The 60,948-nt window shown below is 44.8% G+C and overlaps 1 protein-coding gene across 3 annotated transcripts; it reads left to right on the forward strand.

Annotated features, from left to right (window-relative positions):
• Window positions 1–10,392: 10,392 nt before the first annotated feature.
• NFKB2 (nuclear factor kappa B subunit 2) lies at window positions 10,393–60,216 on the forward strand. Of its 3 annotated transcripts, none has more exons than XM_081953759.1 (23): window positions 10,393–10,545; window positions 11,677–11,746; window positions 14,269–14,347; window positions 14,537–14,577; window positions 15,671–15,769; window positions 26,148–26,299; window positions 27,415–27,521; window positions 28,392–28,553; window positions 29,626–29,730; window positions 31,964–32,049; window positions 36,936–37,074; window positions 37,167–37,286; window positions 43,026–43,211; window positions 45,790–45,931; window positions 46,472–46,586; window positions 48,352–48,559; window positions 49,893–50,062; window positions 52,563–52,665; window positions 55,061–55,293; window positions 56,009–56,087; window positions 56,947–57,119; window positions 57,853–57,964; window positions 58,045–60,216. In XM_081953759.1, exons 2-23 carry the CDS (start codon window positions 11,723–11,725, stop codon window positions 58,179–58,181), a joined length of 2,772 nt encoding a protein of 923 aa, XP_081809885.1. In that variant the 5' UTR covers window positions 10,393–10,545; window positions 11,677–11,722; the 3' UTR covers window positions 58,182–60,216. The 3 variants fall into 3 exon arrangements, with proteins under 3 accessions (XP_081809885.1, XP_081809884.1, XP_081809886.1); XM_081953758.1 differs by having other exon boundaries at window positions 10,394–10,541; XM_081953760.1 differs by having other exon boundaries at window positions 10,394–10,541; window positions 28,395–28,553.
• The last annotated feature ends 732 nt before the right edge of the window (window positions 60,217–60,948 follow it).

Consider the following 60,948-nt stretch of genomic DNA (forward strand, 5'->3'; position numbering starts at 1 on the left):
TACTATTGGTCTTCTCATCGTTCCTATCACCCATCTCCTCCCACTTATGACTGCAGGACTGTAACTTTGTTGCTTGTATCCTTACAATTTATATTCATATTTAGTGTTTCCTGATTGCTTATTTGATATGACTATCATTAAGTGTGTACCTTCTGATTCTTGACTACTGTATCTTGTCTTTTTATGTACACTGAGAGCATATGCACCAAAGACAAATTCCTTGAGTGCCCAATCACACTTGGCCAATAAAGAATTCTATTCTATTCCTTTCTTGTTCTATTCTATTGTTTCCACCCAAGGAAATATTTCTCAGTTCCACGTGGCAAATAACAAATATTATAACTGAGGTTAGATGAGCTTTGTTGTTGTGATTTTTCAAATTGAGATTATTTTTTATTTCAGGTGTCAATGATCATTGCTTATTAGTTCTTAATCCTTGCACATCACCCAGAGTCAATACTGTGAGATAAGGTAAAGGTTCCCCTCACACATATGTGCTAATCATTCCCGACTCTAGGGGTGGGTAGTGCTCACCTCTGTTTCAAAGCCGAAGACTCAGTGCTGTCCGAAGACATCTCCATGGTCATGTAGCCAGCATGACTAAATGCACATGGAACGCTGTTAGTTCCCACCAAAGGTGGTCCCTATTTTTCTACTTGCATTTTTACGTGCTTTTGAATTGCTAGGTTGGCAGAAGCTCGGACAAGTAATAGGAGCTCACTCTGTTACACGGCACTAGGGATTCGAACTGCCGAACTGTTGACCTTCTGATTGACAAGCTCAGTGTCTTACCCACTGAGCCACCGCGTCCCTTACTGCAACCTATAGTCATAACAAAAAGTATACCGGTAATCCTTGCCCATTCATTTAGTGTCCATTCAAAGTTACAACTGCACTGGAAAAAGTGAGTCCAGCCAGTCCTCAAACATATGACCCCTGCAATAGCCCTACTGTTAAGTGATAATAATTCAGGCACTTGACAACCAGTGTGTATTGTATAAGAGTTTGTTTTTTTAATGTATGCACTGCTCATCTTGTTTGGAGAAGACTTGCAGTGTCCTGGAGTCTCATGATCTCCATTTGTGATCTTCCCAGCTGGTTTCCAACAAGTGAAGTCAATGGGGAAACTGGATTCACTTAATGACCATATGATTCACTTAACAACTGGCAGGATTCAATGAATAACTTGAAAAAAAACAGATTGTAAAATCGGGCATGACTCACTTAATTACCTCACTTAACAAGGGAAGTTTTGGCCTTAATTGTAGTTGTAAGTACAGGATTACCTCAATTCACATTTCTTACTTCTACTTCCAGTGTACAGGTTTTATTTAGAATGGAATGGAATGGAATGGAATGAGAATGAGAATTAGAATGGAATTAGGATTAGGATTAGGATTAGAATGGAATGGAATCAGAATGGAATGGAATTAGAATTAGAATGGAATGGAATAAGCATTAGAATTAGAACTGCATTCAGATTTGGTCGCCACAATGTAAAAAAAGATGTGGAGACTCTAGAAAGAGTGCAGAGAAGAGCAACAAAGATGATTAGGGGACTGGAGGCTAAAACATATAAAGAACGGTTGCAAGAACTAGGTATGTCTATTTTAATGAAAAGAAGGACTAGGGGAGACATGATAGCAGTGCTCCAATATCTCAGGGGTTGCCACAAAGAAGAGGGAGTCAAACTATTCTCCAAGGCACCTGAGGGTAGAACAAGAAGCAATGGGTGGAAACTAATCAAGGAGAGAAGTAACTTTGAAATGAGGAGAAATTTCCTGACCGTTAGAACAATTAATCAGTGGAACAGCTTGCCTCCAGAAGTTGTGAATGCCCCAACACTGGAAGTCTTTAAGAAGAGATTGGATAGCCATTTGTCTGAAACGGTATAGGGTTTCCTGCCTAGGCAGGGGGTTGGACTAGAAGACCTCCAATGTCCCTTCCAACTCTGCTATTGTATTGTATAGAATTAGAATGGAATGGAATGGAATGGAATGGAATGGAATGGGAATGGAATTGGAATGGAATTAGAATTGGAATTGGAATATGGAATGGAATTAGAATGAGAATGAGAATGGAATGGAATGGACTGGATTAGAATAGAATAGAATAGAATAGAATAGAATAGAATAGAATAGAATAGAATAGAATAGATTAGATTTTTTTATTGGCCAAGTGTGATTGGACACACAAGGAAATTTTTCTTTGGTGCCTATGCTCTCAGTCTACATAAAAGATAAGATACGTTCGTCAAGAATCATAAGATACAACACTTAGTGATAGTCAAATTGTTCAAATAAATGTCCCTCTGGGTTCAGTTCCAAGTGGAGAGAAAGACACTGAAAACATGGAGACTGCTTGGAAAGATGGTTTAATGGTGGACAGGATCACATAGTTTGAAGTCCTGGGCAAAAGGCACATGGGAGGGAGGGAGGGGGAGGGAGGGGGAGAGAGAGAGGTTTATACCCTCTGTAGGGCTTTGAATTAGAGCTTGTATTCTGATTGGTTGTCAGACTCCCATGGGGCCATTTAAGGACAACTTTGTAGACTGTCCTGAGTTCCAGGCTTGGTTGACTCTTGCTGGGTGATGATGTAATGAAAGTGTTTGGACAATTCCTACTATGGCTCTGCCTGAAGGAGGTAGATCTTTGTTATGTAGAATGGAGTGGCCCAGGCCTTACTGTCCCATTGACAAAGGTGGTGGTGGTGGTGGGGCTGACTTTCTTCCTCCCTTTAAGGGGAGATATTCTGCCCTTTTAATATTTCCTAAAATATTTCATTTTTCTAGCAGAGGGGTGGGTGCTAACCAGTGGTGGGTTGCAGGCGGTACGCTCCAGTACAGGCATACCGGAGCCTGCCCGGAGCACTGGGTACCATTCCAGTATGGTGCTTCGGAAGGTCCACACACTCATCCACATTCCTTACCCGTGCTTTAAGCTTTTGGCGCTTCCGCGCCTGCGCTTGGCGCATACGGCATCTGCGCGACGCTCTGCCAAGCAGCTGGAGCAGCATGGAGGCTTGCGGAAGCATCATTTGATGCTACAATGCATGCGCTGCCTGAGTGCATATGGGTGACTCTGGGGCCGTTCCAACAGGGAGGGAGATAAGCAGCATGATGGGTCCCTGGCAGGCATGAAATCTTCTTACCTTCGCTACCGGTTCGGAACTGGGAGCGTGTGCGCATGCACACATGCTTTGCTCACGCATGGCACTTCTGCGCATGCGTGGCACCTCATGTACGCATGCACAGAGCATTTGTGATGACGTCTGAACAGGTGGGCGGAGCCTCCTGCCACCGCCACTACCGGTTCCCCTGAACCAGGGCAAAGCGGCAGAGTACCACCTCTGGCCCCCGGGCAAAGCAGTGTGCTACGATAACTATTCGCAGCTATAAAAATGTCAATGGTCGATAATGTTCAACATATATTTTATTGGCATGTTAGTATTAATAAAAAATGCAGTAAAAATTTCTATAAAAAATTACATGAAAAAATCAGAGAAATCGGAGGGAAAAACATCTGTATAATAGGAGACTATAATGCCATAGTAGATAGCAAAAAAGACTATGTAAGTGACAAAAAAACCAAAAGCAAAAAAAAAAGTATTACCAACAACGTGTATGGAGATGATGGAAGAGCTAAATCTAATAGACATCTGGAGAAAAATGGAACCAAATAAAAAACAATTTACCTTTTACTCAAACCCACACCAATTTTGATCATGGATCGACATGGCATGGATGAATAAGGAAATCGGGGCAGAAGTATATAAAATTGAAATACTACCAAACACCTGGGCAGACCATAATCCCATTAAAATAATCTGGAAAGGGGGGAAAAAACTAGACGAAGATGGACATTAAATCTGCAAATATTAAAAGAAAAAGAATTTATCCAAAAATGTAAGAGTGAGTTGGAACTATTTTTCAAAGAAAACACAAAAGAACAGACGTCAATACAAAACCTATGGGATACTATGAAAGCCTACACACAAGGAATCATTATAGCTTATTCAGCAAAAAGAAATAAAGAAAAATGGGCACAACAGAAAGTATTAGAGAAGGAAATTGAGAACCTAGAAAAAGAACTCCAAAACAAACCACAAAGTGATAAAATTAGAAAAGATTGGATCCTAGCGAAACACAAATTAAACATACTAGACCAGGAAGAAATAGTAAAACACTTAAAATTAACGAAGCAAAAAAAAATTGAGCAAGCAAATAAACCAGGAAGGTGGCTATCTTATAGATTGAGAAAAGAAAGAGAAAAAATATTAATATATCAACTCCAAGAGGAAACGGGTGAATTACAACACACAATGGAAGGGGAAAAAAAGATTGTACATAAATATTTCGAGAAGTTATATAAGGGGGAACAAATAGATGACAAACAAATACAATAATATTTAAACAGAGAAGAAACCCCAGTAATACCGGAAGAGATGAAAGAAATGCTAACAAAACAAATAACAAAAATTGAACTGAAACAGGCAATTCAAAAACAGAAAAATAATAAAACACCAGGCCCAGATGGATTCCCAGCAGAATGGTACAAAACAATAAACGATCTGAATGAATCAATAGAACCCCTAATGCTGGAGCTGTATAACGAAACATTGACGAAAGCAAAAATACCGAACACATGGAGGGAGGCATACATTACGTTAATATATAAAGAAGGTACAGACCACAACCAAATTCAAAATTACAGGCCAATCCCATTGCTGAACGCGGACTATAAAATATTTGCAACAATAATAGCGGAGAGACTAAAAAGATTACTAAATGACTACATATACCCAGATCAAAATGGATTTCTCCCAACAAGACAAATTCGAAACAATACCAGAATAATAGCTAATATCTTGGAGTATTATGAGGTGCATACAGGGAAACAAGTGGCACTTGTATTCCTGGATGCACAGAAGGCATTCCATAATTTAAATTGGCAATACATGAAACAACAAATTAAAAATATGAATTTGGGAAATAAATTTGAAAGATTAATAGAAACAATATACTCCACCCAAAAGGCAAACATACTATTGAATGGGGAAAATACAGAGTCCTTTGAAATAACGAAAGGAGTAAGACAGGGCTGCCCACTATCACCTCTGCTTTTTATTCTGACGCTAGAAAGCCTTCTGATACGAATTAGAAAAAAACAGGAAATAAGAGGAACCAAAATTAAAAATGAAGAATACAAAATACAGGCCTTTGCAGATGACTTAGTATTTATTATAGAAGATCCATTAGAAACAGGGGACAGGTTAATGCAAGAACTAGAAAAATATGGAGATGTGGCAGGACTAAAAATTAATAGAGAAAAGACCAAAATAATAACCAAAAATCTGAAGGAAGAACAGAACAAAGAATTAGAAAAAACAATAGGACTCCAGGTAGTAAAGAAAGTCAAATATTTAGGAATATGGCTAACTGCAAAGTGCTCAACCAGAAAAGAAAATAATTACACAAAATTAGTGCAACAAATAAAAAAAGACTTAGAACTATGGGGGAAATTACAACTATCGTTATTAGGGAAAATAGCAACTATAAAAATGAACATACTACCAAGAGTCCTATATCTATTTCAAACGATCCCCATAAAATTAGAGAAAAAATTCTTTACCGAACTGAACAAAATAATACTAAAATTCATCTGGCAAGGGAAAAAAGCTAGGATAGTTCCCCCGGTATAGTTGTGGGCGTATACTGAATCCCCTATGCTAAAGTTCTGAATCTTGCTTGTGGAGTCTGGGGGCGATGTGGCAGAGTAGTTTGGGTGTAGCTGGTCTAAGTGGGACGTTAGACGGCGACCCATGAGAAGCTCGGAGGGGCTTCTTCCCGTAGTGGCGCTTGGCGTAATGTTTTGGATTAGCAAATAGTGATCAACTCGTGTTTGCCAATCACCCGGGCCCATTCTGGCGAGGGCCTCTTTTGCTGATTGCACCATTTGTTCCACCTGTCCATTTGAGGCCGGATGGAATGGCGCGACTAGGGCATGCCGAATTCCCTGGCTAGCTAAGTAGGTCTCAAATTGCATGGCCGTGAATTGGGGCCCATTGTCTGAGACCAAGACGTCGGGCAGGCCATGCGTGGAGAAAAGTCTCCGTAGCACCTTGATGACCGCCTCTGCCATGGTAGAGGTCATCAGGGCTACCTCTAACCATTTCAAGTATGCGTCCACAACTATAAGGGATGTTTGGCCATGAACGGGGCCAGCGAAATCAATGTGCACCCTAGACCAGGGTGCTTGAGGTTGCTCCCACTCCTTAGCGGGCGCTTCTGGGGGAGCTGGTCTGGATTCCTGACACGGAGTGCAGGTAGCCACCCACTCTTCTATCTCCCTGTCCATGTTAGGCCACCAGACATAGCTCCTAGCCAAGGACTTCATCCTTGCCAGGATGCCCCACATGTAATGCCTTCAATACTGCCTTCCGCAGTTTCTTGGAACAACCACCCGGTCACCCCACAGTAAACAACCTTTGATTACCAACAACTCATCATGTTTGGCAAAAAACATTTTAAAATTGTCCCCAACCACCCCCCACACCCAGTTAAGAACCTGTTTAATAACAGCTTCTTTGGCGGAAAAGCGGGCAACGTCAGAGGAAGAGACAGGTCCAGAGTCCAGGCAGTAAATAAGAAGGACCGGTGTCTCAGGAGTGGGGTTGGCCAACAGTTCAAGTTAGAATCAAGTAGGGGACAGCGGCTTAAAACGTTGGCATGTCCCAATGTGGAACCAGGGCGGTGGATGAGCTTGTAGGAGTAGGCAGCCAGGAAAACAGTCCACCTGGTCATGAGCGGGGAGAAGGAAACCGGAGTAGGTCGGTCCCCAGCCAGTAGCCCCAACAAAGGTTTGTGGTCCGTCACAAGCTTGAAATCGCGGCCATAGAGGTACTCATGAAACCGCTTGACCCCGCTACTGCAGCCAAAGCCTCTCTGTCCAGCTGGCTATAGTTCCGTTTAGCGGGAGACAAGGTTCGCGAGTAGAAGGCAATGGGGGCTTCCGCGCCGTTGGGCATGCGGTGGCTGAGGACAGCGCTGACACCAAAAGGAGAAGCGTCACATGTCAGAACCAGCAGCAGGGTTTGGCTGTACTGCGGCGGCCTCCGCTTGGACCATTTGGCGTTTTTAGACAGGAGGCGGTGCAAGGGTTCAACGATGGTAGCTTTCTGTTTGAGAAAGATGCTGTAGAAGTTAAGGAGCCTGAGGAAAGCTTGCAGCTCAGCCTGATTGCGAGGTGTAGAAGCATCCTGGATTGCTTTTACTTTTTGGGATGTCAGGTGGATCCCAGAGCCATCAATCATGTACACCAGGAATTCTACCCTGGGCACATTAATTTTGCATTTTTCTTTTTTAAGTCGGAGGCCTTTTTCGCGAATTCTGGTCAAAACAGCCCTAACTCTTTTTAAAAGTTGCGCCTCGTTTGCAGCCGATACCAAAATGTCGTTGAAATAGGGGACGACTCCTGGTGTCCCCTGCAAAAGCCGTTCCATGATGCTTTGGAACAGTCCAGGGGCAATACTAACTCCAAATTGCAGGCGGTTGCATTTGAATGCACCCCTGTGCTTCACAATGGTTTGAGCCTCTGCTGTGGCACCATCTACAGGCAACTGTTGGTATGCCTGCACCATATCCAATTTAGCAAAAAAATTTCCTGGCCCTAGCGAATGTAGTAAGTGCTGTACAATGGGCACAGGGTAGGCGCTTTGTTGCAGCGCGTTATTAATTGTGCATTTATAGTCCGCGCAGATGCGGACTGACCCATCCAACTTGACTATAGGGGTCTCCCAGCGAGCATGGTCAACTGGTTCTAGGATCCCCTGGCTTACCAGTTTGTCAATTTCCCTATCGATTTTAGGGCGGAGAGCGAAAGACAGTCTCCTGGATTTTAGCCTGATAGGCGCGACGTTGGGGTCCAAGTTAAAGGAAATTGGTGTCCCCACATACTTACCAAGACCGGAGCTGAAGACGTCCTCAAACTCCTTAAAAATCGCCTAGGCGCCGCTGTTCGTTATGGCATTGATCCCGGTGACTTCCAAGCCCAGGACTTCGAACCAGTCTAGCCCCAGGAGGCTCTGTAGCGGTGCACTGGCCACAGTCATGGGAAGCCTGGTGTTGATGCCCTTGAACTGGACACGGAAGATGTCTTGGCCCACGATGGGGACTCAGTTACCCTGGTAGTCACGCAGCATAATGTCTGGCGTGCGAAGTTGCCATTTTTTCAGGCTCGGAATGGCTTGCTTCAGGGTCGACCAGGAGATGATCATGAGGAATGATCCAGTGTTGACTTCAAGCTCACAGGGAGCGTCCTCAATGAGGACTGTGACTTTCAGCTTTTTTGGCCGTCTTGTGTGGACTTCCCCTATCATGGTTTGATAGGTTACTCTCGGTTCTTTCTCTGGGTACTCTCTCTGGGGTCTCTCTCTTGGTTCGCTCTCTGGGCGCTCTTGGTATTTCCGCCAGGCCCCTGGGTTGGGCCTCTGTTGGCGGTTTGACTTTGGCTGCCAAGTTATGGCAGGGACTTCACTCTGGCACACTTTTGCGATGTGCCCCTTTTTGTCGCTACGCTGATAGGTTGCGTCCCTGAATCGGCAAGTAGACTGGGCATGATCTCCTCCGCAGCTTGCGCAGGGCGGCAAGCACGAGTTGAATTTTCACACCGGCTTTGTGCGGCTACTGCGCATGTGGTAGCTGTCATCGTCTTCGCTGTCGGAGGTTTCTCAGTTTGCGGCCTCGTGGTGGACGCGCGCCTGTTTCTGTGTGGTTTGTGGCGCGTTGTGCTGGTGCTGCAAGGCTTCCGTGGACTTGTCGGCCGACTCGGACGCCCTGGCTTTGTCCAGTGCGATCTGCAGAGACATATTTGATTTTGCTAGCAGACGTCTCTGCAGGTTGATGTCTCGCACTCCGCAGACCTAGGGCGGTCTAGGATTTGGTCGTCCAGGTCACGGAAGTCACAGTATGTCACTGCCTTTTGCAGGGCGGCAACATACTGGTTAATGGACTCTCCTTCCTTCTGGTTCCGCACGTTGAATTTGTGGCGGCGAATGTACCTCGAAGGCTTGGGCGCGTAATGCGTTTTTAAAGTCTGTTGCAATGCTGCCCATATAACTGCTTGGATCGGAGTTGGCTCCGATAGGTCTTTTGCCGTCTTGAAAACCTCTCGGCCGCAGTAGCCCAGGAAGAGGTTTTTCTTGCGGGAGTCTGGAACCCCCATGAGGTCGTTTGCCTCGAGGAAGCATTCGAACCTCCGCATGTAGGATTCCCAGTGTTCAGCCACTGGGTCGTACGGAGTTGGCAGGGTGTGCATAGCCATTTTGTTTGAGGCGATTCGAGTTTGCCGCTCAAAATGGTTGCTCGATGCCGCGCCGATGCTCCGGGCTGGATTGACTCATGCTGGATTGACTCGTTGCTCGTTCCTTGCCTTATCTGCCTCTCAATCCCATCCTCGTCGCCAATGTTAGATAGGGCAATGAGAAGGCAGACTCAGGTTTAACGCAACAACAGCTCTTTATTACAACAGTCAAGTATGTACAATACAGCAGCAGTTAGGTCTGACAGCTCTCCTTTTATAGGGAGCTGTCAGACCTCTCAACCAATCAGATTGAACCTCTGTTCCCGCCTGAACAGAGGACTGGAGTGGAAACCACGGTAGCTTGTGTTAATATCTAACAACAAATATATACAATATCTTTCCCTTTGAATCTACCTTTCTAGTAATCTTTATAAATGACCTCACCCCATTCCTAAGAGGTCAGTTGGCGCATGCATAAGCGCCCCAGAGGTGCCCAATGTCCCTGTCCTACTGTCCCATTTATCTCTCCCCATTTCCTATGTTCTTATTCATGTTTATTCCTATTCCTTTTATCTTGTACGTGAGTGACAAACTAACTAACTAAATACATAAATAACTAAACAACTAACTAAATAAATAACTCAATAAATAGCTAAATAACTAACTAGATAACTAGATAAGCAAACAAATAACTAAATAAATAAATAACTAAATAAATAAATAAATAAATAACCATAATAAATAAATAAATAATAAATAGCTAAATAACTAGCTAAATAAATAAATAACACAATAATAAATAACTAAATAACTCAATAATGAATAGCTAAATAACTAGATAAATAACTAGATAAACAAACAAATACTACGACTGACTTGCGGGGTCGGAGACTGCAGTAATTTCACATGGAGTGGGAGTTTGTTAGTTAGATTCCCTGGGCTGGAGGTTTTTTGGGGAGGTCTTTCACTGTGAGTTGTATTGGGTTGGGGGGGGGGGAGCTGCACGACAGGGAGGCTCAGCCAATCTCATTGCACACATAGTTGTACTCTGACAATCAAAGGTTTGGAATTGGCTCAAAGAGGCGTTCCTCGTCCACCCCTCCTCCTTACCGGAGTCCGGCCCTCCAAGAAATCAGCTGACGGCGGGTAAGCCCCTACGGAACAGACGGGCGGAGCTTGGCCAGGCCGGGGAAGTTTGGCCTCCAAAAAGGAGATGGCCGAGCGGTTTGGCAGGAGTAAGTGGTAGGTGAGCGAGTGTGTCGCCAGCAGCGGCTGGAGCTTCATTCTAATCCTGGCTTTTCAACCCTATCTTGGAGGTGTGGCTCCTTAAGGGTTGCTCCAAAAATATTACGCCCTGGGAGGGCTTCTATTTCCCCCTGGTAGAAGCGGGTCTCCTCCTCCTCCTCCTCTCTTGCCCTCCCTTTTACACCGCGAGCAGTCCGAGACACCCCCCCCCCCGAACGATGCTTAAACCCAGCGCGTGCGGATCTGGTACCAGTCACAATGCCAGCATGGCAGGGCACGGGGCATTTCTCTCACCCACCACCCAGCTACCCAACGCCAGGATCATGGGGGGTGGGGGGCAATTGGGAACCCCCAATTGCTGGAGACCTGAGCCCTCCCTCTCCTGGGAAGAGCCTGGGGGTGCTTTCCCCACCTCTCCCCCTAAAACAGCGCCCCTTGGTCCCCCACCCCTCCATGATCCTGGCGTTGGGTGATCCAGGATCATGGAGGGTTGGGAAAAATCCGACCCCCAAATGCTGGAGACCCTGAGCCCCTCCTTTCCTCTTGGAGATTGGGGTCCAGCAATTGGGGTCCCCAATCCCCCCCCCCCCCGATCCTGGCGTTGGGTGACTGGGTAGTTGGGGAGAAAAATGTCCCGCGCCCTGCCATGCTGCCAAGGGGCGCTGGGCATGGGGCATTTCTCTCCCCAAACACCCAATCACCCAACGCCAGGATCATGGAAGGCTGGGGGGCAATTGGGGACCCTAAATTGCCGGAAACCCTGAGCCCCCCTTCTCCTTCTGGGAAAAGCTTAGGGGTGCTTTCCCCACTTCTTCCCTCTAAAACAGCGCCCTTTGGCAGCGCTTTTTCCTTGCCCGCCCCGCAAAAGACGCGAAGGCTGGGTTTAGAAGGCGGAAGAAAGTGCGCTGCCACCGCCCAGAAGCCGCGAGAGCCTGCCTTCTTTTCTTCCTTTCGTTCTTGCTTTCCGTCCCTCCCTCTCTCGGGCTCCGCTGGGTTTTTAGGGACTTTCCAGCCCTACTTGCCTTGCCCGCCCAGTTTCCCCCTTGGGGCTTCTTTTGGCGGCGGCAACAGCAGCAAACCCCCCCCCCTCCCCGTTTGTAAGTCTCTCCGTCTCTTCTCTTTCCTTCCGCAGAGCCGGATTGCCAACTCTGTGGATTATCGGCTGGAGTAGATCCTCCATGGATGGGGAAGGCTATCCCGCGGTGAGTTTTCCGTTGCTTTTGGAAAGTTTTCCCTCCTTCCTCCCTCCCTCTCCTTCCCTTCCTCCCGGTTCACTTTGGAAGTGGGATCTGGGTGAAAAATGGGCCCTCCTTTACCTTGGCGTTCTCTAGTCCCAAATTTGAATGATCAATTTTGGATAATGTGCTTTGGAAACCTTAAAATGAAAAAAAATAAACCCCAATGTTGTCTTTCTCTGCCTTTGTTGGGCCCAAGACAAGCGCTAGCTGAGTAGGGACGGACACACACACACACACACACACACACACACACACACACACACACACACACACACACGAGAGAGAGAGAGAGAGAGAGAGAGAGAGAGAGAGAGAGAGAGAGAGAGAGAGAGAGAGAGAGAGAGAGAAGGAGGAGGAGGAGGAGGAGGAGGAGGAGGAGGAGGAGGAGGAGGAGGAAGGGAGGAGGGAGGGATAGCTGGGATTTGTGTTCTCCATAGTATGACTGTCTATGAATATATACACATGGTTGATTTTATATGTTGAGTAAGGTGAGGCTTACTCAAGGTAGTAAGGTAGGGGACACAGACACAAACAGACACACACATAGCCGGGATTTGTGTTCTCTGTAGTACAACCATCTATGAATATACACCAGTGGTGGGTTTCAAAATTTTTAGACCCTCTTCTGTAAGTGTGGCCTGCCTTGTGGGAGTGGCTTGCTGGCCATGTGACTGGGTCGGCATGGCCAACTTGTAAAATGTGGTGAAACTCACTTAACAACATTAAACAACCAAAACGTTGGCTCAGAAACTCTGGCATTTGAAGCACGCAAGTCTTAAAGCTGGCAGGTTACAAGACACTTGCACCCCTAACCCTTTAGAAAAAAAACCCCCAGGGGTGTTCAAACTTGACAGCTTTAAGACTTGTGGACTTCAACTCCCAGAATTCCTCCTCCAGTCATGTTGGCTCAGGAACTTTGGCATTGAAGTGTGCAAATCTTAAAGCTGTCACGTTACAAGACCCTTGCACCCCTAACCCTTTAGAAAAAAACAGGGGTGTTCAAACTTGACAGCTTTAAGACTTGTGGACTTCAACTCCCAGAATCCCTCCTCTCGCTCTCCATCTTGATGATGTGCGGACAGATGGGGGGAGGGAGCTGGAACCGGTTCTAAACGGCACTAGATTTGTGGAGCCTCTTCTATAGAAGAGGTTAGAACTGGCAGGAACCCACCCCTGATATACACACATGGTTGATTTTATATGTGAAGTATAAGGTGAGGCTTAAGCAATAATGGGACAAATGCTTGTTTTTCTTTTCTTTTCTCCAAACCAGGGCTGTCTTAATGCATTGGCATGATGGGCACCCCCCCGAACATAGGGGCCCCATACTAATCTGTGTATGTTAACCCTTTCAATGCACCTTGTATCATATAAATACAGCAACATCTTTATTACATTTTACAGCCATTTTTTAATTAATGCGAACATGCATTAATAGAAATTAACACTGATAACATTGATAAATGTGTGTTTAATTTCATTGACCATTTACATTGTTATTCCTGTGTGTAGTTGTTGTAGGGGCCCCAGTACACTGCTTTGCCTCGGGCCCATAATGCTGTTCAGACAGCTAACATATTAGAGAGATCATTCTCATATTTGCCTTCTTCCAGATGAAAAGTATGCCCTAAGAAACTCATCTAACATTCTTAGATTAGGTATATTTATTGGTTTTGGGGGTTGCCTGATTTTAAAGGGTATATATGTGGTGCCTACATATTTAAAGGGCATCTAATTATGTGAATTGTAGTCTTCCCCAGTGCAGAGGGTTGGATGGGAGCATTCTTTGCTTAGGAGACCTTGCCTTAGATCAGTCATGGCGAACCTTCTCGGCACCGAGTGCCCAAACCAGAATGTGCGTGCATGTGTGCGCAACGGAAACCTTGCCGATGCACGCATGCCTGTTTTGGGGGCTGTTTTTGGCCTGAAAAATGGCCCAGAAAATGATTTGTTTGGGGGCATTTTTGTCCCCTTTTCAGGTCATTTTGGGGCTGTTTTTCTGACTGTTTCCAGGCCATTTTTGGCCAGAAAACATCCCGAAAAATGCTTGAAAACAGCCCAAAAAAGGACCAAAAATGCCCCCAAAACAGGCTGGTTTTTGGACATTTCTTGAGCCATGTTTTGGCCGTTTCCCGGGTATTTTTGGCCTGAAAACCGTGCGAAAAATGACTGAAACAGCCCCCAAAGACCAAAAGCTCTCCAAAAACATGCCGGTTTTTGGACATTTCTCGAGCCATTTTCAGGCCGGTTTCCAGCTGGCGACGGTGTGCGTGCCCACAGGGAGGGCTCTGCATGCCACCTCTGGCACACGTGCTATAGGTTCGCCATCACGGCCTTAGATGCTTCTTGTTCCCAATGTTTTATTTCACTGTCGTTAGCAGTAGAGACTTAATGTCATTCCCGCTGACTGTCTACCTTGTTTAGAATCTTTATGGCGCTGTGTCCATAATGCTTTTGATCTCTTCTTGATCCTTGTTTGTATGCAGTGCTTAGATGGGATAGACTATGATGATTTTCAGTTCGGTGCTCATTTGGTCGAGCAGAAAGAGCTGTTCATGGAGACAGGTAAGGAACGTTTTGGTATGGGATGTGTCCCGTGGGATGTGGAACTACAGATAACTAAGGGAAGGATCTAAGTTTCTGTTGCCATCTGTTTTGTTAATACTGTTTCTCTTAAATTGTATGACATGAGATTATAAGTGTATTGAACATTGGGAGACGCTGAATACCTTCTTGTTTGTTTGTTTGTTTTAGTTGAAGGCCCATTTGTCACTATAATTGAACAGCCAAAACAGGTAAGGATTTTCTAAGGATGCTGAATTTCTCCCAACTACATAAATAGAAGGGAATATATGTAGTTCAGGGTTGAATTATGGGTTCACAGCGTTGAATGGTTTGCTCTCTGAGTTTATTTATTTGCAGATGTTTCATTTCCACACTAGGTAGAACAGGATGGTGAACCTTTTTCTTATGGTGTGCCAAAATTGTGTGTGGTGCGCTAGCACGTGTGCCCACACCAATTCAATCCTCCCCACCCACCCCCACGCATGCTCACATGACCCCCTCCCCAGGCTCCGGAGGCTTTCCTGAAGCCTGGGGAGGCCGAAAACGGAAGGCAAAATATCAACTGGTCAGCATGCGCCCCAGAGCTGACTGCTGGTGTGCCAGCAAATATGGCTCCGCGAGCCACACGTGCCACAGGTTCGCCATCACAGAGGTAGAAATAGCCATAGCACTTAGACTTATATACCACTTCATAGTGCTTTTACAGCCCTCTCTAAGTGGTTTACAGAGTCAGCCTCTTGCCCCCAACAATCTGGGTCCTCATTTTACCCACCTCGGAAGAAGGATGGAAGACTGAGTCAAGCTTGAACCAGTGAGATTTGAACTGCCGAAGTGCAGCTAGCAGTCAGCTGAAATAGCCTGCAATGCTGCACTCTTAACCACTGTGCCACCTTGGCTCTTCAGTGTAGTTTTGTAATGCCTGCAAACAAACAGTCAAGCTCAGAGAGCATCAAGGACTACATCATCCCGTTTTTTTTTGTTTTTTTTTTTGTCTTTTATTGACCCCGTAATCCCTTACATCGTGGTGGAGTTGGGGAAACTGAATGGAGCTGAGGGTTTACTGGCCAGATGCCCTTCCCGTCACCAATACAGAGTTCGCAGCAGATAATCACTCATTGTGCACAGAGAGAGAAATATCTGCTGCTACCTAGGGTCGAACTAACAGCCTCCTGATAGTGAGGCAAGAGCTCCACCTCTAAGCCACTGAACCACTCACTCCACTCATTCCCCATCTATATCCTATTATAGGCAAACTTTTTTCCGAGCGGTTTGGTTTTTTTTTTTCTGATGGAATGACTTGGCTTGAATTTCCATTTTTGGCAGCGAGGTTTCCGCTTCCGTTATGGCTGTGAAGGGCCCTCACATGGTGGACTACCTGGAGCATCTAGTGAGAAAGGGCACAAGACTTATCCCACTGTCAAGGTGAGTATCGCATTTGTTTATCAAGTTTTATGAAGAAATCTTTTTTTTAAGAGTAATCTACATTGCCTTTTCTGTCTTTAGTAAACGTTAAATAGCTTTTTTTTTAGTAGTCTTATTGTTGGTACATATTTTGTTTGGACTTTCTGATTAATTAAGATACAGTACAGAATACTGGTGTGTACCTACCAGTTTGGACCAGTTCAGCCGAACCGGTAGTGGTTTGGCAGCCTGGGTCGATGGAACCGGCAGCAACCCAGGCCTGCCACGCCCCTGAACTGGTTCTCCAGGTGGCGCTGTAGGCGACGCCATCTTGATTTTTGCTTCTGCGCATAGCCATTTCCAACAAGTAGTGACTGCCGGAACCCACTCCCGGTACAAAAGGTCAATAAAGTAATTATTTTTGATACACTTTTCAATACTTTTAAGTTTGTATAACATTATACCTGGTTGTTATAGATAACTGAAGTAAAAGCATCTATTTTTACAGTGTTAGTCTTGGGCCTTAAATCTACCACTCGCGGTAACAGACTTTTGATTTCAGAGCAACTGAACATTTGTTCTGTAGGAATAGAAAATTTTGATTTGGCTAAATTCTGCACTAGACTGGTCTTGTAACCATGGAAAGAGAGCACCCAGGGACAAAAAGGAAGAGCGTGTTGTGAAGCCATGGTTATTATGGTATATTTTACTCTTATGGAAGGCAGGGACGCGGTGGCTCAGGGGCTAAGACGCTGACTTTGTCGATCAGAAAGGTCGGCAGTTTGACAGTTCGAGTCCCTAGTGCCACGGAATGGAGTGAGCTCCCGTTACTTGTTCCAGCTTCTTCCAACCTAGCAGTTCGAAAGCATGTAAAAATGCAAGTAGAAAGATAGGGACCACCTTTGCTGGGAAGGTAACAGAGTTCTGTGTGCCTTCGGTGTTTAGTCATGCTAGCCACATGACCATGGAGAAGTCTTTGGACAGCGCTGGCTTTTTGGCTTTGAAACGGAGATGAGCACTGCCCCCTAGAGTCAGGAACGACAAGCACATATGTGCGAGGAGAACCTTTACCTTTATGGAAGGCTTTTAGGAATTATTTTGGAACCTGTATCTTGCAATCAGAATTCTAAGTGAATTTTAAAATGTTGAGTTAATTAATCTTGGATCTTTTGGTAAGGGATCTAAATAACAAAAATAAAAATAATTTTTAAAATCAAATTACGATCATTTTTTAAAAACATGTATTCTAATTTGTGGAGTTTGTTTCAAGAAAGTTCCTCAAAAATAGCTGGGTGGAGTGTAACAAGAATTGTGTATAAAAGAAGCTTAAATAATGTGGCTAAAACATAAAAACATAATCCTAGATTAAATTAAAATCAAGAAAATTTATTAAACCAAAATGCAAACGTATGGAATTAACCAGACTGAAAAGACCATCTGTTTCTAACCATAAGTATTGTGTTTTTGGAGTATAAGATGCACCTTTCCCTTCCCCCCAAAAGAGGGTGAAAATTTGGGTGCGTCTTAAACACTGAATGTAGACCCACCCACCGGCCCCAACCCTTTGGCCTCTGCCTCCCAGCAATTTTCCTCTTTGTACCAAACGGCTTGCGAACAAACCTATAGCAATCCCTGTAACCTGTAACAGCTGATGATCTGGAGAATCATCAGCTGTTTCCTCCATGTGGCAAATTGCTGAGAGGCAGATTTTTTTCTCTTGTGCTAATCAGGCTGTTTGCTGCAAGGAGGTAAGTCAACAACTATAAATGCCTATAGAATGTTCAAATTATTAGACTTATTTTTTAAAGACTGCTTTATTATTATTCTAGACAATTTAGCAAAATGAAGAAGCTTTTTAAAATAAATGCTTCATCTGATGAGGCCCTGTGCTATTGTTTTAAAAAGTGCTATTCTTTTAAATAGCAGAGAATAACGTATACTTCCAGAAAGCACATCAATTTTAACAGCATCTGTACAAGTATAGTCTGAAATGTAACACTACAAACAGTGTATATTGTCTGTACTGTTTGTTGCAAGGAGGCAAATTGCTGAGAGGCAGAGGCAGATATTTTTCCCTTGTTTTCCTCCCCCAAATCTAGGTGTGTCGCATCTTATACTCCGAAAAATACAACAATTTTATTTTCACGTAATGTGAGCAGATCAGCAAGCCAGATAAACTAAGATATTTATTACACCCAAAGAATTTATCCATAAAAATAGCTGTTCAAACTAGCTTTGGGTATTTTGAGGCAAGCTAAATCAGAATTTGGAAATTGGTTATTTCGCTGTAGTATTTTTACCTTGTTGCTTACTTCTTTCATAAAGGCGAGTATGCTGAGTATGAGTATGCTGCTTGTCCATAACATGAACTGCCCAGAGTCTCCAAAGCGAGGGGTGGGAGGAGTCACATGTGGGTATTAACACGGCCCATTTGCCCAGAGACTGAGGTAAATTTGAGGCCACTCCTCTGCTTCCTCCTCCTGACTCCCCAGATTGACCTCAGTCTTCGGCCCAGAAGGAGTAACTTTCTGACTCTCCATTTGGTTTTAGAGGTTTTTCGTTGCTTTATATCTTTGTCCTTGTTCTTTTCCATTTGTGATTCCTCCCACCTCTCTCCTTGCGTCTCTGTGCTGTTTAACTTTTTTTCCTTCGCACAAGCCAGACTTGTTGCACCACAGGGGAGCCCCCAAGCCACTGGGCGGTTAAAGGGGAGGCTCAAGGCCGCGCGCCGGAGGGCGCTGTACCGCGCAACCCCTAACTCCATCGGCAGGGGTTGCGGAACGCTCCAGAGGCTCCTGAAGGAACGGCTCAATCGGAGCCAGCTTGGCATCGGGCCTCGTGGTTGGCGGTCGCCATTTTGGATGGTGGCCATCTTGGGACGCACATGGAGGGGCGCGGAGATTGGCGTGTTTGTTTCCAGCTGCCACAGGCGTCCAGAAGCACCGCTAGGAAGGAAAAGGATTTCTTCGGGCCTGTGCTCCGCCAGTAATCCGGGGAGGGCCCTTTGATTGGCGGTGGGCCGGCTTCTTCAGGCCACGGATCGGTAGCGTGGCAGCGGATAGCGCCGGTCAGAAGGAGCTCTGGACCGCGCACAGAAGCCAGGCCGGTTGTAATAGAGAGGAGGTGGGAAGGCCGCGACTGTAAGTAGAAGTGATGACGGAGGCTGCGAGGAGTGGGGGGGGCAGCTGCCCCTAGATCACCAGGGGATTCGGATCCAGGCGAGGAGATTCCCGTGGGACTACCCCTGTATCGAGGGGGAGGCTTACATCGAAGAAGGCCACCTCTAAATCTGCTAGGAAGAGAGCACCTAGCAAGGCGCCCCGCATTACCAGAGCGGCTGGCAGGAGGCTTAGGGAGGAGGTCAGCCCTTCCCCATCCAAGTCACATTCTCTTCTTCAGCCTTTACCCCTGCCAGAGGTCCAACTGGGTTCTCCAGGTTCCCCACGTGGCTCTGCGAGGGAAGTTAGCCCAATATCCCTGCCTCTGTCTCCAGCCCAGTCTTCAGGACACCGGGGAGACCCCTTTGGCCGCAGGGCAACGGTTTTTTCCAGGCCACGCTTGGCTCCTCAATCTGCTGAGCCACCCAGCTTTTCACCTGCTTATCCAGAGCTTTCTGGGGGTTTTCAGAATGTGATTGCCCGTGCCATTGCTCAGGGCATCTCATCGGGCATGCAGCATCAATTTCAAGCCTCTAGACGAAAATCTTCTCATGGTACCCCACGAGGTCATCCAGATCAACCCCAATCTTCTGCAGCTAGAGAGCGCAGATCAGATTCCCCTTCCACAGCTAGTGAGGGGTCTGGATTAGAGGGGCAGAAGGATGTAGCTTTCTCTGAGGATGAAGATTCCCAGGTTCCAGAGGCCCCTGCTATTGCTGGCTTGTTTCCTCCCTCCTTGTTTGGTTCCCTGCTTCGCAAGGCCAGGGCTACTGCAGACCTGGATAGCACCCCAGCTCCTTCTCAAGCTGCTACTGCCTCCACCTCCAGTGGGGGGACCAAGAAGGGCTCCTTTTATAAGCCACAGGTTGAAAAGGAAGAGATTCCTACACTTGATTTATTTATGGAGGTACTCAAATCTCAATGGGCAAAGCCTGGCACGTTTCCCACTCCAGGCAGTAATGATCGCAGGTTTTACAGTCTTAAGGCAACCTTCGCCCAAGCACCATAGATGTCCCGGTGGCTGGCCTGGCCTCCGCTTCCACGGTGATGACTGGTGATATTTCCAACTGTCTGAAGGCAGAAGAGAAGAAGGCGGAATTGGTTCTGCGCAAGACCTTTCAAGCCGTAATGTGGGCGATCAGGGTGGCGGTGGCTGCTTCATTTTTCAACAGATCCACTCTGCTTTGGCTGGAGCAGCTTCGCGATAGAACCCCCTGCGACTATTGCAAGACATCCAGAAACTGATGGCGGCCACTCAGTTTTCAGCTGACGCTACGCTGGATGCGGTCAAGTATTCTTCCAGGGCTCTTTCTTCAGTTGCCTCCAGGCACCTTCTCTGGCTGTGCAATTGGCAAGCAGAGTCTCAGGCAAAGTGGCATTTGGCGGGGGCAGAGTACACAGGGGACAAGCTGTTTGGAGCATCCCTTGACCCTATCCTTATCGAGGATAAGAACAAGCGCAAGGTCTTCCCCTCCACAACTAAGCGCTCTGACCAATGCCCTACGCCTTAACCCAGGAGGTCCTCCTACCGACCCCCTGAGCAGAACTTCCCACAGCCAAGGTATTCTGCGCCCAGATATCCCAGACGGGGGGATAGGCATTACCCTAGGGACAGATACTGGTACCAACAGCCGGAGTAGGCGTCCCTTTCGAGGAGGGAGGGGTGGCCGTTCCTTCCGCAGAAACAAGTGATTTGAGATCAGATCACCCGATCGGCGGGCGCCTTACCTTGTTTGCGGATTGCTGGGAGCGCATCACTACTGATGCATGGGTTCTTCACACAGTTGAGTTTGGTTTAAAGTTAAGAGTTTTGTTCCCATCCCCCAAATAAATTCTGTCTTTTCTCTTCCTCCAAGAATCTGGCAAAACGTTCCCTTATGCGCAAGGCCATTTGGCATTTGCTAGACATCAGGGCAGTGGAGTTAGTTCCGGAAGCGGAGAGAGGTTTAGGGTTTTATTCCAACCTGTTTGTTGTCCCTAAGAGTTCAGGGGGGTAGAGAGCTATCTTAGACCTCAAATTGTTAAACTCCAGACTGGTCTACCAGAAGTTTAAGATGGCCTCCCTCAAGTGCATCTTGGAGGGCATCAGACAGGGGGACTTCTTAGCCTCCATTGATCTCACAGAAGCCTACCTTCACATAATAATTGCACCGGACCATCGTAAATTCCTTAGGTTCGCCTATGGTGGAGTGCATTACCAATACAGGGCCCTTCCCTTTGGTTTGGCATCTGCCCCTAGAACCTTCACTAAGGTGTTAGCTGTAGCTGCAGGTCATCTTAGGTCCTTCCTAGTCCGGTTACATTGTTACCTAGATGACATTCTCGTGCTGGCCACTACTGCAGACCGAGCTAAGAGGGACTTGTGTCTTACAATTGCCACCCTGTGGTCCCTGGGGTTCTCGAACAATCTCAAGAAGAGACATCTAACCCCTACCACTAGGCTCCAGCATTTAGGGACCATCATTGACGCGGTGGCGTGTGAGATGTTTTTGTCACAGGAGCGTAGGGACAGTATTTTGGAATTGATCTGTGAGATCCACAAGACACGTTCTGTTCCCGTAGTCCTTCTCTCCAGGCTCCTGGGCAAGTTCATCTCCTGCATCGGGATAGTCCCTTGGGCTCACCTTCATGCCAGAGAGCTACAGTGGTTCCTGCTGCCGTACCAGAGAGGCGGAACGTGCGACACCCTCTTCAAGGTTCTGGTGCCACCACAGGTGTTTCTCTCCTTCCATTGGTGGACGTCCCCGGCGCTGGCCAAGGGTTCCCTTTTCAGGGAGCCGGACAGGTTGATCCTGACTACAGATGTGAATCTATTTGGCTGGGGGGCACACCTGCAGTCCCAGATAGCGCAGGGGAGGTGGATGCCCACGGATCTTCGGAATAACATCAACTGGCTGGAGCTCAGAGCGATTCACTTGGTGCTTTGGTACTTCAAGGAGGCGGTAGTCAGTCAGCATATCCTGGTCCTGACAGACAATGTGGCAGCCAAAGCCCATGTGAACAAGCAAGGGGGCATGCACTCCTTGGTGCTACGCAATGGAGCAGTTTGGCTGGGCAACTAGGCGGAACGGAATCTCTTATTGATTCGGGTGGAACACATCTCCAGGGTGGACAACCGACAGGCAGATTTGCTCAACAGTGAGACGGTGGACCACGGGGAGTGGCAGTTACATCCCAGCATCTTAGAGCAGATTGGTCAGAGATACGGTCGACCAACAGTGAATCTCTTTGCCACCCCGTCGAATGCCCAGGTTCCGAGGTTCATCTCACGGTTCCTAGCTCAAGGAGCTGTGGACGTCAACGCCTTTTGCTGCAGATGGCCGTGAGGCTTCCTTTACGCCTTCCCCCCCTTCCTCTCCTTCCCGGGGTTCTGAGGAAGCTAGTGCTAGAGAGGGCAGAAGTGATTCTGATAGCATCCCACTGTCCCCGGCGTCCCTGGTTTGTGGACCTAGTGGGTCTGTCAGTTCTACCTCATTGGAGGATTCCCAGGGAGGTGGTAGCTCTGTGCCAAGGAAGTCTGGATCATCCGGATCCAGAGTGGCTCCAACTAACCGCTTGGCGCTTGAGCGGGAGGCTTCCAGACGGAAGTCTACCACGCGCATCTACAATGCGACCTGGAGTTCCTTTGTAGTCTGGTGTAGGTCAGCCCAGGTAGAGCCGGCCTCGGCTTCAGTGCCACAAGTACTGGAGTTCCTCCAGGATGGGTTGGAGAAAGGTCTGGCTCCCAGTACCCTCAGAAGGCAGGTATCAGCCTTGGCCACAGTCATTGGGGGGGGGGGGTGTCTAGATCCTTATCCCAACATCCGGTCATAAAGAGATTTCTCAGAGGCACTGCTAACCTTCGGCCGCCAGTCATCCATCGGTTTCCCACCTGGGATCTTCCTACGGTACTCCAGGCTCTTACGGAGGCATCTTTCGAGCCTCTGAGGGAGGTATCCTTCCAACTCCTAATACTCAAGATGGTTTTCCTAGTAGCCATCACCTCTGCTAGGCGGGTGACTGAGATCAATGCCTTATCTGCCAGGGCGGATTTGTGCACCTTTCATGACAACAGGATGGTACTCAGGCTAGACCCTGCTTTCCTGCCCAAGGTCAACACCATTTTCCATAGGGCTCAGGAAGTGGTGCTTCCGGACTTCTGTCTGGCACCTTCCAGAGAAAGGGAAAGGTCCTGGCACCGCCTGGACGTCTGTAGGGCTCTGCGCATTTACCTCAAACACACAGCTTCCTTCAGGAAGTCGGAGGCGTTTTTCGTATCCTTCCAGCCTTCTTCCAGGGGGGCGAAGGTATCACCCGCCACCATAAGCAGGTGGATCAGGTTAGCTATCACTAAGGCCTATGAGGCATGGGGGATCCCGGTCCCAGAGGGCACCACGGTGCACTCTACCAGGAGTGCGGCTACCACTGTGGCCTGGGCTACCCAGGCGCCCATCGAGGATATTTGCAGGGCAGCCGCTTGGGTTTCGCCTTCTCCCTTCATTAAGCATTACTGGCTGGATGCCTCTGCGGAGGCATCATTTGGTAGGAGGGTTCTTCAAGGTGTGTTGGATACTCGGGGGGCTCAGGCCCAATGATTCCCTCCCATGGACATTTAGCTTTGCTATGTCCCACATGTGACTCCTTCCACACCTCGCTTTGGAGACTGTCAGTTGGTCTTACCTGAACGGCATGTCTAGAAGCGGTCATGGGAAGAGTCACTTCCCGCCCATTTGTGCACACCTGCACATGGGGGGGCCTGAGGGAGATTAATTGTTGGTCAGTCATGCCTGGGGGGAGTGAGTTGCTATCCTTTGTTCTTGTTCCCTTCCTTCCCAGGCTCTTCTTGGACTGGACCATGGGTTAATCTGGGGAGTCAGGAGGAGGAAGCAGAGGGAGTGGCCTCAAATTTACCTCAGTCTCTGGGCAAATGGGCCGTGTTAATACCCACATGTGACTCCTCCCACGACTGCTTCTAGACATGCAGTTCAGGAAAGACCAACTGACAGTTACTGGGGTAGTTATTTAATAAATAAGACAAATAAATAAAAATAATAAATGTTTTGGCTTACTAAACTAAGATTCATCTCTGTCTGCTGTATGCAAATCATGATTAATGGTGTGATATGGTCTGAATTGCTGTTAGTGGCTATTGATACAATGTTCCCAAACTGACTTTTGCTACTAACCATTTAAAGCAGTGTTTCTCAAACTTGGCGACTTTAAGTCCTGTGGACTTCAACTCCCAGAATTCCCCAGCCAGCTATGCTGGCTGGGGGATTCTGGGAGTTGAAGTCCACAGGACTTAAAGTCGCCAAGTTTGAGAAACACTGATTTAAAGCCTATTGTAGTCTATCTATGTCAGGGGTGTTAAACTCGATTTCATTGAGGGGGTGCGTCAGGATTGTATTTGACCTCAGGGGGCTGGGAGGTGGGGGGGGCATGGAACGTGATATGGCTAGAGGCGTGGCCATGGTAGGTATGACACAGAACTCGAGTGGGCAGCACCTGTGGTGCTAAGGCAGGACTTCCCTAAGACCCTCACTCACTCATTATAATCTCTTTCCTTCCTTCTCTTCCCTTCCCTTTCCTTCCTTTCCTTCTTTTTCCTTCTTTCACTCATTCTCTTCATTCTCCTTTCTTCTTCCTTTCCCTCTTGTCTTACTTTTCCTTCCTTGCTATTTCCTTCTTTTTGTCTTTCCTCTTTCCCTTTCTCCTTCCCTGTCCCTTCTTGCATGTTCAAATGCAAAAGGGCAAAAATTTCTCTTTTGGTTTCATTTTTAGTTTCTTTTGATAGCCCTCTGCCAGCGAAAACAGAGCTGGGGGGGGGCTGTGCGTGCCCCCCCTCCCCAAGGTCCATTTTTACTAGCAGAGGCACCGCGGGCCAGTCCTTTGCTGTTTCCAGACGTGTCCCATGGGCTGGATGTAAGCACCCAGTGGGCCGGATTCGGCCTCCGGGCCTTGAGTTTGATACCACTCATCTATGTTAATGAAACTTGATAGGTTTGTCTCATGAGCATAAATCAACTCAGTATAAACTACACATGGCAATATTTCTTTTTAAAGTTCCATGTACGTTTGAAGGATGTTTTCATAGAAAGATGAGGGGTGGGGGGTGTTTCCAAAGTTTTTTTTTTAATGCAACTTTACACATTATAAAAACAAAGTGTTGACTGGATCTTCCCTTTTACATCCATCCTCTCTTTTACATAATCCATTTTACATCACAGCTTAGTTTTCACTTTCAGCCAAATTATTTTCTTCCATTATTTTCCATTTCTTTTTTATATTCATTTTTTCTTAATACATCAATACCTTCAACTGCCCCTTCAAAAATTGCACCAAGTTATTGTTTCATATTTTTCTATTGGTCTATTTTACTATAAACAATATATATATATATATATATATATATATATATATATATATATATATATATATATATATATATATATATATATATATATATATATATATATATATATATATATATATATATATATATATATATATATATATATCCTCTAATAACGTTTTGACATAAAGAGCATTTCTTTCATTTTTTTCTACAATTAACAATATACGTTCTTTATTTCTTAATTAGTTGCATAACAATACTAATCATACTACTCAGGGTGAAATTCAGCAGGTTCTGACAGGTTCTGGAGAACCGGTAGCAGAAATTTTGAGTCGTTCAGAGAACTGGCAAATGCCACCTCTGGCTGGCCCCAGAGTGAGAAAGGAATGGAGATTTTGCAGTATCCTTCCCCTGGAGTGAGGTGGGAATGGAGATTTTACAGTATCCTTCCCCTGGGGTGGGGTGGCATGGGTTTTTTGCAGTATCCTTCCCCAGGAGTGAGGTGGGAATGGAGATTTGTATCCTTCCCCTGGAGTGTGGTGGCAATGGAGATTTTGCAATATCCTTCGCCCAGGAGTGAGGTGGGAATGGAGATTTTGCAGTATGCTTCCACTGTAATGGAGTAGGGATGGAGATATCCTCCCCCTGCCATGCCCACCAAGCCACACTAGACCCCCAAGCCATGCCCACAGAACCGGTAGTAAAAAAAAAATGCATTTCACCACTGATACTACTATTTCCTTTAATCTACTAATACTACCCGTTTCCCCCTTCTTCCTTTTTTATCCATTTTCTCCTGGGCTCTCAAGAATTCCACTTTTGATCATTTTTCTTCTTCTCCCCCTGATAGAAAGATGGCTTTTATGGAAGGACTTCCTTGACGTCATTTTGTATCATTTTATTTCAGATCTCTAATTATACTGGACTGGCTAGGATAGAGGTGGACTTGGTGACGCATACTGATCCTCCACAAGTGCATGCTCACAGCCTTGTGGGAAAACAGTGCAATGAAGCCGGCAACTGCATTATGATGGTGGGCCCAAAGGACATGACTGCCCAGTATGTATGACTTACTGATCAAGGAATGATGGTGGGGTTCAAAAGGCAAGATCTATTTCACGATAGCATTCTTCCCCCCGCCCCCCCCCCCAATGTGTTAGATTGGGTGGGTTGCAATATCTTATTTAATGAAAGCGGCAGCTTTCTGCCATTTTGCTCTGGCAAGGAAAATTCAGCACAAAAATATCCCCGATGTTTCGCTCCGTAAGACGCACCTAGGTTTAAAGTGTCAGGGTTCCGACGGAAACCCTAATTAATCCATGAGCCTTTAGCCAAGTTTCAAAGGAAATCCAGTGATTTAACAGGAGCAACATGTCAGTAGTTCCTGAGTGGAGTTAGCTCTGCCCCATGTGATTTATGGTCTAACCATGACCCTGTTTTCCCCCTCCTCCCAGTGGTGTCATAAATCACATTCTCCAACTGTTTCGCGGGCTGTAGATACCCCGCCTCTCAAGCTGGCTCTGGTAACCTGGTATACAATCTGGAGAAAAGTATGCAGGGAATGTGCTTCTGGTCGTGGCAGCTCCCCCCTCCTGCCTATGGCAACTTGAGAGCAGGCTAGGAGTGCTTTGCGAGTTGACATAGAGGAGGAAAACAAGGGCGGCAGGGGGCGTGGAATTACGCAGAGCCTGAGAGGACCACAGATAGGTGTCCTCTCATGTGCCAGCTCTGCCTATTGTCTCCTGCACTGCGGATAAGAGACAGGCTATGACAAAGACAGAAGAGGCAGGGTTCAGCACTATAAAAGGACCCCACCGCCGCAACCTGGTCTGTGACGCAATATTCGCTCCATAAGATGCACAGACATTTCCACCCCCTTAAGTGTGGTATCACCTCCATGGGTTTTAAAAAGATGGGCATGTAGCATTGGGCTTTACTTCCCTCCTAATTGGTTCTTTTTTAGCTCCCCAATGCCTTTTGGTTGCTGCTATATGATATACATATTTCCATCAGTAATGATAGGAAAAACTCTACATTTTAAATGTTTGGTGATTTGCCTTGTTGTTGTTGTTTTTTAACATGCTCATCTCAGTGTCTAGAATTTGAGCAGATGTGCTGCCCACTTAGACATTGTGATTGTCACTGCAAATAGTGGATAATTTGTCTTTTATCAGATTTAATAACCTAGGTGTGCTCCACGTGACTAAGAAAAACATGATGGAGGTCATCAAAGACAAACTTCAGATGCAGAAGATGCGAAACCGAATGCAGCCTCTAACAGGTGACTTTGAAACAGAAAATAAAAGCTTGGGGAGGATGGATTCTAGATATGATCACAGTCTTCTCTCCCTTCATAGCTTAGATAGAACGGATTATTGTGTTGTAGGCAATAATGGTTAAACTGAGACAATGCATTTATTTATTTTTCACATGTTAGCAGTCCTCTATTGGATCTTGCATAGAGTAAGGACATTGATCATAAAACATTTTTCCTGTCAGGTATTCTATACATGTTTGTTTTTCCCCCACCCTCTCTCTCTCCCTCCCTTTTTCTTTTCTTTCATAAGTTTTTTTCCCCTAAGCAGAAATAGTAAATAAAACTATATTTCAGAGCAAAGCATTTTTTCTGGCCTGATTATATATATAATCTTCAATTTGATTCACAGTATGGAACTGGTAAAAACTTAATAGCTCCAAGTCCTAACCAAGGACCTAAGAGCTGTTAAGGTAGTCGTTGTCGTCTTTGTCTTCTCCTTCTCCTCCTCCTCCTCCTCTGTTTTCTTCTTTGCTCTACCAGCATAAGAATAGCATAAAGTGGCACTAAAAAGAAATGATGCCTATTTTGATTTTTTCCAAGCCTTTCAGCATGATGGAAGGGAGATGGGTGGGCGTGCTATAGCGTCCTTGTGGTCGGTCATAAGGGCGAATGACTGTGGGGGCGTTGCAAAATGTGTAACTTTGAAACAGATCTATCTTTAGCTTTTGGGGTGTGCATTGTAACTTCGAACGTTCGTTAAATGGCCTGTCGTATCTCGAGGATTGCCGGTATTCAGATAAATACTTTACGTGTGATTTTAGCATCTAGAGGAAATTTTGCTTTGATGTGGATGCCGGTTTGTTCGTAGTATTTATAACTTAGCATCTGTTTTAGCAGAATCTGAGCAAGAATCGATTGAACAAGAGGCAAAAGAGCTGAAGAAGACAATGGATCTCAGCATTGTTCGTTTACGCTTCAACGCCTATCTTCGTGATAGTAATGGAAACTTCACTTTAGCATTAAACCCAGTTATTTCCGACCCCATTCATGATAGCAGTAAGTTTAACTTTTGATCCATAGGCGCGTTTGACATGATTTAAGGGTATCTACTATAACAGTGTTGGGGAACCTTTTGGGCACCGAGTGATGATCTTCCGGTTTCCGGCACACCACCTGGTCTTCTGGTTTTTGGCATGCATGCGCGTGAAGACCAGCTGGCCGATGCAGATGGGCATGCCAGAAACCAGAATATCATCTTCCTGACACGCGTATGCGCACCAGGTGGCTGCTCTTCCGGTGGCACTCCCACACGTGTGAAAACCAGCAGGCCAACGCACCAGAATCCGAAAGCGCAACCGGTGACGGCTTGCATGCCCAGAGAGATGGCTCTGTGTGCCACTTCCGGCACGCATGCCATAGGCCCACTTGATCGTCGGAGCGAACCAGTTCTCTCCCAGTTAATCGTCGGAGCTACCAGTTTGTTCGAACCAGTCCGAACTGGTAGAATCCCATCCCTGGAAACGTTCCTCTACCCTGATCTTCATATCAGAGTTCTGACAGAAGAGTTTCGTATTTTTTCATATTTTATTTTTCTTGCCTCCTTCTGAATGCCTCCAGAACCTACCACAAATTGAAATATCAACCTTTCCACTAATGTTCTATTGTCAGGTTTCCGACAGATGCCCTAATGAACTTACGAGCCTTGAGCCAAGCCTCAAAAGTAATCCAGTCATTTATTAGGAACAACATCTCGGCAATACCTGCATGGAGTCAGATATAACCTGTTAAATTATGGCTGAACTTTACCCCGTTTCTCCCCTCTCCTCAGTCTGTGTCATAAATCACGTTTGCGAGGTGCTGCAGTAGGTTGTAAAATTCCACGCCTCCCAAGCCTACTGTAGTAATCTGAGATCTGACTCTAGCCGAAGGTATGCATGGAATTCTTTCCCCGCTTTCCTCCAATGACAACTTGATAACAGATGTGGAAATGCTTTACAAGTTCACATCTATATTCTTCACTGTCTATTAAAATCAGCCAAAATTGTAAGCCTTATGATGACGTTTTCTTAGTTGTACAATTGTCCCAGAAACAATTTTATACATCACTGAATTTTTTTTTATTCTACAGAGTCTCCTGGAGCTTCCAACCTAAAAATATCTCGGATGGATAAGACCGCAGGCTCAGTGCGAGGTGGAGATGAAGTATATTTGCTATGTGATAAAGTCCAGAAAGGTAAGTACCATATTTAATCCTACTTATTTTTGGCATTGTTCTTTCACTTCTGAAATGGATACATTTTTTTTTCTTTTTAGAAATGTGCGTTTGATTTCCTTTGTCCTTGAGAATGAAATTGCCATTTCCAAAATGTATTAGGCTTCAGTAAATTATTTTTAGAAGAATTTGGGAATTCTGCCTCCTTCCAAATTTTAAGACTGCATGATTCTATTTTTTTCATAGCAGTTTGTCTTGCTCTGAAATAGTAATTAGCATGAACCAATCGTCTACTTTTTATTAATAAGCATAATCCCAAATTTATCATATAAAATAAAATAAATGAGAAAACAGATTGAAGTCTACGACTATGATAGAATAAAATAACTCTGCTAAATATATGCAACCAATGAATTTAAACTATAATATAATAAAATATTAAGCCAGAGTAACAAGGCCAGCAAGAGGTATGGTATACAGATCCAGTTAAAAGCAGATGTATAAGGCAGTTTTACCAAGGGACTCAACAAGATTTATACTTTCTGGACAATCACAAAAGCTACCCCATTTAAAACACATTGTAATAATCCAGTCTGGACATTACCAGTTGAAGTATTGCAGTGGTACCTTGGTACTCATCCTTAATTGGTCCAGGAAGTGCGATGAGGACTAAAAATGATGAGTGCCAAAAGGCCACTTCATGCTCTCGGGAAGCCTCTGACCTAGGCTTCCCAAGACCATGAAGCAAACTCCTTGTCCGGACAAAACCACCTTTTATTAATTTACTGTGAATTCTTCTCATTCACATCCAGCAAAGTTTTTCAAGGGAGGATTTACAGTTACAGTCCTTATCTGGCTTGGAGAGCTGCCAGGCCTATATCTGCAAATCTCAGAGAGTCACGAACCAATTAAGTGAACTAATTGTCTCTTGCAAACTCCACTCCCCTTTCACTCCTCTTTTATTCCCTCTGGGAGGAGCCATTCATTGTCCATCTGTGGCCTTACTCCCAAGTTGACCCCTGTTCTTTAGCTTCATCTGGCAACTCTGCGAATGCGCACATTGAGAACAGGCTCCAGCTGTTCGTCTCCCTCATTGATGTCTGACTCTGAAGGCAGCTGATAACTGGCATATGGCTCTGGCCCCATCTCTGCCTCTGACACAGAGCCATCATCAGAGCCTTCCCCAGACTCCAGGACTGGCCCAGGTTCCTCCCTGACCTCCTCACTATCTGAATCTACTGCCAATTCTGCTGGCTGCCGGCGGGCACAACACACGTGACTTAACATGTGACCCTTTGTTTCAGCTGGGAAAGATTTCCTATCTGTTCCTTTTAGTATCTCAGTGACCTTCCCACCATGGCCAACTTCCTGTCCACCTTCTGTGGCTGTTTTCTTCTTCCTATTGCATCATGTTGATTACCACAAAAATGATGGGTAAAGGCACAACATATTTTGCTACAAAAGGTGTCAAGTATGAAATTCAATGAGCTTTGATGCTGTCGAGTACTGAGGTACCACTGCATTTTGACATATGGCTCCTTCAGAGGTGGGCTGCACATACGTTAACAAGCAGTTCTCCAGAAATGTGAGTGTGTGCGTCTCAACTGGTTTGCCTTCCTCACTTTCACGCGGCTTCAAACACACAGCAAATCTTCTCAGGCAGCCATGGTGAGTAGAGCAGGCGAGGCACGGCAATCAGCTGGGCTTTGTGGGTGGGGAACAAAGCCACCAGCCAGTGGTCGGAACTTCCGGTTTACTCAAAGCAATCCGACTAGGCAGCAGCTCACGTCTGGACTCGTTGCTAGGAACAATCATTGTTACCAAAGGAGCCGGTGCAGGGAGAAAACAATTTTTGTGATGTAAGACACTTGTATCCATTTCAAAAAGAAGTTCTTCAAATTGCACATTTACTCCATCAGAGGAAGAGGTACAATCTCATCTAGATTGTCATCAGTGTCCTTAAATTACTATGACATGACTGCGTTGTTTTTGACTTATCAAAACGTGATACGATTTGGCTCATTTTTTGCCATCATCTAGTCTACATTTCTCTTAACTTGCATGATATGGAGGAACACTATGAGAAGTCCATCAACTACCTGATAGCATCTCACCCAATATCTCTTAAACTTTGCATGATCGACAATATATCATAAATTTATCAATGTCGTAATATAATAGTAAATGGGACAAAGTGGAGTTGGAATAAGTATTAATAGTCCAATGTTACCATTTCTTTTGCCTTTTCTGTTAGATGATATTGAGGTGCGTTTTTATGAAGATGATGAGAATGGTTGGCAGGCCTTTGGAGATTTCTCCCCCACGGATGTGCATAAACAGGTATTGATTGATTCAATCATGAGAGCCAGTTTTGAGTGGTAGACTAAAGACATATTCTGTAGAGTGACTTTTTGTATTGCAGTAGATCAAAGACATTTTATTTTATCACATTCTAATCCTTATAAAGGTAAGACATGGTGGCTCAGTGGCTAAGACGCTGAGCTTGTCAATCAGGAAAGTTGGCAGTTCGGCGGTTTGAATCCCTAGCACCGCATAACAGAGCAAGCTCCCGTTACTTGTCCCAGCTTCTGCCAACCTAGCAGTTCGAAAGCATCCAAGTAGAAAAATAGGAACCACCTTTGATGGGAAGGAACAGTGTTCTGTGCGCCTTCGGCATTTAATCATGCCGGCCACATGACCACAGAGATGTCTTTGGAGAGTGCTGGGTCTTCGGCTTTGAAATGGAGATGAGTGCTGCCCCCTAGAGTTGGGAACGACTAGCACATATGTGTGAGGGGAACCTTTACTTTTACCTTAATCCTTATAAATATAAAGACCAACATCCAATGGGGAAAGCAAAGGATTTTAGAAATGAACCACTGACTTAAAAACTGGTGGTGTCAACGGAACTTCAGCTTTCTAGATCATAGCCTGTATTACCAACATGAAGAGCTACTGGCAAGGAATGGAGTAACCTCACAAGAACTGGAAAGAATATATTCAGAAAACAACTGGCTCATCTTATCAAAAGAGCTTTAAACTAAAATTGAGGTAGGGAGAGGGACCAATCTTCACGACCTTTAGACCCTAATTCCAAGCAAAAACCACTAGATAACCAATCACATAAGGAGTAAAGAGAAAAAAGTAATATTAATTTTTAAAAAACCATAATAAAATAGAGAATGATGGAAAGGATGGAAACCCCAGTTACAGAGTAGGATATGTAAGACACATACCCAGGACCCATAAAGGACTCAAATGCCTGCACACTAACGCTCAACATTTAGGGAATAAACAGGGTGAACTTGAAGTATTAGTACACCAAGGCAGATATGATATAGTTGCCATTATTGAAACTTGGTGGGATGTAACTCATGACTAGAATATACTGACAGAAGGATACAAACTAATCAAAACTAAGAAAAAAGAAGGTGGAGTTGCTTTAGAGATCACTACATCTCTACATAAATACACAAAACCAAGGATGAAAATCTCCTAGAATCCACATGGGTCAATATAAAAGGGGGGAAATGACATTGCTATACTACAGACCACCCAACCAAGCAGAAGAATTAGATAAACTCTTTGCTAATCAATTTACATATGTATGTAGAAACATACCACAGTAGTAATGAGAAACTTTAACTACTGTGATCAGCTGGGAGACGAACTCTGGAGCAAGTGGGAGATCGAACAGATTCTTAACCAACTTAACTGACAACTTTGTCTTTATTTATTTTTATTTATTATTCACACTTATAGACCGCCCCCTCTCCCGGAGAGGACTCGGGGCGGTGTACAGTCACTAAAATACGTTGTAAAATATATACATAAACAATTAAATTAATACTGGTGAAGGAGGTTGTGAGACTGTAATAGAATAATAAATATAATACGTTAAAAGCCTATAAAACCCCAAACCCAATTAAAATAAATAAATCCCGGGAGGTAAAACTAAGAAAGTGCCAGGCCAGCTGATTGAAATAGGTGAGTCTTTAACTTTTGCCGGAAGGAACGGAGGTCGGTGGTAGTTCGGATGTCTGGGGGGAGGTCATTCCAGAGGGTTGGGCCCATCACAGAGAAGGATCTGCTCCTAGGTGTCGCCCGCTGGCATTGCCTAGCAGACGGCACCAGGAGGAGCCCCTCCCTGTGTGAGCGGATAGGTCGCAGGGACGTGTGTGGTAGGATGCGATCCTGCAGATAACTAGGTCCTCTGCCATGGAGCGCTTTAAAGATGGTAATCAATACCTTGAAACGCACCCGAAAGGCTACAGGTAGCCAGTGCAGCTCGCGCAGGAGAGGTGTTACGTGGGAGTAACGGGTACTTCCCATAATAACCCGCGCGGCTGCGTTCTGAACTAGCTGCAGTCTCCGGATGCGTCCCAAGGGAAGCCCCATGTAGAGGGCATTGCAGTAGTCCAGGCGAGACGTCACCAGCGCATGAGTGACCGTGCGCAGGGCACTCCGGTCCAGTAGGGGGCGCAATTGGTGCACCAGGCGAACCTGGTGGAATGCCCCCCTTGCCACGGCTGCCACATGTCATCCAAAAGGTAGAGGAGGGAACTATGGGAAAAATTATACTAGACCTAATTTTTACTAATAGAGAGAGGTGATAGAGGGAGTTGAAGTTGCTGGAACCGTGGGCAAGGGTGACCATGTCATAGTGGAATTCAATAGAATGCAAACACCAACAATAGAATATAATCCAACCAGTGTCTTAAACTTTAAAGGAGTTGATTTTAAGAAACTCTGAGAGAGCCTAAGCAAAATTTCATGGATAAAAATTCTAAAGGGGAAAACAATTCAAGAACCATGGGAAACACTGTAACAACATGATCATAAAAGCCCAGTCCAACACAATACAACAGAAAAAAAACACAGGAAATCCAAGAAGAAACCAGCATGGTTGCAGACAGAACTCTGATAAACTGAAAGACATAAAGGATAAGTAGAAAAAATAGAAAGAGGGACACATAACTAAGGCAGAATATCAACAGATAGCCCTAATATACACAAACTCTTTCAATGACCTGCCAGATTTACAACAAGCTGATATCCAAAGATTGGATGATTTGACATAAATTCTAGTGGCAAGCCGTAAAGCAGTTTACATGTTTAATTGATCTGATTTCACCAACTATCCAAGACAACTGCCTCCACTTTGAGAAAAGACTTGTCAGCATAGCAGCCTATTCCTTTGATGTGCGGAATCCAGATCTCCATATCATCAATATAGGGTACTGTGAAGCAGATTCAAATCCCTCCATTCTGCCCCCTGTCAAAGCACAACATGCAGAAATGTCCTAGAATAATAACCCAACATGAAGACTACACGTTGACTGCACTTGGTTAGCCAAATACGATGGTGGTGATGCTATCTATCATACAATTTTTATCTTACCGAAAACTAGGCTGTGATCTACTTTGTCAAATCTCCATACCATCAATACAGAATCTCTGGGATTTGTTTGACTTGTTTTACAGTCCTCCTGGATTAATAAGATTTACCAAGTATTTGTTCAGTGACCATTTGAAATTATGAGTGCTGAAAAAATAATTTTACAGCCCATTTATGACTATTTATGCAGTAGAATCTTTAGGGAGGTAACAGAATAACAGAGTTGGAAGGGACCTTGGAGGTCTTCTAGTCCAACCCCCTGCTCAGGTAGGAAACTCATACCATTTCAGACAAATGGTTGTCCAATCTCTTCTTAAAATCTTCCAGTGTCAGAGCATTCACAACTTCTGGAGGCAAGTTGTTCCATTAATTAGTTGTTCTAACTGTCAGGAAATTTCTCCTTTGTTCTAGGTTGCTTCTCTCCTTGATTAGTTTCCATCCAACCTTTTCAGTGACATGGTCACCATTACAATCAATATGCATGCTCTGTGCCTAACTTTTTTTTAAATCCCCCCTTGCAGAGAGATTGGAGAGAAAGAGATTATGAGAGAATAAGCTGCTTGATCTTTTACACATTGAAAGCAGTACGAGTGCACTGGTAGTCCAGGGTTGTGAACTGTGGGCGCATTGCGCAAACAGCTTACAGTACATTTGCAGCCTCCTAATTGTGGAGCAGAGGGATTGGAGAGAAAAAGGTCCAAATGAGCAACCTGTTTCTATTGTACTCTTGGCTCACAGCCTGGGCTTTGGTGTGATTGTATTGCTTAAGATGCGTACCAGACAATACGCAGACACTGGAATGTTCCAAGAGGGAATGAAGAAGTATATAGGAAGCAAACAAAAGCAATAGGTGTGAAACTGAGTGGTCTTGTCTCTTTCCAGCTGAAAAGCATAGTTGCTCTCATGTGAATTACTACTTAGTGACCACTTTGCTTAGTGGCAGAGATGCTGGTCCCAATTAAAGATAGTTATGCCAGGAATACCCGTGTAAACTCATTTATTTTTGCCATTATATGCACATAGGAAAAAAGATGAACAATTGAGTTTATGTGTTGCCAGAATATGTGACACCGTATTTTTCGGAGTATAAGACGCACCTTTTCCCCGCCTAAAAGAGGGTGAAAATTTGGGTGCACCTTGTACACTGAATGTAGCCCCGCTCACCTACCAGCCCCCACACTTTGGCCTCTGCCTCCCAGCAATTTACCTCCTTGCAGTAAATGGAGAAAATGAGGTGGCAATAGGCTATGGCAATCCCTGCAGCCTGAAACAGCTGATGTTTGGGAGGTCCATGCTGAAATTGAAAGTGAAACTTGCTGTTTGCTGCAAGGAGGCAAATTGCTGGGAGGCAGGGGCAGTTTTTTTTTTCTTGTGCTAATCAGGCTGTTTGCCATTTGCTGCAAGGAGGCAAGTCAATAACTATACGTAAATGCCTATAGAATGTTCAAGTTATTAGACTTATTTTTTTAAAGACTGCTTTATTATTGTTCTAGACAACAAAATGAAGAACCTTTTTTAAATAAATCCTTGATCTGAAGAGGCCCAGTGCTATTGTATCTCCTTTTAAATAGCAGAGAATAACTACATTCCAGAAAGCACATCAATTTTAACAGCATCTGTACAAGTATAGTCTGAAATGTAACACTAAAAAGTGCATATTGTCTGTACTGTTTGCTGTTTGTTGCAAGGAGGCAAATTGCTGGGAGGCAGATTTTTTCCCCTTGTTTTCCTCCCCAAAAGCTAGGTGTTTATTATACTTCGGAGTGCCTTATACTCCGAAAAATACGGTATGTGATTGCACTAACCCCATGTCTTGTTGTCCTTGCAGTATGCCATTGTCTTCCGTACTCCGCCTTATCACAAGACAAAAATAGATCGTCCAGTCACTGTGTTCCTTCAGCTGAAGCGCAAGCGAGGGGGTGATGTGAGTGACTCCAAGCAGTTTACATACTACCCAGTGGTAGAAGGTACAGGGCACCCCATGCGATGTGCTACTTTCGGTGTTTTAACAGGGTGGCAGGGCATGTCATTGATGATTCTTCTGTATCTTTGGCTGCAGATAAGGAAGAAGTAGAAAGGAAGCGTAAGAAGTTCCTACCCCAGTTCCCCCAGCACTTTGGTGGCGGTGCGCCTATGGGTGGCGCTGGTGGCGGAGCCGGTGGATTTGGTTCTAATGGAGGTAAACGTTAACACTTAATAGGACTTTGTGGGTTTTAATTTTTTAAATAGTCTGCTGCAATTTAACTTGAAATCAAAGGCTTTTTATTGTAGCTGTGTAAAGCACACATCATGTTCAAACTGTTTTGCACTGGAAACACTCTTTTTAACCTTAAATCTTTACAAAAGTGTTTGTCATGGTTCCAAGTAAGACCCCCAACGAAATAAGACTCCGACGCTTGAGATTCCTCAAGGTTCCAATTTAATTAGAGATGTCATATTGGCACATCTGGGAAAACCCAAATATGAAAGCTTCCAGGTTTTCCCCATCCAAGTGAAAGTCCAAGTCCCTGTCCAGCACCCACATGTCCATCACATGGTCCAATCAAGCACCGTCCCAACAGGAAATGCCTCCCAGTCACACCACTCCAGGCGCAGGGCAAGATGACCTTAACTCTCTGAGAAAGGAATGTTATTTTGACTTATATCTCCCATACTCCATATAATCCCCCCTCCCAGTTTCCCAAGCATTATATATGGCAATTCAAAAGAAGATGGCTTCCAGGCCTGACAGTGTTCTCATACTATTCTGCTTTTCTGGTGGGTTCTAAACCACTGGTGAGGTTGGAACTACCTTGAAATGTCCCATTCAATGAACTTGACTTTTTTTTTTTGCACACCTCTACTTTCAGTGTTAAAACTCTCCCCGTGATGACGAACCTATGGCACGTGTGCCCCAAGAGGCCCGCAAAGCCATGTCACCTGGCGCGTGTGGCCTTGCCTGTTTGTCTTCTGGGTTTCAGGTGCACTGTCCATTGCGTGTGTGGCAGTGCAGAAAACCCGTGTGCATATGTGTGCTGGCCAGCTGATTGTTGGGTGCGCACAGGGGTAGGTTCCTGCCAGTTCTAACCTCTTCTATAGAAGAGGTTCCACAAATCTACAGTGCCGTTTAGAACCGGTTCCAGCTCCCTCCCCCCATCTGCACATCATCAAGATGGAGAGCGAGAGGAGGAATTCTGTGAATTGAAGTCCACAAGTCTTAAAGCTGTCAGGTTTGAACACCCCTGGGTTTTTTTTTCTAAAAGGTTAGGGGTGCAAGGGTCTTGTAACTTGACAGCTTTTAGACTTGCGTGCTTCAAATGCCAGAGTTCCTGAGCCAACATGACTGGAGGAGGAATTCTGGGAGTTGAAGTCCACAAGTCTTAAATCTGTCAAGTTTGAACACCCCTGGGGTTCTTTTTTTCTAAAGGGTTAAGGGTGCAAGGGTCTTTTAAGTTGACAGCTTTAAGACTTGCGTGCTTCAAATGCCAGAGTTTCTGAGCCAACGTTTTGGTTGTTTAATGTTGTTAAGTGAGTTTCACCACATTTTACAAGTTGGCCATGCCGACCCAGTCACATGGCCAGCAAGCCACTCCCACAAGGCAGGCCACACCAACAGAAGAGGTTCTAAAAAATTTAGAAACCCACCATTGGGTGAGCATGCACGTCAGAACCTGGGAGGTTGGCTTTTCCACAGCGTGATCCCTTCGCTGGTGCGGCAGTGCTGAAAACCAGCCTGCGCATGTGTGCTGGCCAGCTGATCGTCGGACACACATGTGCGCTAGAACCTGGAAGCCTGGTTTTTCCGGAGCGCGGCCCCAATGAGTTCATGCACATGATGTTTCTGTGTGACCTTTTTGGCACTCGGTGCCAAAAAGGTTCACCATCACTGAACTATCCAGTTGCTTCTAGTATGTTACAATACTGAATAATTTTCTTTAAAATACAAATACCAACTGTCTAATTTTGGTTGTTGAATGGGGAAAGCGTGATTTTTGAGATAGCTTCTCAGATCGTCCACTTCCTTTTGAATACTTTGTTAATAAGAACATTGGATGTCAGATATTTTGCTGAAATCAACTTATTTTGTTTAGAAACTAACTTGCATTTCTACTCCATTCTACTGCCGATAGCTCAGAGTGAATATTGTATTTTTTTTAATTTACACTATTTTCACAATCTATTAGGACAATTATCTGATCAAGAAAATGAAATAATGGCAATTTCTTAAGAAAGCTGTAATTATGTTTGATCTTTATGATTATCATGATTTGCCCTAGAAAATTTTCAGGTAATATCAGAATAATAGAAGTATAATAGCCAGCTTTTTATCTTTTACCCCTTTTTGAACATTGGGATACTATTTCCATTCCTCATGTTGTCTGGTCTTTTTCCATATCAAAGATTTAGCTGTCCTGTCCTACTTTACTTCCACTTCGGTATGCATTGCATCCTCTTCTTTAAATCATTTAATAAAAATATTTGTTGCTGCCTCTACTGAAGGAAAAGGCTTATGAGCACATATTGAGGATGAAATACGTAAAGTTTTGCAGATCTTAGTGTTGTCTTAAGCTTGTTGTTTCCTTGCAGACATTTCATTACCCAAATTGGTAACAGTGATTTCCTTCAGTGGAATTTGCCCCCTGTTTGATAAGAGAATGTCTTGTCCTACCGATGTTGCTGGGGGGGTCTGGTTTTCTCTTTGATAATTCCTTATTTACCGTATTTTTCGGAATATAAGTTGCTCCGAAGTATAAGAGTCACCTAGCTTTTGGGGAGGAAAACAAGGGGGAAAATCTACTTCTGCCTCCCAGCAATTTGCCTCCTTGCAGCAAACAGCAAACAGTACAGACAATATGCACTTTTTAGTGTTACATTTCAGACTATACTTGTACAGATGCTGTTAAAATTGATGTGGCTTTCTGGAAATATACATTATTCTCTGCTATTTAAAAGAAGATACAATAGCACTGGGCCTCTTCAGATCAAGCATTTATTTTAAAAGGCTTTTTCATTTTGTTGTCTAGAACAATAATAAAGCAGCCTTTAAAAAATAAGTCTAATAATTTGAACATTCTATGGGCATTTATAGTTATTGACTTGGTTTGGTTTGGTTTTATTGGACTTATATGCTGCCCTTCTCCCAAAGGACTCAGGGCGGCATACAACAAAAAACACATATGACAAAAGTTTTAAAAAATTAAACAGGAAATCCAATAACCTTCAATTGACAATTTAAATTAAATTTAGGATTAAATTAAAACTAACAATTTAAAATTAATAATTAATTTATTCTATTCTGGCCAGGCCGGCTTGCTGAAAAAGCCAACTTTTTAGGGCACGCCGGAAGGACCGGAGGTCGGGGATTATGCGAAGCTCCGAGGATAGCTCATTCCAAAGGGAAGGCGCTCCCACAGAGAATGCTCTCCCCCTGGGGGTCGCCAGCCGACACTGCCTGGCTGACGGCACCCTGAGGAGGCCACCTCTGTGGGATTGTACTGGATGGTAGGAGGCTACCGGTGGCAGTAGGTGGTCTCGTGAAGTACCCTGGGCCTAAGCCATGGAGCGCTTTAAAGATCATAATTAACATCGTGAATCGCACCCGGAAAACAACCGGCAACCAGTGTAGGCCACCTAATGGGTGTAACATGGGAGCACCTAGGTACCCCCATGACAACTCGCGTGGCCGCATTCTGGACCAGCTGAAGCCTCCGGATGCTCTTCAAGGACAGCCCCATGTAGAGAGTGTTACAGTAGTCCAGGCGAGAAAGAACGAGGGCATGAGTGACTGTGCACAGGGCATCCCGATCCAGGAAGGAGTGCAACTGGCGTATCAGGCAAACTTGGTAGAAGGCCCCCCTGGTCACGGCCGTAAGATGTTCTTCTAAACTAAGCCGCGTATCCAGGAGGACTCCCAGATTGCGGGCCCTCTCTGAGGGGGCTAAAATTTCTCCCCCTATCCTCAAAGATGGTACATGATGCACAAATCGGGATGATGGGAACCACAGCCACTCATTCTTGGAGGGATTAAGCTTGAGCCTGTTCGTCCTCCTTGCAGCAAACAGCAAACAACCTGTTTCAGTTTAGCCTGATTAGAAGAAAAAAAATTCTGCCTCTGCCTCCCAGCAATTTGCTTCCTTGCAGCAAACAGCAAGTTTCACTTTCAATTTCAGTTTGGGCCTCCCCATGATCTGCTGTTTCAGGCTGCAGGGATTTCCATAGCCTATTAGCGCCCCATTTTGTCCGTTTGCTGGAAGGAGGTAAATTGCTGGGAGGCAGAGTCCAAAGGGTAGGGGCCGGTGGGTGGGTGGGGCTATATTCGGTGTATAAGACGCACCCAAATTTTCACCCTCTTTTAGGAGGGAAAAAGATGGATCTTATACTCCAAAAAATACAGTAGATATTGTTTTCTGCTTGTTTCTTATTCTGATGTTGATTGATGGAGAGGATATGCTCTGGCCTTTTTGTTTCTTTCTTAGCTTTTTTATTCTCTTGAATGGTGGTTAATGTTGTTTATATCCAATAATAAAAACAAAACAAGAAAAATCAAAAATCAAAAAAGAAAAAGAAGAAATCAAAGGAGAAACCACAAGTATAAAAAATGGAAAAAAGGAACATACACTGTAACAAAGGCAGAGTACCAGCATATCTCTTCTACAAGTGGTTCCTGTCCCGGATTTTTTTCAAATAGCCAGGAAACTATTTGACCCTAACTCTATTTTAATGCAGTACTGTTCTCTCCTTGGAAGAGCAGTTTTTCTTGCTCCTCTTAGCATCACTGATCCCTCTTTTAGGTAACAAGGTACCTGTTTATGTGTGTGAATCAGTGAGTGATTAAGAAAATCTAGTTAATTACATGTATTTTTAGTTCTCAGCTAGGTATTAAATGACCTCAATTTATTTCTTGGATTCACTAAGACTGTCAGCCCTGGAGGTGATCTTTTCTTTTGGATCTTCAAGGTTGCCACACTTAGTGCTGTGGGAAAGTTGGAAGTGGGGGGGGGGGGTTGCATGGAGTTGGTAGAGTTATTGAGCCATAACAACATTCTTTTCTCTGAGAGTCAAGGATGTTCAGCCTGGAGAGGCATGACTGGGGGAACAACTCCAGTTGGGACAGGGGCTTGATTGGACCATGTGGGTGCTGGGCAGGGACTTGAACTTTCTTTTAGGTGGGGAAAACCCGGGAGTTTTCAGATTCGGGTTTTCCCAGATGTGCCAATATGACATCTCTAGTAAAATGGAACTATGAGTAACTTCTAGCCTCGGAGTTTTCTTTCGTTAGGGGTGTTACTTGGAACCCTGACAATGGCAATCATAAGAACAAAACAAGAGGGGACAAGACTACTGCCAGGAAATCTGTAACGTCTAGAAATTCTTGAGAGGCTTTCAAGAATGTAACCAAATGTGTGAGTTCTCAAATAGTCACGCCAACAAATCTAGTTGCATAAGAAAGTAACCAGTCCTTCTAGTTTAATAACCAATCTGAAGTAAATAGAGTACAATAGCTGAATAATTCAGTCGCGATTATAGTTCCCTCATGAATTGTCATATATTGTGGCCACGGTGCCCTTACAAAGCATGTGATCATTTTACATCTAAACAAAGCTTGCAACAACAAAAAAGAGTTGACTTTTTAGGTAGTACTTACAACAGGGCTGACATTTAGGTTCTGGAGAACTGGTAGCAGAAATTTTGAGTAGTTCAGAGAGTGGCAAATACCACCGCTTGCTGTCCCCAGGTGTGGGGAGGAAATGGAGATTTTGCAGTATCCTTCCCCTACCACACCCACCAAGCCACACCCACAGAACCAGTAGTAAAAAAATTGAATTTCGCCACTGACTTACAGCAACAACCAATATAGTTATGAACAGTTAAAATGTCTCTCCTTAGACACGTATAGTCTAAATTGCATGGCCTTTTTTTTTTTTTTTTGCCATTCTAGCTGGTAGTCCCTGGTATTCTTCAGGATACAGTTCATATAACAACAGCATCTACCTATCTGGATCGCATTCTATGGGCAACTATCAGGGTGGAAGAGGTATCCAGATGCCCAGAGCTGCTAGACCAGAAGATAGCGAACATCATTCTCCAGAAGATGGCAGTGATTATATTGAACTACTGCGGCATGGTATGCCTGGGGAGATAAGCAAAAACTATTTTTTTTTCTGTGGTTGAGAAGCATCCTGAATGTAGCTTTCATGGTTGAGTGCTTACTAGTACTTATTTCTAAAGGTAAAGGTGTCCCATACCCTATTGTGTGTGACTCTAGGGGGCTGTCTCATCTCCATTTCTTAGTTGAGAGAGCCAGCATTGTCTTCTGAGATCATGTGACCAGTGTGACTATACGCTGATGCGCATGGAATGCCATTACCTTCCCATCAAAGTGGTAACCATTTATCCAGTGATGGGATTCAAATAATTTAACAACCAGTTCTGTGCCCTAATGACCAGCTCGGTAGGTGGGGCTCGGGGGTCATGTGATCATGTGGGCATGGCAAACTCAACGTCACTCACGTCGATGGGTGCTTTGTCTTAGCTGTTACAATGTACTAAGAGGCAATTTCTGTAAGCAGGGCAATCAAGATTAGGCTAGAAACAACACCAGAATGTTTCCTTCCTGCCTTCCTTACAGGATTAGCCCTGTAAAGTGGAAAAAAACAAAAGGAGATTTCTTCCAACAACCAGTTCTACGAACTGCTTAAAAAGTTAACAACTGGTTTTCCCAAATAGGTGCGAACTGGTTGAATCCCACCATTGCATTTATCTATTCACATTACCATGTTTCCCCAAAAATAAGACAGGCGCTTGGCCTTATATTCAGGGAGGTCTTATTATTTTTGAGGTACAGGAGGCTGCAAGCATGGTCACCTCCTGGCTGCTGCTGTGTTGCAATATTTTTGGGGAGGACTTTTGTTCGGGAGAGGGCTTATTTTAGCGCATGCACTCAAAAGCCCGATTGGGCTTATTATCCAGGAGGTCTTATTTTCAGGGAAACAGGGTAGCATGCTTTCGAACTGCTAGGTTGGCAGGAGCTGGGGCAAGTAATGGCAGCTCGCCCCTTTGCGCAGCTCTTTCTAGAATAGACTCTTTCTCTACTTTACAGTCATAAGCTCCACTTATTTATAGGAATTAAGTATGATTACATATATATTCTTTTAATACTCTTTATGAATTTCTGATTTTCAAAATGTTGTACAAATAAACAACATCTTCAGAATCTCAAAAGTAGTCCAAAATTGTAAAATCTAACTTTTGTATTCTGAGTTAACAAAATATGTATAGTTCACATATCAAGTTTCAGCCTGAATACATTTATATATATTTATACATACCTGCAAATAGTCCTTGAGATATGACTGGAATGTAGTCTGCCCATTATGGTTGCATGTTGTGACAGATGTTAAGTGAAACACCCTCCCTTTATGGGCTCACCCGCTCTTTTCCCTAATGCATCCCTGTACGAACATGAGGGTCATTAAGTAGAGCACAGGGTCAGCTGCCCTGAGCGTCCCACCCCTGAGGCACCTTGTATTACAATTTTTGCCCTTCAGGTTTCTGCGGTCCTTCAGCTTCTTTCCCATCCAGCAAGCAAGGGCAGATTAGGCTGGCTGGAGTTTGCAACCTCCAGCAAGCAAGGCAGGGGTGAAATCAACTTACCTTTGCTACCAGTTCGCAAAAAAAAAACCCCTCATAAATTGCAGTCATGTGACTACTGGTCATAAATGAAGGCCAGTTGTTGAGTACCCAAAATGTGATCATGAGATGTTTGTGTGTGGGTGTGTGTGGGTGTGTGGGTGTGTGTGTGAGAGAGAGAGAGAGAGAGAGAGAATCACAACTTCAAATCCAGGTCATAAATATCTCTAAAAAGTCCCATCATAACTTTGAATAGTTACTAAGTGACTGGTCGTAAATCGAAGACTACTTGTACCAACTACAACTAACTGGGAACTAGTAGAATAGCCCTGGCTTTTGCAACATCAGCTGAATTTTTGGAAAACTAAACTACTCAAATCTGCTGACGAGCCCATGCTGCTGCCATAACCAACTGATCTCGGATCAGGCATTTGGAAGTGGACTTGGATCAAAGTACCGTATTTTTCAGAGGATAAGACGCACCTTTGTTTTAGGAAGGAAAATGGGGGTGGGGGGTGGATTCTGCTTACCAGGTATTCATTTGGCTAGCATCCTTAGTTTGGTCAGCTTCAGCACATAGGTTTGCTGGTTTTGAGCGCACGGGGTGCATGGGGATAAAAAATAGCTTCTAAAGCACAGCTGATCATCAGAGGGAGCAGCAATGAGAAAAGCAGGCAAAGCACGGAAGATCGCTTCACTCATCAGCACCTCATTAGGGCTGAATAAAAGCTTCAAAAAAGCTACGTTCAGAGTATAAGACCCACCCAAATTCTCAGCCTCTTTTATGGGGGGGGGGAGTGTGTCTTATACTCTGAAAAATGCGGTAATCCATCCAATATTACCTACTTTGAAGGACAGGCACATTGAGATATTTTCCGTTACGTACTATCAGCATACAAAACCGTTGTTTGACTACGGTAAATTGGGTATCATTCTCTTTTTAAGAAAAAAAGGGAATAGGGAGGTGGAGTTGCAGCGAAGAATTGAGCAATGAATGGAGATGAATTATAAACAGAAAATGTTAGGGCTTGCACTGCTTATTTTAATCGTCTGTCTGTCCCCATCTTTCCCAGCTCAGGAATGCAGTTCTTGGATGCTAATGGTCGCTCGACGCAGTGCCCAGGCTCTCTTGGATTATGCAGTTACTGGTGACCCACGTATGTTGTTGGCAGTCCAGAGACACTTAGCTGCTTCTCAGGATGAAAATGGAGATACGTAAGTATCTTTTGGAAAGTTGCCAATCTGAGGTCATTTGCAGGGAACTAGTCGTCAAATGTCTTTTCCTCATTGTGGGGATACTCTTTCAGGGCAAATTTATGTCTGTACTAAAGTCCTATTTTTGGTCTCCACACATCCTGTTTTAAGCCTCCGTGTGCCTCGTTTTAGGCCTCTGTGTGTCTTATTTTCAGCCTCTGCATGCTGTTTTTGGCCTTCTATTCGTATTCTGTTCTAATTCTATTCTATTTCTGTTTCTATTCTTATTCTATTCTATTTCTATTCTACTCTGCTCTGTGGTGTGGTCTGGTGTGTGGTGTGGTGTGGTGTGGTCGGTCTGGTCTGGTCTGGTCCGGTCCGGTCCGGTCCGTCCCTTTTACATAGGAACTGCCAAGCATGCTTGGGAACCCCAGAGCACAGTTGCAGGCAAATTGGAAGAGGCTTTAGGGGTTGCAATTCTAATTTCTGGTTGTTCACTTGTATTGCTCTTAATCATCGGCTACATCTCCTTGTTCTTACCTCCATGTTTTTCCCCCACAGGCCTTTGCACTTGGCTATTATTCACGAGCAGACAACCGTGATTATGCAACTGGTCCAGGTGGCTGTGAGCATTCCTAATCAACAGATCATCAACATCCCAAATCACTTACAGCAGGTATAATAGGTAGTGTCTCAGATTCAGTGGCAATGCATTTGTGGTGAGAGACGGGTGTGCATTAACACAGAGGAGATCTGATCAGGGGATATACTTGCATTCACTTGAAGTACAGGAAGCCCTTGACTTAAGACCAGAATAGAGCCCAACATTTCTGTTGCTGACTGAAACATTTGTTAAGTGAATTTTGCCCCGTTTTATGACTTTTCTTGTCACAGTAGTTAAGTGAATCCCTGCGGTTATAAGTGTGAAAAACGGTCCTAGATCATTTTTGTCAGTGCCATTGTAACTTTGAACTGTCACTGAATGAACTATTGTAAGTCGAGGACTACTTGTACACCTCTGTGTAATTTGATTTCTAGATTGTGCGTACGGGTAAATTTGTAGTTCAAAATATAAATCACAAATAGAAATTCTCTTTGGAGAAAATAGCAACAGCCCTTAGACTTATATACCATTTTGCAGTGCTTTTACAGCCCTGTCTAAGCGGTTTACAGAGTCAGCCTCTTGCCCCCAACAATCTGGGTCCTTATTTTACTCACCTCAGAAGGGTGGAAGGCTGAGTCAACATTGAGCCTGGTGAGATTTGAATTGCAGCTAGCAGTCAGCAGAAGTAGCATGCAGTACTGCACTCTAACCACTGTGCCACCTCGGCTCGTAGATATGTAGGTAGGTAGGTAGGTAGCAGTGGTGGGTTTCTGCCGGTTTGCACTGGATCGGGCGAACTGGTTGGTGAATGGACCCGGAAGTAAGTTCCTGCCCCGGCCTTGTCGCTCACTCGCTCGCTCCCCCCTGCCCGTTCAGAAGCCGCTCCATTGCTCGCTCCCCCTGCCCGTCTGCACTATCCTAGCCCCGCCCGCTGCTCACTGATTGGCTACCTCACCAATCGCCCCACCTGCCTCTAAGAACTCTATCTAAACCCACTTACCTTTTTTCCTGTTTGGCTCTCTATTGTTGCCTGCCGACTCTGAGGAGGTAAGTAAGCTGCAACTAAGCGGGGGGCGGGGGGGCTGCCGTGGCCCTGCACTATAAGCGAGTCCGGTGACCTTTTGCGGCCTTGCAAGGATCCTGGGCTTGCTTATAGCGCAGGGCTGCATGGCCGCCAGAAAGCGCGGGGATGGGGACGGTGGGAGCTTACGCGGCACGGCCAGCCCAAGTTCGGGGACCTTGCAAGGCCTCGCCGTTTTTTGCATTGGGGTGTGCTGCAAGAGAGAGGAAGTAAAGACCTTTTCCGGATTGTTGGTGGTGGAGGTGCGGGCCCGTGCTCACTAAAGCAAGTCCGGAGAAAATCCTTTGCGCCAGCTGGAAAAGGTCTTCCCCCCTCTTGCAGCATGCAAGGGGGGTGATAATTGTAAAATTTATTTTAAAATTTTAATTAAAAAAAATTTGAAACCCACCACTGGTTAGTTGGTTGGTTGGTTGGTTGGTTGGTAGGTAGGTAGGTAGGTAGGTAGGTAGGTAGGTAGATGATAGATAGATAGATAGATAGATAGATAGATAGATAGATAGATAGATAGAAATAGCAGTAACCCTTAGACTTATATACCATTCTGCAGCCCTCTCTAAGTGGTTTACAGAATCAGCCTATTGCCCCCAACAATTTGGGTCTTCATTTTACTAACCTCGAAAAGAAGGAAGGCTGAGTCAACCTTGAGCCTGGTGAGATTTGAACTGCCAAACTGCAGCTGGCAGTCAGCAGAAGTAGCCTGCAGTACTGCACTCTAACCTTGATGGAACTTGATTCTGACCCTTTTTCTTTTCTTAGACCCCGTTACATCTGGCTGTGATCACCCATCAGCCCAGGGTGGCTGCTTTCTTACTTCAGGCTGGAGCAGATCCCACTTTGCTGGATCGATATGGCAACTCGGTTGTGCATTTAGCTGTCCATTTGGATGATGAAGAAATGTTGAAGACTCTCCTCTGTCATCTGGACCCCCAGACTCTCCCCCTTCTTGAGATACCTAATTATCTTGGTGAGTAATGTGGGAATTGTAAAAACTCTGTCACAGGACCATGGAAATCAAATTGGATGTTGAAGAAGACTGTGATTGTGGTCATAAGTCGAGGACTACCTGTACTATGCTACCGTATTTTTCAGAGTATAAGACACACCTTTTTACCCCCTAAAATAGGGTGAAAATTTGGGTGCGTCTTATACACTGAATGTAGCCCCACCCACCCACCAGCCCCAACCCTTTGGCCTCTGCCTCCCAGCAGTTTATCTCCTTGCAGCAAAAGGGGAAAATGGGGCTTGTAGCAATAGGCTATAGCAATACCTGCAGCCTGAAACAGCTGATGATCGGTAGGCCCATGCTGAAATTGAAAGTGAAACTTGATGTTTGCTCCACGAGGCAAATTGCTGGGAGGCAGATATTTTTTTCTTGTGCTAATCAGGCTGTTTGCTGCAAGGAGGCAAGTCAATAACTATAAATGCCTATAGAATGTTCAAATTATTAGACTTAATTTTTAAAGACTGCTTCATTATTGTTCTAGACAGCTTAACAAAATGAAGAAGCTTTTTAAAATAAATGCTGGATCCGAAGAGGCCCAGTGCTATTATATCTTCTTTTAAATAGCAGAGAATAACGTATACTTCCAGAAAGCCACATCAATTTTAACAGCATCTGTACAAGTATAGTCTGAAATGTAACACTACAAATAGTATATATCGTCTGTACTGTTTGCTGTTTGTTGCAAGGGGGCAAATTGCTGGGAGGCAGAGGCAGATTTTTTCCCCTTGTTTTCCTCCCCAAAAGCTAGGTGCGTCATACACTGAAAAAAATGGTATCTACTCCAGAGGTGTCAAACTCGATTTCATTGAGGGCCGCATCAGGGTTGTGTTTCACCTCGGGGGGTGGGGGGTAGCCACCATGACATCACTCGTGTCAGGGGGTTCACCTGTGGTGACCCGAGTGCTCTGCCAATGAAAACAGGCTCCTGAGCTCCATTTTCAGCTGCGACAGCATTCTGCAACCCTCCTCCAGCGAAAGTGGAACTCGGGAGGGCTGCACACGACCCTAGCAAGCTCCATTTTCATTGGCAAAGGCACTGAGAGCTGGTCCGCTGTTTCCAGGGTGGCCCAGTGGCCCAGATCTAAGCACCCCACAGGCCGCATCCGCCCCCCGGGCCTTGAGTTTGGACACCCCTGATCTACTGTATAATTCAGCATCTCAGTCTGGAGCTATAAAAAGTCCTCTATCATACTTGATGCTTCAGCCCTGGTTTGGGCTTGCAGGTTGAGTCTCCCCATCCTGCTGCAAGAGGTATAGTCTCATTATTCAATTACATTTACTACTGTTGCTTCAGGTTTTCATCCAGTGCATCTTGCTGTGAAGTGCGCAAAATCAGCCTCTCTTGAGTTGTTGGTTGGCAAAGGAGCGAATGTGAACGCAACAGAATGGCAGAATGGACGGACACCTTTACATTTAGCTGTTGAAATGGATAATCTTAACATGGCTGCATGTTTGATAAAGAAGGTGAGTGGGGTGGAGGGTGACGCTAATGATGCATAGATCTGTTACACTACAGAAAGGTTACTATGAACAAATGGTAGTCCAGCTGGGAACAAGATAGATTTTATAGTTGGTACTTTGTAATGCTGGAAAATTACAGAATGCACTGTTCTGACCTAGGCTCCCCCATGTCACAATAAACCCCTTTTATTTAATTGACAGTGAATTCCTTTTCAGCAAAGTCTTTCCTCGCCCACAGTCTTTCAAGATAGTTCACAGTTACCGACCTTTATCAGGCTTGGAGAGTGGCCAGGCCAATATCTTTCAGGTGCCGCAATACTTGGCAAGAATGCAGGAATGAACTAATTGTCTTCTGCAAAATCCACTCCCCTTTCGCTGCTCTTTTATTTCCTATGGGAGGGGCCATTCACTGTCTACCTAGGGCCTTACTCCCAAGTCGACCCGTTCCTCAGCTGTTCCTTTCGTCTGGCAACTCTGCGCATGCGCACATCAGGAACAGGCTCCAGCTGTTCATCTACCTCACTGATGTCTGACTCTGAAGGCTGCTGATAACTGTCAGATGGCCCTGGCCCCATCTCTGCCTCCGACGCAGAGCCCTCATCAGCCTTCCCCAGACTCCAGGACTGGCCCATGTTCCAACCTGCTCACTGTCTAAGTATGCCACCAGCTCCGCTGGCCACTGGCGGGCCACAACAGAAATCATGAAAAACATCAAATGTTGTCTCTCCTGAATTTCTGCAGATTTTCCCTTTCATGTAAATCTTAAGTCTTCCTAGAAGACATCCAAGGTCTGTGCCTTTACTCCTGAATCGACCCCTGTTCCTTAATTGTTCCCTTCTCCTGAGAGCTCTGGACAGGCTCCAGCTGTTCATCTGCCTCCACTGATGTATGACTCTGAAGGCAGCTGATAACTGTCAGACGGCCCTGGCCCCATCTCGGCCTCCGACGCAAAGCCCTCATCAGAGCCTTTCCCAGACTCCAGGACTCGCCCATGTTCCTCCCCAACCTTCTCACTGTCTGAGTCTGACACTAACTCCGCTGGCCTACCACAACATACAGAAAGGTTGCTATGAACAAATGGTAATCCAGCTGGGAACAAGATAGATTTTATAGCTGCTACTTTGTAATGCTGGAAAATTAGACAATTCACTAGCAGAGTTTGCAGTGGGTTTCTTGTATCCTCCCAGACCATTTATAAATAACTGTTTATAAATAGATAAACAAACCATTCCTGTTCATATCAGAGAGACATAGCATAACAACATAACAAGAATTTAAAATACAACATACCATATTTTTTGAAGTATAAGACGCACCGGAGTATAAGACACACCAAGATTTTGAAGAGGAAAACAAGGGAAAAAAACAATTTTGGGGCTCCGTGTGTCCGGTTTTTGCACTCCCCAGCCCCCAGGAGCACTCTGCAGGCCTCCCAAACCCTCTGTGACTCCCATTTTTGTGAAAAAGAGGATTGTTTTAGGCCTCCCAAACTCCCCATGCATCCCGTTTTTGCCTTCCCCAACCCCCAGAAGCCCTCTGCAGGCCTCCCAAATCTTCTGTGCACCCTGTTTTTGCTAAAACGGGCCCATTTTTCGCACAAATGGCATGCATAGGGCAGGGTTTGGGAAGCTTTGCTGAAGATTGCTCAGTTAATGAGGATGGAAACTAATGTAGCGAACAAATTTTTACAGTTTTAATAACACACACTAAACATAATTGGACTTGCGATAGGTTTCTTAGTGGTGACATTTGTATTTGTTAAAATATTTATTATTTTGGCTTCATTCGGTATTGCAATTATTAAAAAGAGATAAAGGAAATAAGCTGGCATCTGTGAGATAAGCTGTTAACTATTAATTAGCATATCCGTTTCCCGTCTGCTACCCCCTAGTTAGGTTTTATTATTAGTGTCTGTTATTTATTGCTAACAGGGTTATTTAAGGGACATGGTGGCTCACTGGCTAAGACACTGAGCTTGTCGATGAGAAAGTCGACAGTTTGGCGATTCGAATCACTAGCGCCATGTAACGGAGTGAGCTCCCGCTATTTGTCCCAGGTTCTGCCAACCTAGCAGTTTGAAAGCAGATAAAAATGCAAGTAGAAAAATAGGAACCACCTTTGGTGGGAATGTAACAGCGCTCCGTGCACCTTCGGTGTTTAGACATGCCGGCCACATGACCACAGAGACATCTTCAGACAGCGCTGGCTCTTCGGCTTTCAAACAGAGATAAGCACCACCCCCTAGAGGCAGGAACGACTAGCACATGTGTGCATGGGAAACCTTTACCTATTTATTGCTGGCTGGAAGTAGTGAGATCTGAAATCCTATTTGGAAATGGTAGACATTCTAAGAGTGGAAATTGTATGTACAAGACATGGGTTGTACTTACAACCCATACAATAGGCTTCATCTGCTTTGAATCTTGGAATCTAAATCGTTTTGCACAGATAGGAAAGGTTGTCTTTTATCTTTCACTCATTCTGTATCTTTTTCCCCCCCAAGCTGGGAGCTGATGTAAATGCTCAGACGTCTGCTGGGAATACACCCCTTCACTTAGCAGCAGGGTTGGGTTCTCCAATCCTTACGAAGATGCTAATCAGTGCAGGTAATGAATTTTTTCCATATATCCTGAGTAATTTAGCTTCCTCTGAGAAATGGTGGGTTTGTTTGGAGAAAGGGAGGGGAACACCTCTTCTTCTTCGGCGTTTTGCTTTGCCGTCTTAAACCGTCTTCATATTTTGAAAGCAGGAATTACTGAAATTTTAAATTTCACATTCTGATACTTTTGTTTCTGACTGTTAGTTTCCATCTTACCACATCAATCTCCTCTTTTAAACACCCATGTTATAGTGTATTTAATTACTAGTTGATAACCTGGCATTGCCCGGATATTTATTTATATAGGGGAAATATCCGGACCAAATGTAATTTCTAATGTTGGATTTTCCCCCTTACCAGAGGGAGCCCCATTGTGGAGTACTGTGAGGCCATTACCATGGCAACTCCACTGTGCTGTACAGTAAAACCATTTTAAGGCACAACAGGCTGTATCTTAACAGAACACACACCCCGAGGGGTTTTAGGGATGTCTTACCCCTACAATATTTGTTTCCAGAGAGTAAATTATCGATGTACTAAGAAATTGCTCAAGGCATTCCAGAGTTATGTTGGAACATACACACACACACAGCCATTTTTATATGTATAGATATTGTCCCAAACCTGTGTTGAAATATAAATGAAAGATAGAATAATGGTGCTGCCTTGATAGTTACGGCTGCTGTAGTTCACAACATTTACGGGAAATCATCTGTCTCTGATGTAGGATATACTACCATGCCCAAATATGACTATTGCAATATCTCTGTGGTGACATGATAAAAACTTGCCATACGCTAAATAAATAAATCATTTTGTTCAATGACTTGAGATTCTGGTCCCAGTTGTGGTCATAAGTCAAGGACTGTTTATATATTTCTATTTAACAGGTGCTCTGATCCTCCAAGATAGCAGTCCCCAGCCTTTGTGGCTTGGAGGGCAAGGGAAGGGGATGGTTCTGTGTGAGTAGCAAGTGCACATGCAGCTTCATTGGCCCGTGCCTGCTGATTTTTCAGCCCAGTTCCAAAAGAGCCACAGCCCACTAGTGGGCCACAGCCTGGGAGTTGCGGACCCTGGTCCATTGGATTGTTTGAATACTGTCTGAATTGGAGGAGGGAAGGGGAATCCTGCTTCAAGAGGGGATATTGTGCAGTTCCCGAATTGAATGTTTTTGGATCTGAGAACTACATTCTTTTGTATACTAGGATTTGTTTCTCCCTTTTCTATTTTTGTCAAGCAGTTTGGGGCTGTTCAATCCAGCTTGTTTAGTTGCTTTTATAATTTTATATTTTGGATTCACATTTTCCTTTGGTTGTTATTTAGCATCCATGAAACAGGATGAATCAGAGGTGGTATTCAGCCGGTTCGGACCGGTTCGCTTGAACTGGTAGCGGAAATCACAAGTGGATGGAAAGCCCATCCACCCGCCCACCCGGGCTCTATGCCATCCTATTTAGGCACATTTTTAACGCCGGGCGTGAGCACAGAAGGTGCACGCAGGAGCAAAGCACATGAGTGGAAGGCTGGGTGCATGCACGGAAGGTGCACATGCAGGGTGAACAGGTGGTAACAAAATGTGCAATCCACCACTGGAATGAATGGATTAATATACACCCATCCTGCTGTGCATTCAATTTCAAATTTACCTTGCAGACTACATTGATAGTAGTAATACTAAAAATATTGGATTAAATTTATATGCTCCTTGATTCAAAGCAACTCTGAGTATTTAATGATTCTTGATACCCCAATAGGTTTGTGCTACATAAACCTTGATGGGATATGTGAAAAAAAATGAGTATTGATTCTTCTTTTTTTCAAATGAAAATGGAATTAAGAATGTATTCTAGACACGGAGATTTAAAAAAATGGTTTCAGCAATGTTGATAGTATTGGCCTTTTGAATGATAATCCCCATGGCTGAGGTTTGTCATAATTCGTCTGTAGTTTTGCTTAAAAGTATGTAAACTATCCACTGTCAGGGTTCCAAATAGCATCCAAAATTAAATCAGAATCTGAGGCAAAGGATTCCTCAAAGTTCCAATTTATTCAGAGAGCCATATTGGCATATCGGGGAAACCCCGAATCTGAAAGCTTCCAGGTTTTCCCACCGAGTTGAAAGTTCAATATCCTGCCCTCACACGCACAAGTCTATCACATGGGCCAATCTTCCACTGCCATACTAGCAGCTCCACCCATCCAGTTCCGGCCAGGTACAGAGACAAAGGATGACCTTGGCTTTCTAGAAAGAATATTGTTATGGCTACATATCACCCAACTCTGTATGCCCCCCCCCCTTCCATTTTCCCACAATAGACGATGCATAGTAGAAAGTGTGGCAGACCTGAAACCTAAAAAGAAAAGATGGCGTGCAGGTCTGACACTTGTTTTTCCTTTCCTAGGAGCAGATATTTTATGTGAAAACGATGAGCCCATTTTAGACCCTTCATCCCAACCCAACAGTGACATTGAACTGGACGAAGAGGAATGGGTCACAGAACGGGGAGAGACTTACGGTGAACTGACCATGCAAGGCCTGGATTATGTTCCTGCGTTGGAGAGTGAGCAGCCCAAAGCACATGAAACAAATCATGGTCGGGGGCATACCCCACTTGATTTGACTTGTAGCCAGAAGGTAGGTCATGGCTGAAGTTGTTCAGTTGATTGTTGAAGCAGTGAAGTAATTCAGTTACTACCCTGTTTCCCCAAAAATAAGACCTCCACGGATAATAAGCCCAATTGGGCTTTTGAGCGCGTGCACTAAACTAATCCCTCCCCCAAAAGGAAGCCCTCCCAAAAAATATTTAAATGCATGTGCAGCCGGTCCCCACCATTTCCGGAGGGGAGGAACATGCATCCCACATGCACCTGCCATCCATGCGGAACGGCCTTGTGAAGGCCATTCCCACAAATCTTAGCTCCCACGCCCCTTCTCTTAGTGGTGGCCACAAAAAAGAGCAGCAAGCCCAGTGACGCTAGGACTGGCAAGAGTGTGCCAGAAATAGAGACAGAACTTCCGGCCCTCTCTGGATCAGGTGATCTGCAGGCTGCAAGCCAAGTTAAGGGGCCTCCTGCACCTCGAAAATAATATCTCCCCGAAAATAAGGCCAAGCACTTATTTGGGGGGGGGGGGAGAAAATAAGACCATCTTATTTTCAGGAAAACACGGTACTCCCGTCTGTTAAGACTTTCTCATTTGCTCTTCATATTTTTTACATTACATTTATGGTGAAATGGGCCTATATATACTGTTGCAGTTCCCCCATAAAGATAGTCTGCTTTTAACAAGCATTGCTTTACTAAAAGGTAACCTAGTAGAAATTTTTCAGATCCAGTTTCTTTCTTCATAGGTAAGAGAGATACTACTACAAGCTTTAAAACAGGATGTTGGAGAGAAGCAGGCTGGTATTTCTTTTGCATCTAACCAAGGTGGGTGAATCTGGCAGACTCCCACTACAAACTAATCAACTTGCCTGACTTGATATGTGTCAAGTCATTTAGGGTACCTACTTGCTTCTGACTATGGAGTGGGCACTGTTCTATTTTGGACATATGTGTTGGGCCTGCCAGCAGAGCTGGCAGCAGAGTCAGACAGTGAGGAGGTTGGGGAGGAGCATGGGGCAGTCCTGGAGGCTGGGAAAGGCTCAGACGAGGGCTCTGCATCGGAGGCAAAGACGGGGCCAAGGCCATCTGGCAGTGATCAGATGCCTACAGAGCTAGACAGCAGTGAGGCAGAGGAACAGCTGGAGCCTATTCCCAGTGTGAGCATGCACAGAGCTGCCAGAAGAAAAGAACAACTCAGAAATCAGGGTCGACTTGGGAGTAAAGCCACAGGTGGAAGGTGATTGGCCCCTCCTCTAGGAAATAAAAGAGGAGTGAAAGGGGAGTGGGCTTTTGCAGGAAACAAACCACTCGGTTGCTAGATTCGTTTCGGGAGTGTGAAGATCTGCCCATGAATCTCAGAGATTCTGTGCCCAGTCTTTCCTTGCATAGCACCTCATTTGGAAAATATTTACATGGCAGCTTTCCAAGATAGATAAGATTTGTAGTCATAAATATTCCTTGGAAAGACTGTTTGCCAGGCCTTGCTAAATGTGAATGAGAGGAATTCACATTCGTCTAATAAAAGCGATTTTGTCGGGACCGGGACTCTGCCTCGTGCTTTTTGGGGAAGCCTAGGTCAGAACAATATTCTCCTGCATAAAAATGCAGGGTAAGACTAGCAGATTTCTGATATATATTTTTTGCAAATAAATAACTCTCATTCTCCAATCTCTCCTTGTGTCAGGGAACATCCTGCTTTTGAATAACGATGTTCTTCAGAGACTAGAAACGCTCCTAAACCAGGGCTGCCAAGGGGCAAATTGGACAGAATTGGCCAAGAAATTAGGTCTCGGCAGTTTAGTGGAGATGTACAAAGACACCGTTTCCCCCAGCAGAAGACTTCTACTCAGCTATGAGGTCAGTCATCATCCTCTCACACATTCCCACTGTCATCCCATTCTTGAGTTTCGCTTTAATGTTAAGACAAGGATGATTTAGGGACATGGGGGCTCAGTGGCTAAGACGCTGAACTTGTCGATCAGAAAGGTTGGCGGTTCGAATCCCTAGCGTCACGTAACGGAGTGAGCTCCCGTTACTTGTCCCAGCTTCTGCCAAACCTAGCAGTTCGAAAGCATGTAAAAAATGCAAGTAGAAAAATAGGGGCCACCTTTGGTGGGAAGGTAACAGTGTTCCATGCTCCTTCGGTATTTAGTCATGCCGGCCACATGACCACGGAGACGTCTTCAGACAGCGCTGGCTCTTCGGCTTTGAAATGGAGATGAGCACCGCCCCCTAGAGGCAGGAACGACTAGCACATATGTGCCAGGGGAACCTTTACCTTTACCCTAATGATGATTTAATAGCTGACCAGCTGCTGTAAGGCTGTAAACTGAAATGATGCAGTGAGAATGAGTCAGTGGGCTTATCACTTTAAGAGGCTGTCTATATAAGAGAGGCCCTGTGAAGGTGGTTTCTCTCTCCATGTGTGCTTCCGTGTTATAGTTGAAGATTGATAGATTGCCTTGTGTATGCCTTGTAGATAAACCACTGTTTGAAAGACAAAACCTCTATGCACTGTATTTTGCTCCCGGGTTGTCTCAAAATACTAGTACACTGCACATTCTGAAATTTAATTCCTCGTTTTTCTCAGATTGCTGGTGGCAGCGTTGAGGGCCTGTTGGAAGCACTTGGCTCCATGGGACTGACAGAAGGTGTGAGTTTACTACAGAGATTAGAGACTTTTGACAAGCTACAGAGTGCAGGTAACAATACAGAGTACACGTAAGGCCACAAGTGAACCGTAAAAATAAAAGATAGTGATAACCTTTTCTCTCTACCTCAGAGCTGAAGGAAGACAGTGCTTATGGTAGTCAATCGGTGGAAGCAGAACCTGCAGCCTTATCTGGGAAATTGCAACCTGCCCCATTGCTGGAGCCACCTTCTCCCTTGCCTCACAAACAGCAGGAGCAAGTGCACTGACATGAGATGTTCACCAGGAGAAAACAAGTATCGGTTGGTTACGCATGTGCCTCTCAAAAGAGTCCAGGATACTGTCATCAGTGAGAATTGCTGTACAGTCTGAGTCACCCCCGTTTTCCATGGCCGGTCTGCTGCCTCTATCAGCCAAAGCCTCATAAATGTGGAGAAATTTGGTTGTGTAGTCCAATATCAAGCTCTGATCCAGGCCTCACATTCTAGAACAGGGGTCGGCAACCTTAAACACTCAAAAGAGCCATTTGGACCCGTTTCCCACAGAAAAGAAAACATCGGAGCCACAAAACCCTTCCCATGACTGACTATTTCCTGAGCGGCCACAAAACTACCATATGTAGTTGAATTAAACGTTCTGTTTTCTTCTGGAACTTTTTTTTTTCTTGGATTTATCCATGGTTTGACCTGGGGGTCAAAAAGCTCAATAAACTGTGTGCCAGCAGGTGTCACACATTGGTGGCTGTGATGCATATTTTGAGCAACGGAGTCACAGCAGAGGGATGAAAGAGCCGCAGGTTGCTGACCCCTCTTCTAGAATGCTTTAATTATGGTTCCCCTTCCACTTACAGTGAGGATTTGTTTGACAATGAAAGCTGCCGGGGGGGGGGGGGAGGGGGATTAATTTGCAGAGTGGGATATTATAAATTAGTTTAACCATTCTTTTTGACTACAATTTTAATAACTATTAGGACAAGCCACTGTCCATGAGGATGCTTTTGTCAGCAGTGTCTGTACACCCTGCCCGTTTTTTTGGTCCCAGATAACTGCTTCCTTTTACATTCCTTATTCAAAGAAGTCTTCTACTGCAGAATGCGTTTGATGAGGGGGATAACTCACGTTACTATTTATTGATGATTTAGGCTGCCCTGGCTTGTGTGCCATATAGGTAGCTGTTCTGACCCCCCAAAACACAGGCTTGGCTGGTTGCCACTGTTTAATTTCAGATAACAAACCTTTTGGCCGAAGGCCCAGATAACTCAGAATACAAGAAAAACAAACCAGATATTCAGACGGCTCTAAGACATCGACTTTCTTCACTGCTAATTTCGAACGGTTGTTTCCTGCAAATGTCCCCTCCCAACGCCTCACCTATAAGCTCTCTTGGGAGGGGCCAATCTGCAAACACTTGTGCTAATTATCGTCTGTGAGTCTGTCTACGAAGCTGCTGCTTTCGTTTCTCAGCCCATCTTACTCTCGCATCAGGGACTGACTGCCTTTGATCTTCCCCACTGCTCTATGCCTCAGGCGCCTCCTGGTGGCCAACCAGCCCCTCTGGTCCCTGCTCTGAATCTGCAACCTGCACAGGGTCTTCCACATCATCCAGGGAAGATTCAAATGATCCCTCACTATCTGAGTCCAGCATCAGCTGAACCGGATCCTGTTGGGCTACAACAGGTAGCTATATAAATGGATTACATAAAATAAAGTTTTTTATTATAGTGTTTCAATGATTAATTCTCCCAATAAGAATAAACTTACTATCCTTGCTAATTAAAGCACAGTTTGAAATAACTATTTTTAATTTTAAATCTCTTTTGGCATATGAATTTCCTTTGTTCAGAAAATTATTAATTTCATGGCCAGGAGGGAGGGGAAAAATACCAAAATTGCTTAAAATCTCTTTTTGTGTGTGTTGCTCAAGGAGGTTTTCTTTAGCCATGTTTTGATCTGGGAAAGGAAAAGTTACAGAGAGCAAGATGTTGCAGCAATAATACCAACAACACTCTGCCAGAGTGAAATGTGTTAGCATTTTAAAAGTTTCTTTAGTCAAATGTTCATCCTGTATTGGCTTTATAATGTAGAGCTGCAAAACTTCCTCATACCTGTGTGCCTTTAAAATGTGGCTGAAATGAACTTAAGATTGGAGAATAGTGAGGGTGAATGCCAGTTTCTTGTATTAATAACATTGTGTGTGATTAATTAACATGTAAAGTCAGATTAAAGTAAGATGTATGAAAATAATTGTACGTTACTTTGCATGCAGAATCAGATTTCCCGTGCTGAATAAAATTTTTCTACCTCTCTTGCTTAATGTATTTTTTTCACGCTTCACCAAAATGCTTCAGCCGAGCTCTAACGTAGAAAATTCTTTTTCCTCACTTTAGTTTTAATTATATTGCTTCAGTGGGCTGTTTTCTACCATTAATTTCTTAACTTCCTTTACCTTTGTTCCTTGTAAAGTCATTATAAACCAGGGGCAAAATCTTACCTTCGCTACCGTTTTGCAAATGTGGGTGCAATGGCAGATCCCAGGTGGGGAACCTGTGAATCATGGGAGACCAAATATTCGCCGCCCCCGAAGGAACTGTTATGGGGGTCCCTAGTCAGACAGTCAGGAGTTGTGAGAGAGGGACAAGACCCTCTCCGGCGAGCACCGTAGATAGTGCCGCACCTGGGGGCGGAGAGTGCTATGAGACAACCCTTTGTCTAACCCATCCTGTAAGAAATCCAGGACCTGAGGAGGGGAGCAGAAGCCGCCGGAACGTTTGAGGAGGAACACCATTTTACGAACGCCGCCCACATAGAATCGTAGATTCTAGTAGTCGACAGACACCTCGATAGTCGAGATGACTCTCGAAGAGAGGTAGGCATTCCTCAGGAGGCTCCGCTAAAGTGCCAGGTGGTTAAATGGAGCCCCACTGGGGGTCCAGATGGATCAGGACCCCCTGACACAAGGAGATCTTTTCCTGAGGAATCCTCCATGGGGGCAAGACTGACATCTGGACCAAATCCGCGAACCATGGCCATCAGGGAC

This window comes from Natrix helvetica, assembly GCF_964273705.1.
Source record: "Natrix helvetica genome assembly, chromosome: 5".
Classification (NCBI taxonomy): domain Eukaryota; kingdom Metazoa; phylum Chordata; class Lepidosauria; order Squamata; family Natricidae; genus Natrix; species Natrix helvetica.

Coding starts and splice junctions, on each gene's coding strand:
- NFKB2 (XM_081953759.1), top strand. CDS start 11,723: ATGGATGGGGAAGGCTATCCCGCG. Junction 45,932..46,471: donor CAGGATGAAAATGGAGATAC/GTAAGTATCTTT, acceptor TTTCCCCCACAG/GCCTTTGCACTTGGCTATTA. Junction 56,088..56,946: donor TTCTTTTGCATCTAACCAAG/GTGGGTGAATCT, acceptor TCCTTGTGTCAG/GGAACATCCTGCTTTTGAAT.